The sequence below is a fragment of the Calidris pugnax genome, unplaced genomic scaffold, assembly GCF_001431845.1.
Source record: "Calidris pugnax isolate Ruff unplaced genomic scaffold, ASM143184v1 scaffold24, whole genome shotgun sequence".
NCBI classification, from domain to species: Eukaryota; Metazoa; Chordata; class Aves; order Charadriiformes; family Scolopacidae; genus Calidris; species Calidris pugnax.
Genome location: NW_015090922.1, coordinates 32,983,314 through 33,052,721, shown reverse-complemented (window position 1 = coordinate 33,052,721; position 69,408 = coordinate 32,983,314). Strand labels below are relative to the sequence as shown.

Here is a 69,408-nt window from a genome sequence, read left to right as displayed (position 1 = left end):
TATACTGCTGCTGCCTGTGTCATGTCTAAAACTGAAGGAGATCACTGTCAAGTCTCTGATCCTCAGGCAGGTATGTATTTATTTATGTTCAGCAAATTGAAAGGTCGTGAGGGACAGAACTTCTGTCACGACACTGAGTCTTTCTGATGCACAAGAACAAAGCAAGTTCAGCCCAAGTCTAAGCACCCACAACATTTGAGCACAGCAATTTTAAGCACATGTGTATGGAAGATCAGGACAGCAGGACCTTAATATTCCCCTAGCTGAATAGTGTGTGGAGGAAAATAGGTGTAATGTGCATTTTTCTGTGGTAAATATCTCTGCATAAGAAAACATGCTTTTAGTATGTCCATATTTGTTTCTGGAACAGTAGTTACATGGAAGGAAACTTATTCAGGAGGAAATGAACTAGCTGTGTGACTGGTAGAATCAAACCTGTGAGAGATGGCAGGAAAAAATGAAACTGATAAAGCTTATTCCTTCCCGATTAGGCTTCTCTTTTGATTTATCACCTCTGGCCAAGATAAGTGGGTACTATGTAGTTAATACTCCTGAATACTTGTTTTACATAAACATCTGTGGCAGTGTGCCGGATGAGTTGTGTCACACAAGATCAGCAGCGTGCCAAGTCACACAAAGGTGAGTAACTAGTTCTGTTGTCTATAATAGACGATCTCTTGTTGCACGATGTATTGTCTGTGTGTAACAGTGAACAATTTGCATGTAAAATAATTGCTGCAATAAATTACCTATAATAAATTCAGGTAATTTGCATGTAGAAATACTATGTGGTAGTGCAGTAATTATGCTGCCAGCTGTTTCAAGCAAAGTGCACACACACATGTAATCCTGCTTGAGCTGACTTTTGAGAGTGAATGAGTGTGTCCATTGCTCCCCCTTATGTTTCTCATAGGGACTGTAAGCTGTAGGTTAACCTCTGTAGCTGTATTAAACCAACCCATAATTTGGATTCAGGGTGAGCTGGATTCCAAGAGCTGGCCTAAAGAAGCACTCATGTGCTGGGGTGACTAGTGGATGCCTTATGCAGAGGTGGAGCCCAGAGCTTGGGTGTTGCACTGGTTCTACTACTAAGTGCCATGCGGACACCATCCCAGTGTGTGCTACTACTCTAACTGGTATCTTCTACAAGCTATGTGTGAGACAGTATCTGTACACCTCAAGTTCTAGGTCAGCCTGTAGCCAGAGACATGGTACAGTGCAAACACATGCAGCTGCAATTGAGTTGGCTCTATCTGAGTTACTCTCCAGCCAAAGACAGTTCACTGCAGACACTGAAAACATTCTTCAGGGGAAGGTGGTCAGCCTAGGTCTGATAGAGAGCCAGTGTTAGGTTGGAGCAAAGAAACTCCCCTGAACCAAAGCTGGTCCCAAGCTAAGAGCATGTAAAGGCAGTTTTCTTCCTCGAGTGAGAAGACTTGCTGTTGTGCAGTGCAAAGTCTTCTCTGTCCGTGTGTACTTGCATGGAACCAGTTTAAGCCCAGCATTAGGGTGTCTGCAGTTTGAATTCTTCTCTGGGGAAGATGCTTGTTTGACTCCTCTGGAGAAGGGAATGTTAAAGTTTTCCAGATATCTAAGCAAGGTACAACTTCCTTTCCAAAGCAGGATACCTGTGCATGCTTTAAGGTTCCTTTTGGCAGCATTCTGTTCATCCTAGTTCATGTATATCTAGGCAACCTTACTTAATTCTTTTGCCTTATTATGGTGTCTTCTATAAACTTACCTGTTTGCTTACTAATTGTAAGACTTCTCTTAAAGAAAGAATTAATTTTGCATTCTGTTCAGTATCAAAGCCCACTTTTTCTTTTCTAGTAAGGATCAGTCTTGGAATCTTGGACTGCCCAGTTCCAAACTTTCATATTATGATGGCCTGATTCAGTTGACCTACAAAAACGGTACAGCATACAATGATGAGAAGAAAACACAGCGATCTACCCTTATAACTTTCCTGTGTGACCGTCAGGCTGGAATAGGTCAGCCTGAGTATCAGGTAAGAAGTTCTGTAAGAAGAAGGGAAGGATCTTCATCCCAAAATCCTGACAATAATTGCTCCTAGGGCAATGCAGGCACGGATTAATTGGTGGAAATACCCAGTATCTATAAGGCAGACTAAGGGAAATAGTTATTTGTCTTGTATAGCTGCCTGTTGTTGCAGCCACAAAGCTTGTCTTCACCACTGAACAGTAAGCTTTTCACCTGGATCCACGTTCTTACTTCACTTTTCTGTAGTCTCTGAGCTGTGTAATTACTAGTGCTTTTGATCATCTTGTATTTCTAGCTGACTAAAACAAACTGAGAAGTAGCAAGACAGCAGTTACATTGCTCTAGTTCCTCTGGTTCTGTTATTTTTGGAAAGACTATTTTTGGTGACATAGTGAATGACAAGGTCTACGACGAAACAGACCTAAACAAATCAGTTTGAGAAGATATTTCCCCTTGATTTTGGGATATAACAGGCTTAACGTATAAAGGAGTAGCTGTGAGTCACAAAGAATTCTGCGTGGAAAGCCTCACTGACCTATTCCACTGTTTTTTAGATAGAAGACAGCTATACCTACAACTTCAGGTGGTACACTGAATATGCTTGTCCTGAAATACCACTGGAATGTGTTGTGACTGATCCCAACACCATGGACCAATATGACTTGTCAAGGTAAGAAAGTAACATATACATTATAACTTGGCTATTCTAGTTTAGTGTTCTGGCTGGAAGCTTAGCACTGGATGAAGTTGGTTACCTGTGCAGGCAGCACTAGAAACTACATCTGTTGTGACAATCTTAACTGCATACGTCTTGAAATGAAGACAGCATTTCCCTCTAGTATATTGGCTTGCCTCCTAAGATATAATTTGACTCTTAGGGGTGGTTTTGCTTAATAAAATCTTACTACTGTGTCAGCTGTGCTCTGCTTCCTAGAAGTATTCTTTTTAATTGTAACACTTAAAAATATGAGGGAGAAAAGTTACTCTGAAATACCTTATGGTTGTTCTGTTTCTTGAGACTGACAGAGAAAGCTAGAGAAATCTGTGAAGAATGTGTGTTCTTAGTGTAGAACTTTCTCTTCCTGCTCAGCTTAGCAAAATCTGAGAAGAGAGGTGAAAACTGGTATGCCATGGATAATTCAAGACCAGGTGAACGCAAGAAGTACTACATAAATGTCTGTCGACCACTGATTGCTGTCCCAGGGTGTGACCGGCGAGCATCTGTCTGTCAGATGGAATATCGGCATGATCAGGTGAGTAGCCCTTCCAGCCCAGCTCAGAGCTGGCTTACCAAGTGAGTGAGATTAAGGGATATGCAAGATAAACACATGAATTCTGGCCGCTTCATGCAAAATCCAGCGGTATTCTGTGTATCTGTAATGTTGGCATAATCATTACAGAACAGTAGGCCTCCTGTCCACCTTCTCAAAGACTAAGGCTTTAATTTTTACGAGTGTACCAGTGTTGCCTTTGACATGCATGATTCTTTGCCCTGTGTTGCAGAGGCAGACAAACTGCATCTCTTCTGTGTAAGCTGCTGTGGTTGCAGAGACTGCTAGCATTGCCTTAGGAACAATCTGTCCCCTGCTGGACATTCTCTCTTGTTTCTGGCTTGTTTTAGATTGAACTATGGAAGAAATGTGTTTAAAAGTTCTTTGAGCTCTCTTTGGCTTTGAGGAGTAGATAAGGCAGAAGTTGCCAAGCAAGGAATTAAAAAAAAACAAACCAGCAACAACATGATGGTGGTTATGGGTTTCTGCTTCTGTATTTCCCTGAACTGCAAAAATTTCTCATGGGACTGTTTGTGCTGGCAGGCTGGATGGACACTTTGCCAAAGGCCTCACTCAGTACTACTCAGTTGAGCTAAAGGCTCACCAACCTGTCATAATTCCATCTGTAAAATGGAGAGAACACCTTCTCTCCATATTGAAGAGAGTGTCTGAGTGACTGAATGTGTACATCACCATCATGGCACTTGGACTAGTAATATTTAGCTCCCTGTGCCTGAATTACTCCTTGTTGTGAAAGGCTATTTACTCTACATGTGGAGACACATTAGGGCTTCGTTACTTTGTTGCTGAAGACACTGGAGTAAAAAGTGAGCACATTGGGTCAGCCTCAATGCAGAGGCATTTTTTGTTTGTTTTTTTTTTAAAAAAAAAAAATGGATAAAAAAATCCCAGAAGTCTTTGTAGACTTTGGAGATTTATTGTTCTCTTTATTGCTGTTGCTAACTTAAAATATTTCCTTAACAATAGGAAACACCAGAAGTGAAGATTAATGTGGACCTTGGTAGTAGCACCTACTGTTGTCTTAATGTCCAGTTTCTACAAGTGGTTTTTGGGCTTTGATAAGCATAGCCAATTCCTAAGGTCAATTCCAAGAATGCCTGGAGGCTTCCACATATTGTGTTTTAAAGAGCTGTAAAAATTTAGCCCTACTTGCTGCACATGAGGCATAGGCCTCCCTAAATTCCTAAGCTGTGTAACTGATGAGATGAGGATGGTTATTGTGAGGCACTACAGGCACCTTATTGTACTAAAAATAAAAACAACAAAAAAAACCAAACCACACTTGCTTTTGTGGAGCTTGTCTGTTTAAATATGTGAAATGGGGAGAAATGCAGGGGGATCTCTACACCTTTGTGATCTTAAAAACTCTCAAGATACCTATCACAATAATCTTCTATACAAAAGGTTATTTTCTTCTTTTTGACTGTGTCTGTAGTTCATCACTTGAGTTAAGAATTGCTGACATGCTTTTCTTTATTTCTAGGTTTCTTACTCTGAAGTCACCTCTATTAGCAATCTTGGTGTTGCCAGCAAAGAACTAGTAGTTGAAAGACCTGGACACATTTTTCTAACCTATGCAAATGGCTCTGTGTGCATTGATGCTGATGGAAAGAAAACTACTTATACCACCACCATCCACTTCATGTGTTCCAAGGGCACTCTTGTAAGGACAAATGATCTTTCAGTTGTTGCTTCATTGCTGTAGGTTTTCTATCATGTAATGTGAAGCTATGTGAAGATGTGTCGTGTATAGTAGATTCATGACGAGAGACTTCTTGACCACTTAGAGATGTAAAAACAAAGCTGAATTAGATGCTAGAGAAGCATATGTCTCAGACTGAGTATTTTATCATAAGCAAGAACTAGTTAAAAACTGCCTCAGTGAACAGTGGTATGGGGACTTAAGAATGAGGAGGAGTTCATGCCAACATTGCAGATGCTCTTCAGAGGAAGAATATTGTAAAGTGCACCTTCAGACTTGGGTTCTGTGTCCTCTGTAGCTTGTTGATTCTAGAGGAGTCCTTAAATCTATAAAGTTTTGCTGATACAACTCCACATACTGAAGGGGATCGTTAGACTTGTTCTTGCTGGCTTGGGAATCTGCAGCTGTTATTCCCCTTACTCCCATGATCTTCAGCCCAAGAGGTATGGTGAGAATCTGTGGCTTGGAGCAGTTGTGAACTACTCTGCTTTTGCCTGAAAACCCCAAAATGAAGTGTGTATAATTAATACTCCTGGTACCTTGTTAGCTCAGCTAACAACCTTTTGTCTTGCTTAATTTTTTTTTTTTTAATCCTTTACATAGTGGACTATGTATTATATCCCAAAACTCTTCAAAGCTTAAGACTGAGTCAAGGTCTGGTCATGCATATCTAGATTCAGTATTGAATTTAATCTGAATATTTGGATGTCAGATTCAGTTCTTTGCTGAAGTGTAACGACATGCTAAGTGTTTAGCTAGACAAAACTTTGACTGGTGACCTTCAAAATAAATAGGGGAGAGGGAAGTGGGGTGGGAATTGTGTGCATTTGTATTGAAGTCTTTTAGAAGAACCCGACAGTTTCTCAAAAAGTGGAATCTCAAACGTGAGAAGGTGTTGGCTCTTACATTTATTCTGGTTTTCTCTCTACAATCTGTTTCCAGAGCAGCAGTCCACGGTTTATAGCTATTCAGGAATGTGTGGTCACGTTCTTATGGGAAACTGAGGCTGCTTGTCCAATCAAGGAAACAAAAGATGATTCTCAGGTGAGCAATGAGGATGTTATTGTACTCATAGTCTCAACATATTTTTTTTTTTTTAGCACTCCTGGTTGCTGTGTTTAAATGACTCTTGGAGAAAACTAACTACAGTGAAGTCTGAAGTTGATCATCATGGAGTCTTGGGATATTTTATTGCTTTCTTCTTGAAGTGTTACTTAAATGTGTGACTTCTGATGGAAGTGTTCAAGTGTGTTCTCTCAAGAACAGCTTACTTGCTGTGGCACATGTTTCATTCTCTTACGAGGTTGCTAGTAAAACTGAGCTTATATGTAAGGATATATGTTGTCCTTGTTTGTGTACGGATCATCAAATGAGGCTTTTTTTTTTATACTGAACTACTCAGTTGCTTCTACTTTACAGGTTTCAACAGAAACACATTATTGTGAAAACAACCCTCAGTTTAAACTTCGTGACTCTTAGCTAACCTGATAGATGTCACCTGTTAAATTGCACTTTGATATGTTGGTATGTGGCTGATGTCAATGGACAGCTGTGCAAAGTAATTGAATGAAGTGTTGCTACTGCCAGAGCTGTATTCTGACTGGCCAGATTAAGTTGCTGATTGGTACACAGGCTATGTGTAAATCACTTCTTTGGCTCTTTAAACAAGTTAGAGACAAAACATAAGAAATGCAGAAGGAGAAAATAATACTGTTGTAATTTTTTTTTTTTCAGTCCTGCTCTGTGCGAGATCCAAACACTGGCTTTCTGTTCAATCTGCAGCCGTTAGCTTCTGGAAAGGGCTATATGGCTTCTGGCATTGGGAAGAAGTTCTTGGTAAGGTTTCTGTTGCTTATGGATGCTGTTGTTGCGTTTTCCAGTTTTGTGTAGTAAGCAAGTAGAGTTTTGACTCAATCCTTTTATGAAATTTCAGTTGGCAGGAAAGTCTTGTGCTTGAGGGGAGGAATGGGGTATAACTTAATTACATCTCAGATGGTCTTAAAAGCATTGAACTTCTGGTTCTTAGCAAACATACGGTGGCCGCACTTTGGAGGCTGTGCATGGTTTGCCAGTTATGGACTCTGTTGCGTAATACCAGTTTATCTGCTGGTGCTGAAGAAATGGACAGTGGAAAACTAGAAAGGGATTTAATCTGTCCATGTCAGCGTTCTTAATGCAACCTGCATGTGTCAGTACTCCTAGGCTGTCTGCAGGTACTACCATAGTGTTTCTTAACCTAAGGATAAACTTGATATCCCCACTAGAAGTTCAGAATGTGGTTTAGTTTGTGGATCCTGCAAGCTGAACATTGAAGATATTGTTCCTGTGTTATAGTTGGTTGTCTTGCAGTCTAGAAATGACAGACATTTCACGCTGTTTGAAATAGTTCTGGGCAAGTGAATTTTACTGATGTAGAAATGGCTACTTGGACCTAATTCTTCTGATGTGGTTAATATGGTGGACACCCACATGTTTTCAAAACTTCTAGCTAAACATCTGTGGACCCATGCCAGATTGTGGTCAAATCAATGGCAAACCAGCTGCTGGATGTGAAGCAGAAAGTCTGACATCGGTGAGGCTGGTGGAATTGGACAAAACCCTGTATCTGTCTGGTGAAGGGTTTCTAACTCTTACCTACAGAGGTCCTTTTAATCCGCAATCAGGTGAGTTCAGGAAATATGCAGCAGCTGATATTGTACAAATTTTATGTGAATGATCTTCATTCCTCCCTTTGTTCATGCACTGAAACTTGCTGAGTTTGGTCGTCGCTTAAACAAACTAGGTCATATGAAAATTTTAGGAAGAAGTCAAATCATGCAGAATGGTAATGGCTCAGTTTCCAGTAGTATATGTGCATTTTAAAACTCCTGGAAACAGACCAAATACAGTACAGGATTTTTTTTCCTTGCTGAGTAGATGAAAAATATTGCTCCTTGCATGGAGAAATGGATAGTCAAACTGGGAAAACAAGGAAAATGAACTCTCGTTCTTTTCCTAAGTGAAGTCATTGCTTTAAGCTTCAGTTTAATGAATAATACTCTTTAAAGTTGTTTCATATCTGAAAGGTCATTTTTCAGTAAGCTTATACTCTCTCAAATGGAATTTTTTGAATAAGTGTTCTAGTACCTCATGTACGCTTAATTCATTCATTTAAGTCTGTTTCGCAGATGAGACTAATGAGAAACTTATATCTAGTCTTTGGATTTTACATGCCCTCCAACAGTACTGAAACTGAGTTTTCATAGAAAGGCGTATGAAACCTTAACAACAGCAGCTTGTAGGAAAACAGGATTTTGGATTTGGGAGCCTCGGAAGCTCCTGAATGTTTGTCCTCTGTACAAATTGCTATGGCGATATCTTTCATTTTCCCAGTTGTGATGTTTTCGTACCTAATATGCAATGGGTAACAAGTAATTGATCTCTCGTGTGTTTTTCTTTGGGAGCTAGGATAATACTAGGATACATTGATGACAAATACTCCCCCCACGTAGTTCTGCCATTTCTTGTAGGCTGTGGAAGGGAGGACTCAACAGAACTTAACATATGCTGCTTAAATAGTATTGGTATTACTTGTTCTGCTGTCATTATGCTGAACTTTTTACAAACAAACAAAACCCCTGAAACCAAAATTTTGTTATGTGATGTGATTTAGAGGTTACTGGTACAACTGACTTGAACGTTTTATAGGTTTTCTGTTTCTTCAAATATATCATGTCAAAGACCTAGGAAGCACAGTTCAGTGGAAGTGTAATTAAGCTCTTGAAATGTGTCAAGGCATTCTGGTCTCCCACTTGGAGAGATAGTTGTGGCTGCTAGGCAATTTAGCACAGTTCTCTAAAGAAGGCTTGTCTATTTACAGTTAAAAACCCCATGAACAATAAGGTAGTGTGTTCCTTGAAGCAGTTAGCCATAAGAAACCATTAGCAAATTTTAACGTCAAGTGTTACCTTGAACTTAAATTCAGATATTTCCCAGTGAACCAGCAGCAGATAAGTGTTTGTTTTACAGGAACATCAGACACATTCACGGTGACTTTCATTTGTAATGATTCATATCCTGGAGAGCTTAAGTTTGTGCGTGAAGAGATAAACAGTGTGCTGAACGTCCATGATACTTTTTTTGAGTTTCACACGGCTCTGGCCTGTGCTCCTGCTCCTGTAGACTGCCAGGTTACTGGTAAGTACCTGAAATTTGGGTGGGCTCTGCCCAACAGATCTTGGCAGGATTAACTGAACAACAAACTTCTGCAGAGGAGCACTTTAAGAATACCTGTTGTGAAGGCATTTGTAAGAATTGAAGTCTTCGTAGAAGTTGTAGAGAGGAAGAGGAGGTAGGTTGTTTTGAAGCAGCCTTAACTTATGAAGGCAGGTAAGTGAATGTGGAACAGAGAGAGAGAACATACACGAGAGAGCTGATAACTACTTTGAAAACCTTTAATCCTTATCATGGTTGGGTGCTACTTCAGCCAAACTTTGAAGAAAATGGGTTGATTTGGTATTGGCCTATGGAAAAATGCACCTGGGAATAGTGGAGTAGTTACTTGTGGGAAGTAACTGCTGAGGGAACTGTTGTGGTTTAACCCCAGCCGGCAGCTGAGACCTCACAGCCACTTGTGCAGTTATCCCTCTTCCCCTGAGAAGGGCAGGGACAAGAGGGAGAGGAGGAGGGGAAAGGGAAAGGAAAAAAAACCCCTCATGGGTTGAGATAAAGACAGTTTAATAGAACAACAGAAGAGGAAAATATCAATCATAATGACACAAATCACTCTAACCACCTAGTGAACTGTTACCTTCCCGAGCAGTGATTGTGGATTCTGACCCCCCTGGCCCCCATTTCTATACTGAGCGTGGCATCTGTGGTACTGAATATTCCATTGTTCTCGCTATACTCCTCCTCAGCTTCTGTGGGAAGCTGAAGAGAGTCCTTGAAAAGTATAAACATTGCAACAATTAAAACAATATGCATTATTTACATTCCTTTCACAACAATCACTAGAAAGAAAATTAACTCTTTCCTAGCTGAAACTAGGACAAGAACTCTGTTCCATGCTTGATGTAGTAATGTTCTTCATGGAAAGAGTACCTTCTCTCAATGAATATCTAATGTGATTCTGAAAATTACTTTATTATGTGTATTAATCAGTGAAACATTTATCATTTCAAATCGAGTGCTACTGCAAGTATCTAATAAATCATCTTTCAGCTTACTGTATGTATTGCATCTCTTTCAGATGCTGCTGGCAATGAGTATGACTTAAGTGACTTGAGCAAAGAGGGTGAACCATGGGTTGCTATAGATACTTCAACGGAAGCAAAGAAGCGAACATTTTTCTTGAATGTCTGCAAGCCTTTGCCCTATGTGTCTGGATGCCCTGGTAAGCCACGTGGGAAGCATTTCTTAATTTGCAATTTCTCGTGCAAGACCTTATATGCAGAATGACATCCCTAGTTATTTCAGTAGGAGTGGCCAGGGAAGTTGTGGATGCCCCATCCCTGGAAGTGTTCAAGACCAGGCTGGATGGGACTTTCTGTAACCTGGTCTGGTGGGAGGTGTCCCTGCCCATCGTGTCAGGGGATGGGGAACTAGATGATCTTTCAAGTCCCTTCCAACCCAAACCATTCTATGATTTCTTGAATTCTGCCCATTCAGTCGCTGAACCTGCATTGACCTGGGTGAGGTATGTCAAAGGAATAATAAACAGACTTCCTCAAACTGAGAGCAGTCTTGATGCTCACAAGAACTCGTGCATTAAGATGTGGGGGAATGCGTTTAGGAAAAATGCATCAAGAATAGTATTTGTCACTATCCTTGATTTTATTTTTAAAGAAGAAAGGAAAGTTGAATGTTATTGAAGCCTTCAAACTGAGGGCAGAATGAGAAGCTTATACTGTCTTTTATTGCACTTCCAGCCAGTTCGATTTATTTAACCTGTTGCTGTACTCTTCTATTAGTCTGTGGAAGCAGAGAAGTTAGTGCAGTTTTAAAGGTTTCAGTGAATGCAGGACAGTAACTTGTTCTATTCAAAGGCTTTAGGCACACAATTTCTAACTCTTATTTTAGAAAACACTTCTGTTGTTTTCTGCTTCAGAAGTTTGAGACAGTCTGATTTAATGCTCAAAGCTTGTTTAAAGCTACTCTGTTATGTTATTTTACAGTAAAGTTAGGTCTAGTTGTCAAATCTTTGAACTAAAATACAGGCTGCTTCTTTTCCTGTAGGTGGTGCCATAGGATCTTGTGTGAAGTACTCTGACAGCAGCAAGAACCTTGGAGTCATTCAGATGAACCCACAGGCTGCTACTGATGGTTCATTAAGCATTATCTACTTGAATGGTGACACATGCAAAGATAAGCAACGTTATTCTACACGTATAATCTTCCAGTGTGATCAAACAATGGTAATTTTCTGTGCCAATCGCTATTAATGAGATTTTAGAGCTTGGACTTGCTATAACAAAATAGACTGTTTATTTCTCCAGGAGTAGGGAGGCTGGTTCGAAGAAGTAGTATCTTGTATACAGGCTTTTCCCTTGTCTGTCCATCCTTAAAACTACTTTCCTGAGCCTGTAGAACACAACAGTGAGCTCTATCGTGGAATTCTGAGAGCCACCAGAACCAGCTCTTTGCTGAAAATGGGTACTGAAATTTGATAATGGATGTCTTATACTGTGCAACTGCAATAAAAAGGGATTCTGTGCATATGTTTTGAGACTTGCAATGTGATTCTTAGTAAGCCTCCTTCATATGGCTCTTTTCTGTAGGGATCGCCGGTGTTTGAGCAAGAGAATGACTGTGAGTTCGTATTTGTTTGGAAAACGTTGGCAGCATGTCCTGTTCACAAAGCAGAAGGTAAGTGTAGTTGTTTGAGCTTTGAAATATCAAACCAACCTTTACGAGAAGTAAATACTTAGTGAAGCTATGTTTGTTTCTTACCCTGTGAATATTTCTGTAAAAGGTGCCGGCTTGCGGAGGGGTGTCTCTTGAGCTTTAAGCCAACTAGTAGTCACCTATAATATTAAAAGTACAATTTAGAATGACGGGCATATGTACTTGCCTGTCTAGGGAAAAAAGGTAGAGTAATAATGCTGTCTCTGACAAATCACAGGCATCTTAAAGTGTCAGGTTTCGTGACAGTGCGTTGATCCTATGCTTGGCAAGTCATTCTCTGTCCCCGCACTAAAGACTGGAAGCTGTCCTGTAAGCTTGTCCTTGTTAGACAATGGGGGAGAGACCAGTGGGGAAGTATCAGAGTTTACAGTTGACTCCGGGATGTGCAGGAAGGAATCACAGGTTCTAGGTCTGGTATGTGGTTGCCTCTTAGATGGGAAGTTGAAAGTGAGGTATCTTCTTTGCCCTTGCAGGCTTTGTTTTGTAACTTATAGACAATGCCTTATGAAACATCCCGACTTCCAGCAAAGGATCTGTTGCAAAGTCCTGGACGTTGTTGAAACTGCCAGTGATCTCATGTGACACAGGAGCAACATTTATGAGCTCCTGCTCTATAGCACATACTTACTGTGCAGGACACTGGTGTCAAGAGTTGTGGTTTTGAAGGGAGGGAAACTGATGTCTCGTCTTTAGCTTGGCAGTAATTTGTTGGGTGATTGAGGGGAGTATAATAATCATGTGATACAATCTGATGTTTTCTTAAAAGCTTCAGAATATTCAGTAGAGGGTCACTTTAAAACTGAGGTCCAGCAGCAAAGTTATTGATGTATATATCAATATTATACTGATTATACTCATTGAACTAGAATTTTTCCAAACCATTTCTGTATACATCTTGGTAGACTTGCAAGCTGTAGGTAATGCTTCCTATGATCAATTACTTTTTAACTCACCAAACTCCATAGCTGTTAAAAGAAGATGCAAAACTGACAGCTAGGATAACTTTGGCCTTGTGACCTCGCTGTTCTTTCCAGATAATTAAGCAAGTGGTGGACTTAGTGTCTCTGATTCTGTACTTAACCCTCAGCATGGCTGAAGGAAGAACTCGTTTTTGTGGCCATATTTGTGCCAGTAAGCCTTAATTGTCCTAAGCATATTTGGCATGACTCATATATACTAAATTGTATTTTAAATTCTTAATTTTTCTTTAAAGGAGAGAATTGCCAGGTGAAAGATCCAAGGTATGGTCATGTTTATAACCTGAAGCCACTTTCCAATAAAGACATAAAAGTGAGTACAGATGAGTATGACTACTACTTCAGAGTCTGTGGAGAAATAACAGAACCTTGCAAACCGGAGACTCGCACTGTGTCGTCGTGTCAAGTAAAGAAGATGGACAGTACATTCAGAAAAGTAGCAGGTATAACACTTCATGGGAAGGAACATAAAGAATGGGAAGGTTAACCAAGGTGTAATTCAAGTTGTGATGTGATACAAGAGGGGTTCTTTCTTATCTTGTCCATCTTATGAGATAAAGCGTCCTAGCACTCTTGCTTCATGTGCAAATAAAATGTCATGTATATAGTAAACTTGACATGCAATTAGGAATGAGCTGAACCCTACTGTACTGGAGTAGTGCTCACTCAATAGCTAGGGGACAAGTTTTAGAGGAAGGTTGAGGTTTTTCTGTCAGTACTTTATTGTGCATGTTATTGCTGTCTGTGCAACCCTGTAGCCAGAGGCATTACTGCAGTCATGTATTTACTGGATGAGCTGTTTACTTTTCTCAACTCTTCGCTTCTAGGCTTGCTTACAGAAAAATTGACTTTCAAAAATGGTTTAATAATGATTAATTACACCAGTGGAGAAAAATGTCATAAAATATACGAACGATCGACTGCCATATTATTCTATTGTGACAAGACTACATCTGAGGTTAGTTTCAAAATGTGCTTACTGTGTGTAAGGTCTTCCAGGGTTGCCATCTTCTTAATGTGTGGTAGGGGAAGGTGAAGAACATGAACTAACTTCCCTCAAAGACTGCCTAATCACTTACAGGTTAGGCAGGAGATTGAAAGGTCCTGTGAGATAATAAAAAATGAGGAATATTTTGAATTTCCTATTTATAGAAGGTACCTTTGTCGTGCCCCAGGAAAGGCAGGCCTGCCCCTAGCAAAGCTCATGGAGATGTTTTCTCAGAAATAACAGCCATTTCTTTGTAAGAAATAAAAGGTAGGAGGATGAATCTGCAGGAAAGCAGGTATTACCCGACCAGACAGACCAGACAAAAATAAGCTTACTTGCTTTTAGTATCTCTCTCTGTACTTGTGCTTTTCTTCCTCTTCTTAAACAATGGCGCCTAGAGTTAGTTTTGCTCTTCCCCTTGTTTCATGGAGGAGACAGAAGCTCCTAATGGCTGCCCTTCTATCAGAAGTGTTCATGTGGATAAACTCGGGTTTGGGAGAAGCCATGCTTTCAGCTGGTCAGAGACATAGTGTGTCTCTAAGATAATAAGTAAATACAAGTTTCTGGATCTTCTTGAAGCAAGACTGAAACACTGTGGTAGCTTCAACGTGTCTAAATAAGAAAATAATTTCCTTCTGTATTTTGTTCTTTCAGCCTGTATTTTTGAAGGAAACTCCAGATTGCACCTACATGTTCGAATGGCACACTCAGTATGCTTGCCCACCCGTTAAATCCACTGAGTGCTCTTACAAGTAAGTTGTTTCCACAAACTTAAAGTTGAGCTGTACGATGACAGAAACAAATACAGCCTTATTGCAACTCACTGCAGTGCTGCCACTTCAGCTGTTGTGTTTTGACTCTGTAACCAGCGAATGTGGCATTCTGGGCCAGTGCACTGGATTTTAAGTGCACGTATCCTGGCCTGTATCAGGAGCAGCGTGGCGAGTAGGGCCCGAGAGGTGACTGTCCCCCTGTACTCGGCACTGGTGAGGCCTCACCTTGAGTACTGTGTCCAGTTTTGGGCCCCCTACCATAAAAAAAGACGTAGAGGTGCTGGAGCGGGTCCAGAGAAGGGCAACAAAGATGGTGAGGGGTCTAGAGCACAAGACTTATGAGGAGAGGCTGAGGGAGCTGGGGTTATTCAGCCTGGAGAAGAGGAGGCTGAGGGGAGACCTTATTGCTCTCTACAACTACCTGAAAGGAGGGTGTAGAGAGATGGGGGTCGGTCTCTTCTCCCAAGTCACAGGTGACAGGATGAGAGGAAATGGCCTCAAGTTACGCCAGGGGAGGTTCAGGTTGGATATTAGGAAAAAATTTTTCACTGAAAGGGTTATCAGACATTGGAATGGGCTGCCCAGGGAGGTGGTTGAGGCACCATCCCTGGAGGTGTTCAAAAGACGGGTTGATGTAGTGCTGGGAGGTATGGTTTAGTGATGGTGATGCTTCTTGTTTGTTGTGCGGGTGTCTATTTTTGTCAGGTTGACGGTTGGACAAGATGATCTTTAAGGTCCCTTCCAACCTAGAAGATTCTGTGATTCTGTATTTTAAGAGACTTTTGCAAATTATACTTCCTAAAACTAACTTCACTGAAGAAAAATACTTTCTTTGAGCTTCTTCTGGAGAATAACCTTAGTATCAAAGTAAACTGTTGGGTATGCAGTTATTGATGATTGAACTCTGAGTATGTTAGGTTGTTACAAGTGTCTAGTTATTATTTAACTATAGCTAATTTAAACAAGGATGCAAGTGCTGTCTGTTTGGAACTCCCAGGCAACAAAGCTCTTGGAAAAATGTCATCTATTTCTCTCACAACCAAGCATTAGCTCATTAAGACTTGATAAGTGGGGTCAAATGTAGCTAATAATTGGCCCAGAGTTTTAACATCTGACGTCATGATAGGCCTCTACCCTAAGGCAAAACAACACACTGTAAGTAACTGTGTGTTTGTGCTTGCCATGCACTGAAGGCCTACATGCTTCAATTAAAAGTCAGAATTATTCTTGTATTGGCTGAGGGCTGTGTGTGCCCAGACAGTTCCTGTGAGGATGGCTGGTGCAGTGATACATCGCTGTACTGAATTTGAGGTTTGTAGGGAGCAGTGAGGCTCATGCAGAGTTCTTTTCCAGTATGATGCTCTGATTATAGAGTTATTAAGTTCAAGGTTATTGTAGTAACTTAAGAATGGTAACTTAAAATTACTTGATTTTTCTTTTTAACGCTTCTTAGTTTGAATCCTTTGTCTTTCTTACAGGGATGATGAAGGAAACTTCTATGACTTTTCGTCTCTGACACGGCACAGAGAGAACTGGGAGGCAATTGCTCTATCTGCTTCTACACAGAAGTACTATATTAATGTCTGCAAGCCCTTAGTGCCGTATGGTGCTACACGTAAGAGCAAAACAAGAATAGATTCTTGCTGTACCTAGGGGAGGCAAGTGGTAGGACAGTACTGCTGGTTTTTCAGAGTGAAAAAAATCTCAAAGTATGTGGAGACAGTGGGTGTAATTTCAGCACCGGAGGGAAAGGTAGTTCGTGGGCCTGATTTCCATCTGCTTGGCAGATGAGATTCACTAGCAGCTCTTACCTTTGCTTGATAACTTAAGCACTCTAGCTCTTCCATCCTCATCCAAAGTCTACTATAGCTCTTAAGAGAATTTTTTTTTAATATCTTTTGGCACTAGATGTTAACTTCAGGATTTTCTCTATGGCATGTTCTGACTGACTCCCCTTTTTGTGTAGTGGAAGACCAGGTAACAGCCTCTAGCCTTTCACTCTGTGTAGTAGTCAGTTTCCCTGGCAGGGGCTGCCACTACTTTCTGCATGACCTTGAGTGAAGTGAAGCAGTTCCTGCTGCTTGTAATTTTGGGGGGAAAAAAAACCACCCCAATGAGTATAGTTTGGACAGTGGCTTGGAGGTAGATCACCCGTGACATACCTGGAAGTAGATTAGTGAAGTTTTATTCCAGGCAAGTAAGCTTTGATAACATTTGGAGTAATAACGTGGTTTTTTATTCACCTGTATAGGTTCCTGTCCTTCTGATGCTGCTGCCTCCCTCATGGAGGGTACAAAATGTACAAGCCTCGGGGAAGTGGCTGATGGTCCCCGGTGGGAAAATGGCATTTCTATTTTGAAATACATTAATGGGGAGCAGTGTCCAGATAAAATTCGCAAGAAAACAACAATACTGCGCCTCAAGTGTGACGAAAGCAGAATTGTAAGTGGAGCCCTTCCGGTGGGGTTTTATGTTTTGAGTTGTTCATACCACTGTATATGTATGGAGAGTAGTGGGCAGTTCCCTAAGCATCTGTAGTTGGAGGGGTGCCAGTCCTATAAGCCGGTCTGTTTACAAGTACTTGAACTTTAGATGTGGAGCAGTTTTTAACATATCTTTTCGTACAATCTGCTAGCACAGATTCTTGTCATCTGTAGTAGCTTCAGATTGTCTGTTTGTGTCTTGAAGATGAATGTACTGCAGGTTGGGAAGTGTTTCAAGTGGAAATAATGCTATTGGCTGCATAGTTCTTCGCCCTTGCACATCTGTATGCCTTGCCATTAAGCACTCTTCTGTTTGGTGAGATGTGTTACCCTCACCTTCTGGATTTTCTGTCGTGCAGCCTTTAGTTCTCCTCTCATTAAATTTATTGCTCTTGATAATTATTCTGCACTGTCGTGTATTTGAAATAGTCACAGTTAAATACTCTCTCCTTGGTTTAATTAGTTGGACTGTGATGGTCTGTTAAGTCCTAGGACTGGCATTGAATTGAGCTCAGCTACAGGCTTCAGGGATAATCCTGGGGCATGAAATCTTACGGTATCACTCTGTAGAAATGTCACTCTCCACTGTCTGATGTTTAGGAATCGAAGCCAGAACTTATAACGGCCATTGAGGATTGTGAATATACCTTCTTATGGTTCACTGCTGCTGCGTGTCCTCTTAAAAGCAACGTGCACAATGACTGCCGGGTAACCAATCCTGCAACAGGTAAGGAGGAGGCCTCAGGATTTTTTTATGTGCTGGAAGCAGCACTACTGTGTTTGTGATCTCAAGGGACTTCATTACAAAAGGGCAGGGTGATGCATCCTCTGGATAGTGACTAACAAGCTTGTCAGTGGGTAGAAATAACTTGTAAGGTGCTGCAGTGTCCCTTGGAACATAGTCTCTAGTTCTGAAACTAGTTTTACCTCTATTAATATGAATTAGTAACTGTTTGCCTCTCTAAGTTAATTTCCGACTAAGTTAAATTACTGAGAGCTTTTAATACCAAGAAATGTCTTGATTTTGAATCTGAGAAGAAGATGAAATTATTCCCTGATCTGCCTACAGGCCACCTCTTTGATTTGACATCGCTAAAGCGGGAGTCTGGCTATACCATCAGCGATTCACACAACAGAAAAATTGAGTTGAATGTTTGTGCTGAAGCTAAAACTTCATGTGCTAATGGAGCTGGTAAGCACCTTATCCTCTCTCATACTGTAATCAGTGACTCTAGAGTACCCAAAGGATATACTTATGCTCAAATTTACTGTAAAATGTGAGGGGCAGGTTTTACTGAAAATGTTTAAGAAGTGAACAGAACAGCTGTGTAGCTGAATTGGCTAAGAAAAGATCCTAAAAATGGTTTGGGAAATGAAGCAATGTATTCCTATCAAACTCCATTCCCAAACTTACATGGGCTCACTTCCAGTCGAATACCCATCCATTCGGATGTAAGGGGCTTATTTTGGACATGAGGGCAGGAGTGTGGATGCTACTACTGTACCCGTTAGCTCTTGTCAAAAGGAAGAAGTCACAAGGTTCCAGCTAGAGTGATTGAGCACAAAAATTGCTCTACAATGATGTATTACTGTCATGCATCTGCACTGGGCCTTGTGTCTGGACTTCAAACCCTGGCCAGCCCTCTTTCTAGCTTTCTAGGATTGCCTGCTGTTCGTGTTGTAAGGTGCAATTTTGAAGAGCAGTTATATCAGACTTGTTCTGGTTTATTCGTTTTTCTTTTTTACTTCAGCTGTCTGCATCACTGGTGGTCCAAAACCAATTAATGCTGGAAAACTGAGTAAAACTTTAACTTATGAAGATCAAGTGTTAAAGCTTGTCTATGAAGATGGAGACCCTTGTCCTGCAGACCCTGAACTAAAGCATAAAAGCTATTTTAGCTTTGTATGCAAGTCTGATGTTGGAGATGACAGCCGGCCTGTTTTTCTGTCTTTTGATGAGCAGACATGCACTAGTTACTTCTCTTGGCATACTTCCTTGGCTTGTGAGGAAGAGGTAAGAATTACTCCTATGGGGAAAAAAAAAGCTGTGGGACTAAATGTCAGGGGTGGGCTGGGGGGTGAGGGAGTTGGCATAATAGCAATGTATGTTTTCCTTGAGGGAAAGCTCTCTTCCTGTAGTACAGAACCCAAATTCATGTAGAATTTTTCAAATACTTTTCTTACTGACTTTTTCAGCAGGGATGAACAATACAATAACCCTTCTGTGGAACCTACTTAGTTAATTTTCTGTACAGCTCAAATGGAAGCTATAGGACTCTTCCCTTCCAACCCAAACTATTCTATGATTCTTGGAAATTGATGATTAAGATCCTCCAATGCAGCAGGTCAAGAAAGCTTAGGTTGAGTTGAGGATGGACAGCATCTCTGTACATGTCTTTGTTTCCAAGCAAGTGGTTAGAGACCAGGCAAGTGTATGATCAGTTTGCTCAGTAGAAAAACTGTTAAACTTTGATAGCATGGTTTTAGGATCTGCCTCAGCTGTGTAACACATGCTGTAATAATATAATTTGGTCAACACTAGATGAACTGGTATTCCAGAAAATACTTTGAACTAGTCTTACTTTAGTTAATTCTAGCCAGTTAAATTGTTACCAGTAGTGGGTGCACGGAGTAAAAGCCAGCAATAAGAACAGAAAGCTAAGTGACCTATAGGGTGAGTTCAGATTTTTTAACACCTGAATATTACTTTTTTGAATCTTTTTCAATTCTTTTTGCTGTCTTGATTATTCATAGTGTGACCATAATTCTCTGTGACAACTCTGTTTTCCTCCTCATCACTCTCTCAATACTAATGTAGGTGTTGCTTCCATTTAGGAAAAACGTTTTCCAGTTTTCCTTTCTCCAACAGGAACTGTCATGTGTCCCCTCCTTTTATAAGAGTTTGCTACTCATAGCTCTGCTTTCCTCTTCAGTAGTATGTATCATGCTGCAATACAGATCAGCAGTGCCTAAAAAGATTGTTTTCTTGCCTATTAACTCTGTTCAGTGGTCACTTGTGCATTTCTCATCACTTTTTACAGCGTTTCCACAGTGACCCTCGCTATTCCAGTATGGTGATAGCTAGGTAGCAATGATTTTTATTTGTCTTGAAATTAAATGGTAATTTTATTGCTCCTTATTTAATACTTAGACAAGAATAGACTTAACAAATTCCAGATAGGCTGTCAGTAAGCTTACGTGCTTTAAGAATGCATGAAATAGGTTTTGAGAAAACACAGTGCTCAAGCCATCAGCTTAAAATATACAATAACTTTATAGTGCTATAACCAAGCTCATTTATTGGAGATGTCCCAGTGATGTGTAAGAGATGGGGAGAGGAAGGAACTGTAGTATCTACTGGTCTTATGAAGACATAGTGACTTTGTATGCTGGAGTATCCATGCCGGAGTGTGTGTCTTGGTGTTGCTGTGATATGGACTCCGTTCTATAAGAATGTTTAAATGAGGGTTTTCATATGCAGCTTTTAGGTGCTTAGTATCTATAGACAAAAAAAAAAAAATTTGCAACAAATGCTCCTTTACTTAAATCAAATTTGATATTTTTAAATGGAGCCACACTTCTGACCCTATGAAGGACAGGATGTTTGTCAATAAATCAAAGCAAGTAATAAAAGAACAAGAACAATAAAATGCACTTTCTTGTAGGTGAACTGCTCAGTATTGAACGGCAGTTCCATTATTGACCTGTCTCCTCTGATCCATCGCACTGGGTATTATGAGGCATTTGTGGATGAAGATATAACGGAAGTTTCTCCAGACTTCTATATCAACATTTGTGAGCCTCTCAATCCTATCAAAGATGTCAATTGCCCACCTGGAGCAGCTGTTTGCATGGTGCCTGTTAATGAATCACCAATAGTAAGTACTATGCCTGGAATCACTGAAACATGCATTTCACTGCCTAGTTTAAAAGACTATTGCTGCCTAGAGACCTGATTTGAACAATGGGTTAAAGAAATGTGATACAAAATAAAAAGTTACCTGCAAAATTCTCTTTCATTGCTTTTTCCTTCGAAGAAGTATTTTCCTGTCCTGAACCCCAGTGACTTTTTTGAATGTCAGAATATTCCATACTGTGACAAATACAGACTGGGAAGCAGAATGCCTCTTAGTCTGCCATTCTGTGGCACATAAATGGCATACTTGATCCCTTGATAGCCTGTTGCAATGTGAAGCAGGTATGTCCTAGCATGCTCCAGAGGGCATGTAGTACTTTCATGTAAGAACATTACAGCTGCATGAATAGCAAGCCTGTGACACAATATTGGTTAACTTCTCTTGTTGTTACCTTGAGAGATGGAGGCTCTTACCTTTTAAGGTCTTGTTTGTTAGCTGTAGAAGATGCACATAAGAAGTTGAGTGTGTTTTCCATGAACTTCCACGTTTATCTAGGGACCTTACTCCATTTGTTAATACTACACTATTTTTAAGTGATGCGTTGGTATTTTGGCATAATGATCGAAAGAAGAATCTACCTGTAAGATGCAGAACCTCCCTGGCTTTTGTCAAGCATAATCAAAGTGTTTTGAGCTGTTCAACTTGTACTGTGTTAGGATTGAAATAAAACAACTGTTCTTTTGAGTATAGAGTGTAGTTATCAAATGTGCTATAGTTGTGCTTCCATATAAACCAAGCAGATGAATCTGACTTGATCCAAATCTCTGGGCTGATCTGAAATCTAGATGTGTCCCATATGTCTCTTAATACATATTTCTGCTTGTGTAGGATATTGGTCGTGTTACTGAACCTCCCAAGCTAAATGAGGAAGTAAATGAAGTTCACATCACTTACAACAGCACTACTCCTTGTCAGATAAACAAGAAATTGAACTATACTTCTCTTATTGTATTTCACTGCAGCCAAGGAACTAGTCTGGTAAGACATCTATTAAACTTATGTTGATATTGGGGTGCAATGGAAAGTAGACAGTAATCAGTGTTTGCTTTGTTTAAAACTAAATCAAGGATTTTTTGAGCATGTAGGGACAGACCTGTTTCAACAAGGAATATACTAAGTATTTAAGTAAAGGCAGAACTTCATAGAGTGCATGAACTTTAGACTTGAGAGTAGCAGGTTCTGATGATTTCAAGGATCAGATTCCACCGAAGTAATGTAGCGATAACTTATTGCTGGCATTAAACTTCATGCTGTATTGTACCTTCTCTAGGTCCAAAAGCTTGTACTTGTACTACAGGCTAACACTAGAACTAGTGTAACTGTTTGTAAAGCTATTACTGTGAAATGTTTCCCCTTTGTAACCCTTTCAATAACCATACATAGCTTTAAAAAGTTCATTTAAATACTTAAGTTTTTGTTTTGTGTTGACATCTGCACACTAAATTGAGGTTGAATGCTGGTGTGAATGAAGACTTGCCTTTTTTGAATGCTGTGACAAACTGTAGAGAAACACTTAGGAATAATGTTTGATAAACTAGAGCTTGTTGAAGATACTCAGTGGTACCATTTTCCATCTATGTGGGGCATAAGCTGAAACTCTAGGCAGCTCTGAATATTACACAGGCCATGCTCAATATTTTTATTTAAATTATGACACAGGAAACGGCATTCTTTCTAAACCTTAACTCTGTGAACTTAATGTTCTATATTCTTAATGTTCTCTACCGTGGAGAAACACAGTGCTCTCAACACTTCCGTTGCTGCTTGCAACTAAGTTGAACATCAAAATCTTGATCCTGATTAATAAGAAAGCTTGTGTACTTCAGTTACTGCTTTGATTCTTTTTCTGGAACTAGGTAGAATGTACTTCACTTGTAGCTTTTTTTGGTACTGGTTGTAATATGAAGGTCTGGTGTTTGTCCTACAGTTGGTAAAGTCTAGCCTCAGTAATAGCTGAAGGTAACTGTTGGAGCAGGGCAAGAATGCAGAACGAGCAACAAACTCTCCAAAAATTGAACCTAATGTATCTTACTGTGTTCTTTGGTAACAGGGAAAACCAAAGATGATAAGGAAACTTGACTGCAGTTACGTGTTTGAGTGGGAAACTCCAGTTGTGTGTCCTGATAAGGTGAAAACTTTAGGCTGCTCTGTGACTGATGAACAGCTACACTATACTTTTAACCTGACCGGTCTCTCTGGAAGATCATTCGAGGTAATGCCTTCTGGTGGTGCAATTTATTTATTTTTTTTATTTTTTAATTGCCCATTGCTATGAATATTTTAAGACTGAAGCAGGGCTTTCTTTTAAGCATTCTGGGGTGTGAGAGAAGGTAGAAGCAAGTGCTGCAGCTGTGGTAGTGTTGATATTTGTTTGGCCTCTGACAGAGGAAAGAATGTTAGAGGGGAACAAAGTTTTTTATGTTTTGGAGAGGGAAATTAATGGATATACTGATGGGGAAGGAAAGGAGAAATCTTTACCTGTGGCAGAATCCTGAACATGAAGACAAGTCTGCTGAACAGACTTTATCCTTGGTCCTGTGGGTGTACTTTATCTGTAGTTCTGCCATATTAAGGAAGGCCAGACTTGCAAAATTAGTTATCATATTTTCCTCCTGCATTATGCAAGTACTGTTTGAGACCAGGTTTATAAAGCAGTTGGCTGGTTCTTTGTAAGTATTGACTGGAGGCCTTGAGGCAGCCTTGTTTGTGATGCTTCTGGGTGTCCACACAGGTATTTTCTGGATCCAACAGTTACCATGTTGGTGTATGCAGTAAAGCAGCAGACTTGCCCCAGGGAAAATGCAAAGATGGGGCAGTGTGTCTGACATCTGCAAGTGGTGCGTCATCTTTTGGAAACGTAAAGGAAATGAAAATGGACTACAGCCACCAGGATGAAACGGTGATCTTGCAGTATACAGGAGGTGATCGGTGCCCTCCAGGTAAGCCTGAAGCAGACCCGTTCTACATATAAAAACTTGTCAGCTTTGTTTTGCCCCTAAAATATGAGGGTTTTGTTGCGACAGCAGGGAAGCAACATGGATTCTGTATGCACCAATCTGCAATATCAACATGTATCTTTTAGAAGGGAATGTGCAACTTTTCTGTAGGGATGATCATAGCTAATTGTACACTACATCCTGGTTTTCTAATTGGATTTAGACTCAATGTTTCAGTATTTCTGTTGTCTGCCTATGACTTCTGTAGTATTGAAACACAGGCTTTGGGTATGGTCCTGACTATGGATATGCCTGCTATTCTGCATGTTATTAAGAGGATGATGTACCTTTCCTTCTCAGTGACTGAAAAGGGAGAGCTTTGTGTGTTCCCCTTCAAGTACAAAGGGAAGACCTATGAGGAATGTATCACAGAAGGAAAGAACAGGCCGTGGTGTGCTACAACTGAAAACTACCAGGGAGATGGAAAGTGGGGATTTTGTGGTAACGGTAAGTACTTCCTATAATTCATGTGCAAGGACCTGAGCTAATGCAGTGAATAAGCCATTATTGGGCTGGGCAAAAGACCTCTGGTGCAATACAATGGAAGTATAGGGGTAGGAGTGGGCAAGACTATCTTGGGCAAATCTATGGGACAAACCTGACTTTGCTGAAGTGATTGAGTAAAATACTTTTGAAATAAAACACTAATCCCTTTAGATCATGAGTATTCAAGTCATAAGTGATGACTCTGTAGATCAGTCCGTTTGGAAGGAACATTACTTTCTAAACATGAAACCTAACCTAGGGAATAAAAATGCTATAAAAGAGGCACAAATGCTTTACCTATCTGAAACAATACCTGATTAAAACGTTTAGTGTAGCAATTTTGTGGTCTCAGCAAAATCCATACATGCCTGAAACCCCATTGCAAAGTATTTTTTCTTTTTTTTTCCCTTCCCCTTTCCTCTTACAGCAACTGCAAGAAGGGAATCTACCATTATCTTCAAATGTGATGAAAATGCTGGTGTTGGGAGACCAGAACTTCTGAGTGAGACACTTGGCTGTGCTGTGACATTTGAATGGAAGACTCAGGCTGTTTGTCCTCCCAAGAAGATGGAGTGCAAGTTTGTCCAAAAACACAGAATGTATGACTTGAGAGCACTCTCTTCCCTGACGGGATCATGGATCTTCTTCCACAATGGGAACTCGTGAGTAATGAGCAACTCCCAGGGAGCAGCTTGCTAATTGATAGTTTAAGTTGTAATGTGGCATGGTACTTCTGCTTAGTCCCTGTTCAGAGTTTCTTTAAATTGCCGACAGTGTCTTAAAACTGTCGATGCTTAACACTGCATATAAACAAAAAACAAAGAACCCGTTTTATCTGAAGAGGATGAATAATTGTCTTCATTACCCTTTCCCTTTATTGATAACCCTTTTTAAAGAATAAGTCTAACCTAAAAGCTTTTTAAAGCCTTTCTATTTAAACTGTTATATTCAAGTAATTTTGTAGTTTCAATGCAATTTTTTTGATTCTTAATCACATTGATCAAAAATCTTCTTGGCTTAGTTGCCGTCTTTTGACTCAAGTGTGTAACTTTTTGTCTAAAGTCTAAGTAGGGCTTTCCCCCCTCAATTCCTCTAAGTATCAACTTAGAGGAAAACATGAATGGCAGGAAGTCATCAACCTCTCCAGCCTCCCCCCTCCAGTTAGCAAATAGAAATTAATTGGCAAGGATGAGAGCATCTAACTCTAAACTTATGATAAACTCTGGAGTCACAGAACTGCTTCATTCACTGCCTTGCTACTAGTTCATCTGTTCTAATAAAACTTAACTGACTCAGCTCCAAAGAGACTCTGAATTTAGGATAGTACTGTTGTAGACTGTAACCTTTATAGCTGAAAAAACTTTTGGGTATTTCTTGATTCAGTTCCAATTTGTAGTTTTGGCCTAGGTCCAAATTAACTAGTGAACTAATCTGGTAAATGATCAATTTTTTTTTTTTTGCACAGAGTCATTTACTTGAAAATGATAGTTAGAAGTAATCTGCTAAACCTTAGTACTTGCCCTGTTCTGTTATCTAATTTGTTTCAACCTGGCTAGGTTCCTATGAGGATTCTAAAGTTTATATCTCACTTTTTCAGTTTAGCTTACATTAATTTTAAAGATTGTTTTTACCACGTTCTCTATAGGTACTATGTGAATCTCTGTCAGAGGGTACATGAGGGGCCCACAGGCTGCCCTGAAAGAGCCAGTATTTGCAGGAAAAGCAACAATGGAGAAGTTCAAGTTCTTGGACTTGTTCATACACAGAAGCTGAATGTGACAGGTAGAGTTACTTTTGTTCCTGTAGAGAGCTAGAGCTGGTTAAATCTTGCAAGGTAGTTATAGTGGTTCTTAAATTATGGTGAAGCCTTTATTTTGAAATATCTCTTCCAGTGAATCTTCTGTTTAAAAGCAAAGCCAGGAGATGCTAGTATTCAAAAGTGGTGTTCAAGTCATGAGAAAACATTGAAGCAAATAAACAGTGTTGTCATTAAAGCTGTAAGAAGTGATTTGTCCATCTGAACATCAAGAAACACTTTTTTTACAGTGAGAGTGACTGAGCACTGGCATAGAATCATAGAATGATTAGAGTTGGAAGGGACCTTAAAGATCATCCAGTTCCAACCTGCCTGCCATGGGTAGGGGCACCTCCCACTAGACCAGGTTGCTCAAATCCCTGCGCAGCGTGACCTTAAACTCTTCCAGGGATGGAGCATCCACAAATTCCCTGGCCAACCTGTTTCGATAGGTTGCTCAAAGAGGTGGTGGAGTCTCTATCCTTGGAGATACTCAAAAGCCTGGTCCTGGATATGGTCCTGGGCAGCTGGCTCCTGGTGGCCCTGCTTGAGGTTTGGACCAGATGACCTTCAGAGGTCCCTTCGAACTTCAATCAGTCTGTGATTCTGTAATTGTCAGAGAAGGAATTTTTTTTGTTCATCCTGTTTAGGAAAACTTATTCTGTGTCCATTAACTTCTTCAATTAAAGCGGCATGTGAAAGATGACTAATTGGCTTCATGCTTAAGAAAAGGAATAAAAAAATATCTCTACCTTACTCAAGCTTTTAGTTCAAAGAATATTTTTGAAATTGGTGCTGAGTTTGCAAAATTGAGGGAAATTTTCCATCCCTTATATGTTTTATTGCTGGAGTTTGTTTATAAATGGGTATCTTAATTTACTCTTATGTTTAAAAAATGATGCCTTAAATGTAAACGTTTGTTAAGATCATACTGGTGACCTGAATACACAGTATCAGTGTAAATACAAAGGTGTTTGAAGAGTGATTTTAAATGATCATAATTGTGAAGGCCTCAAATTAATGAAGGGCTGTAATTGATACATGGTCTATGCAGGGGAAAAAAATCCTAGAAGTTAGTCTAAAGTAATGAATTCTGCAGAATGAGCAAAGAGGATTTCTGACAGCTGCATACAAGAACCCAAAGTGTCATCATTTTTCTCTTCTAGGTGATACAGTGTATATTAGTTATTCCAGTGGGCAGGAATGTAGAAAAAACAAGAAAGTAACGACAATTATAGAACTGAAGTGTGCAGAAACAGTTGGCATGCCCATGCTGCAGAGGTGAGTAACAAATTAACATACCACTGATCTTCATGGTTTATTCTTTGTACCTCTCTGTACAACTGTAACTCTCAGGAGACTGACTGTCCCTTCTCTTGGGTGGTCCCTAAAGTAACCCTTGGTCTGTACTTGTAAGATGTGGAACTTCGGCAGTTTCTGCACTTGTTCCCTTCCATAAACAGTTGTATTTTGTATTTATCTTAAAATTTCCGGGCCAAAAAAAATATCATTCTACTTCCAAATTAGATCTAACAATGGTTGGGATGCTGTGGTTTTCAGTGTCAGTTGTAGTACAACTACTCTTAACTTTGCTCAAAATCTATTTAGTAGAGGACTCTTACTGTAGTTAAGTGATTGAGCTAATAAAACACGGTTTATTGTTACCTCAATACAAATTATTTAACTAGAAGCTGTCCAAAGTTGAGGTATAGATGCATGATCACAAATACCAAGAGAGGTCGATGGCCTTTTGCTCAGTCTTGTTTTGCTTGACTGTATATTTGTAGAATTGGAAAACTGAGCAAGATGCTCTGTACGAGTCAAAGAACTAAGCAGCAAAATCTGACGAGCTTACACTCCTTGTCCTAGTTAAATGTTGTGCAGCACATTAAACCTGCCAAGAGCAGCCTGACGTGTTTGTTAGCCAAAATATTGTGATAAAACCCTCTCATACAGTGTGTGACTTCGGGAACTTTTGAAATAGGAAGTTCAAGTGCAGACAGGTCTTTTTAGGTTTTGGAGCTGCAGAAAAATACAATGCAACTCTTCAAGTAGCTTTGCCCCCCACCCCCAGTGATTCTTGACTGTTTTAGCTTACTCTTGGCATGATGCTTAGGCAGGACATTCCCACATGTGGGTTAGCAGCTGTATGTCTTCTCTTTCTCAAGATACTAAGCACTTGTTGCTGTTTTCCTGGAATCATGAGTTCTGTTTGTTATTTGGTAGGATTGATGAAGAAAACTGTGCTTACTACATCACTTGGGACACACGTGCAGCCTGTGTTGTGAAGCAGCAGGAGGTGGAGGTGGTAAACGGAACAGTTATTAATCCTGCAACTGGGAAAAACTTCTCTTTAGGGGATGTTTATTACAAGTAAGTAAAAAAAAAAAATAATGTAATTTTTATGGTCAGTAGGCTAGCTTGTGTGTGAGCTGCCAAGTCATGCTTTTGTCTTCAGTATATCTTAATCCTTTGGAGGTACTTGCATGTTCATACATCCATTGAGGGCAATATAACATATAATAGTTATATAATAACATATACTATAACTTATGTAAGTTTGCTTTTTGTACTTGCTTAGATTATATTTATGCTAAATATAAGCCTCATTTGTAATGTTCAGGGAGGAAGCCTCAGTTCTGCATTTTACCGGTTTCTGAATCAGTTGCTCCAACTTATTCTAGAATCAACCAGTGGTAGCAGCTGCCACTGTTGTCAGTCTTATGTCTTGGGAATAACCTAAATCTGAGAGCTTTGACTTAAGAATAGACTGGCATTCTGTTTCCTTAGGTTGTACACAGCTTCTGGTGACATACGGACAAATGGCGATAAATACGTATATGAAATTCAACTTTCTGGTATAACAAACTCAAGTTTCCCTGAATGCTCTGGAGCAAACATCTGCCAGGTTAAAACTAACGAACATCGCTTTCGGAGAGTGGGTTCTGCCAGAAAAGCTAAATATTATGTTAAGGGTAAGTGCTTGCTCACTAGCCAAAATAGCTTCATGCTCTGTGTGAATTGCTTCATCAGAAAATGATTCTTGTTTCACAACATCTGTACTAATCCCTTTCTGTGAAGGTATCCAGAGTCTGTCTAGCAGAATTTAGGTTGTTTTTTTTTTTTTTTGTATTAAGTTCAGTTGCAAGTGTGGCCTTAACAGGGTTTGGGCTTGACACTTGTTGAAAGACTTTAGTGAAACCAATGCAAGATAGAAGACTTGCTCCCTCTGCGCTTGTGCTGCATAAGCAACGATCTCCTTTTCTTGTGAAGAGCTTAGCCCACTGCTCCATAGCAGCAGATGGAATCTGCTACCTGAAAGTATAAATTCACCTGCAGATACTGCAAAGTGTAAGCTGTTACTGCAGTACAAATACGTAACTTTGTAGGGTCTAGTGTTACTAGAGTGTTCTCGAGGAAGTAGTAAACTATAAGGTTTTCTTCTTGTTGTAGATGATGACTTGGATGTGATATTTTCATCAGACTCCAGATGCGGTAAAGATAAATCAAAGTTTGTATCTTCAACCATTTCCTTCCACTGCAATCGACAGGCAAAGGAAGGCATCCCTGAATTTGTTCACGAGACAGCAGACTGCCAGTATTTATTTACTTGGTACACAGATGCTGTGTGTCCATTAATGTGAGTAGTTAACCATTTTCTGAAAGCAGCTTTTGTCAGCACTTCTCAGCTAAAGGCTTTTTTTATATTTGTTCCATCACTGGGATTGTGGAAAAAATTAAGAGCTAAAAAAGCAGTGTACTCCTAGGTAGATGGAATTGGTGTTCACATATGTAATGTTTGGTACACAATCACTAAATTAAAGCTTGCCAAGTTGATCTGGACCTAAAACTGCTTTTTTGCCTGGGAAAGAGAGAGTCATGGTGGAATTAATTTTACTGCTTCCATGAAGTAAAACCTACTGTAAGTAACAGAACATGCTGTTTCTGTTACTGAGAGGAGTAACCAGTATTTGAGTAAGGATTTGTTGGGTTTTTCTTTTTTATCCTCCTTGCCTTACTATCTGGAAAACTTCTAAGCCATGGCAGAGACTGATCTTCCCCTCTATCTGCCTACTTCTTTAGGCTGGAGTGAAAATCATTACAGGTCTTAAGGCAATAATGAGCTATTCCTGCAATTAATTATGATCAGCTTATCTACAGGTCCCAAGAGGAGTAATGAGGTGACATAGTCAGCTGGAGGGTAAATAATTGCTGTCACTTCTGCAGCTTGTTCAGGTGCAGGTTTGTTATAAAGTAGCAACCTTGTGTGGATAGCTGCTGCTGTGTAAGCTCTAGAGTGCTTAATCATGCACTTCAGTCTTGACTGTAATCAGTTTTATGCACTCTTGGAAAGCATACCAGGGTGTAGGCACAGTACATACATTTTTTTTTTTTTTTTTTCAGTGATTTTTACTTAGAACGAAATCCCCTGAATTTAGCTCTTTATAGCTTTTGGGTAGGACTGAGAGGATGGTGTTTAATTTCTTTGAATCTACTGTTTCTAATCCAGTTTGATGCAACTGGTCAATAGATCTTACTCATCCTTTTCTTCCCAATTTATGTTATTAGATCAACCAATGATCCAGGAAGCAGTGAGCACCAGACTGATCAGGAGGCCCAAGTACATAAAGGCCTTTCAAGGAGAAGTCAGGCTGTCGGTGCTGTGCTGAGCGTCCTTCTGGTTGTTCTCACTGCATGCCTAATCATCTTGCTGTTCTACAAAAAAGAGAGGAGGTAAGGAATGATTGGGAGGCTTTAGAAGTTTCTTTGGTAGAGCTTGGTTTCCTCAGTGAAAGGGAAGTAGTGAACTTTAGAGTTTTAAGTTCTGTGTTTCAGTTGGCAGCATCAACTGTCAGATCACTGGGTTTTTTAGAATTCCCCGTTACTGTCTGAAGGTCCACGTAAAGAGGGCTGGGGTACACTATTGTATTGGGTTAGTCTCTATTGTGGACAACTGCTAATTAAGGAGGATAAAACAATGTGACAAATCCCTCTCCTTTTATGCTGTCAAGCTGGAACCATACAACAGCAGCAGGGCACAAGTGAAAATCTGGCTGATTCTCTGCTTTCTAGACAATGTTGGGTTTTTTCCCCTTAAACATAACGGCTAGAGGTGTTTCAGAACAGTCAGCCCAAAACTGTAAAAGGGGAAAATCATCATGGACTGAATTTTGTTAGGGTGGTTCAGGGTCAAGTGTCGCCATGCAATAGGTTGCAGGTCACTTGGTGAAATGCTTTATGGTGATGGCAAAAATCCAGTGAAGAAAAATTGAGGGCTAATTAAGGGCTATAGAGTCTTCACAATGCAATATTCTCCCTCTTCTTCAGGGAAGTAGTGATAAACAAGATAACGAACTGCTGCCGAAGATCATCTGGTGTTTCCTACAAATACACAAAGGTAATCCAGGGGTAAAATCAAAGGTTTTGTTTCTTGTCCAGTTTTCTTAATATCAAGCTTTTACTAACAAATAAATAAACCCTCTTAATTCCTGGTTCTGTTGGTACATGGAAACCAAACTGTTTGGCTTCGGGAAAGCCATATAGCTGAGATCTAAATTTATATTGTGAAATGAGAAAGGAAGATAGAGTTGAGGAAATGAAGAGCAGCTCATAAATACCTAAATAACAGATAAATGTACAGGAAGAGAAAGAAGTCTGTTTCAGGCATGGCGGAAAGCTATAGTAACAGCATGCTCTTGCAGTTTTACTGTCTTATGACTAAATTAAAGCCAAAGCCATGTGTGATCTGGTGTCTGACTATTGGGGAAGATCAGCATGTGGCAGTCTAGAGTGGTGTATGCAGTCTCCTCTTGCATTTATTTTTTTGTTTCCTTGCAGATAAACAGTGAAGAAGAAGCTAATGAGAATGAAACAGAGTGGCTCATGGAGGAGGTTGCAGCACCAAATCAAAGGACCGCCAAAGGAGGGCAGGAGAATGGTCACATCACTACCAAGTCTGTTACATCTGAAGCCTTTACCTCTCTCCACGTGGATGACCTGGACAGCGAGGATGAAGTGTTAACCATCCCAGATGTAAAGATTCAGACAGGAAGAGGACTAGACAAGAGCAAGCACTCACAGAAGAAGCCACCCAGTCTTAGAAGTGACGACAAAGCTTATTTGCTGAATGGGGGAAAGGAAAGGAAAGCAAAAGCCAAGCCAGGCCAGCAGCAGGCACAGAACTCTACAAATACAGTATCGTTTCATGATGATAGTGATGAGGACTTGTTGAATGTTTAATAACCCCTCTTGTGCCTAATCAAATATATATAGAGAGATTATATATAACGGGACAACATTTCCAACCAAATATGAGGACTTCAGCCTGAAAGATTTTTCTGAATTTTGCCTTTAACAAGAAACCATTGAAAAGGGAAGAAGAGAACGATTTCTTGGTTGTTTACAATGATCTGTTCAGTAACGGCTGGATTTCTACCATCCAGTTGGCTGAGTTCTATTGACTCTCTGTAGCCAGGATACTTTTTTTTTTTTTAGGCCACAGCATTGGTGTTAAATGCCTGCTTAAAAAAGAGAAACCTTTGAAAGGAAAGGATTAAGGCTCAATGAAGCCCCTGGCTCCTGAGACTCAAGTTATCTGACTACTAACATTTTATCTCCTTGTATTTATTGATCCTCACTACTCAGGTTTGCTTATTAGCAACATGTTCTTCCTGCCGGCAGGGTATTATTCTATGGGTTCACCCATCGTAAGACAAGGAAAAAAAAATATAACTTTTGTGTGTTGGTATGATTTGATGTAAATTTTGGAACTGGTCTAATTTATCCTGTAAATTTGAATATCCATTCTAATTTAAACAGATCATTGGTTCAGAGGTATTGACTGAAAGGTACAACTGTATAGCTTTAGCCTGAAATGGTTGCTGTTCTTTGCATGATATTTTTTTTGGTACTGGTCATATGACTGACTTCATCAGTATTTGCCTAAACAGCTGACGAGCACCCAAAGATTTTTACTTTTGTTTTCTAGAATATGGCTGGACTGGGCTGACTGCACAGAGAACCAGTGTGTTCAAGGGCGTAGAGGCAGAATTCCTATAGTACAATCTGCGCTGCCCAGTTTGTCATCACCAAGAAAAGCCCAACAACTAGAGGAGCCCTAGGTGCCTCTCGGGTATTAATTGCAAAAAAAACCCCAAAAAACTGGGGCCAATGTTTTCTGATAGCTCAAGTTCTAGCTCTTATGGTACAGTCCTGGCCATGGTCATTGATTTGAAATGGCAATGAATGCAAGTCACATTTCCTCTAGCAGTCTTGCTCTTCCCCAGGTGTTTCCTAAATTAACTTATGGGCGATGATAGGGTTTCAGAGCATCATACAAGTACGTGCGTTGGTCAGAATTTTTTGAAACTTTTCATTGTTCCTTTTGGCTGGCTTACTCAGTTTCAACAATGGTTTCTTTTTATAAAAACTCCATTTTGAATCAAAATAGTGTAATATAAAGTATTCAGCAATTTCAATAAAAGATATGAAGTGGATATTCCAAATCCCACATCTCAAAGTCTGGAATCTTTATTACACTAATCTGCAACGCTGCTCATCAGCCTTGTGATACCCTTTTTTGCTGTGCTAGCTCATATCTTAATTGCATCACTCAAAATGAAAACCAATATTTGATGAGAAAGATCAGAAAATATAGGTAAGCCCCGGTGGTGTATTCTTTTATCAGACTTGGGTTTTCTTTCTCTTGTATTGTAAATTAGTTCAGATAAAGCTGTATTTTGTCATATTTAAAACAAATGCCGTTTTTCCTATTTAGTATTAGGTTAATTTGGGGGAATGAGAGGCTTGACAGTGTATGTTTAATACTGCCAGTTACCACTGCAACGGTTCTCTCTGGATATTGAAGAATGCTGCTTCCCATCTTCAGGGCTGGCATCTTGGAGTTGTTTGATCCATAAACTGTTGCATCGAATGACTTCCCACCTATTAAGGTGTAACACCGTCTCCTCACTGTGACTGTGCATAATGAGGCTTAGGTAGAACAGAGTGACTCTGCCTGGGGGTGCTTGTCTGAGCAGTATCAGTGATTTATTCCTAATATGCAGCTGACAGCGGTGTGTGACTTCAGTGCCTAGTCTTGGAACTGCTGCCCACGTTTTAACATGGACCAGCTGGAACAGGTCCAGCGGAGGGCCACGAAGATGATCAGAGGGATGGAGCACCTCTCCTATGAAGACAGGCTGAGAGAGCTGGGATTGTTCAGCCTGGAGAAGAGAAGGCTCCGGGGAGACCTTATAACGGCCTTTCAATATCTGAAGGGAGCCTACAGGAGAGATGGGGAGGGACTCTTTGTCAGGAAGTGTAGTGACAGGACAAGGGGTAATGGTTTTAAATTGGAAGAAAAAAGATTCAGATTAGATATCAGGAAGAAATTTTTTACTCTGAGGGTGGTGAGGCACTGGAACAGGTTGCCCAGGGAAGTTGTGGATGCCCCATCCCTGGAAGTGTTCAAGGCCAGGCTGGATGTGGCTTTGAGCAACCTGCTCTAGTGGGAGGTGTCCCTGCCCGTGGCAGGGGGGTTGGAACTAGATGATTTTTGAGGTCCCTTCCAACCCAAACCATTCTATGATTCTATGATTTGTAGGTAGGCTGGCTGAACCTCACCTTCTTCACAGCTGGGTGCGTGACTTGCTTCGCCTGACTGTTTTTCCAGCAGGAGACCCTGCTCAGCCATAGGGAGGGAAGTGTTATGGGAACAGTGGGCACCAGATGTGCATGTATAAATGTCTGGACCAGGAAGAAGAAACCCTGCCAGTCAACAGCAGGACTCCCTGGGAGGTGAGCCTCTGAGACACCCACCCGCATGGGACAGTGCCACCCAACCTCTGCCTGGACTGCAGAGAAGGTGGTGGGAAAACAGGAAAAAAAGGCCTGGTCTGGATCTAATCTTTTTATATCAGGTAGAACTTAGGCGCACCATTACCAAATGGTCAAACAAAGCTGCTAGGAACAAAGCAATGTGAGGTTTTTTAGGTGCGTTTTTAAGATACAGCCAGTTCTTAAAAACTTCACCTGCTTCCCAGGCAGGCTTTGATTTCGGTTTCCTTGGCCTCAGCTGCACACAGCCTCCTGCTGAGTGAGGCTGCAGGGACAAGCTGTGAGCGTGGTGGCTGTTGTGCATTTGTGTGTCCCCCGTCCCCCTCCCCAGCTCCATGTGGAGACCCTGCAGCCGTGGAGGGTGAAAGCCTGGTGTGGGGTGGTGCTGTGCTGGGCTTGGGGAAACACCGCTGTTAAGGGGCTGCAGGAGAGGAGTCCTTGCTACCTTGCTTTAGCTGTTCCTGCCTGAGGTGGAGGTAGGAGAGGAGGGGCTGTGTCTGTGTGATGCAGGGAGTGACCTTGGAGTGATGCTCTACAAAGCATCTGGTTAGGCCACTGCTGTTCTGGTGGCTGATGGTTCTTCACCTGGTCTCACTGCTGGAGTGATGCTCTACAAAGCATCTGGTTAGGCCACTGCTGTTCTGGTGGCTGATGGGCAGTGAGACCAGGTGAAGAACCGGTTCTGTTTCTCTTCCCAGGCCAAAAATGGCTTAAGCTGGTTTATTTTTTGGGATGTATTGAAAGGAGGTCTTTTTTTTTTTTTTTTTTTTCTCCTGGTTGTCTAAACCATGCAAGTCACTTTCCAGACCGTTTTTCACTTTTCTCCATCTTAAAATGTTACCTTTGCTTATGCTTTTTTTTCTGATGGAAGCAGCTGTTGTCAGCAAAAGGTGTTGGAGTAGCAAGTGTCTATCCATAGATGGTGTGAAGTATTATTAAGCCTGATATCACTGGATATTTTTGAGGGTGCCCAACAATGAATTCTGTGTAAAGTCTTGTAGGTCTTCTGCGGTAAGAAACAGCTGTTCCGGCCATAAGTATTTTATATATTGGCTTCCAAAAGCTATTCCCAGTGTGCAATTACTGAGTGCTCTCTGTCTTTTTGTATCATTGCAAAAATACGGTCAGGTGAAAATTGCAAATTCCCTGATGTAGGTAGGAGAGGTTTTCCTTGGAAATGGAGGAGTGTGGAGAGTGAGGGTGGCTGCAGGGGTGAGACATACACGATACTGGAGTTTGCAGGAGAGCGGTTTCTTTACCGTTACATGGCTCCACATAGAGACAACTACATTTCACAGTGTACTTACCTCTTCACACTATTCTTTATAGAAGCTGGTTGATAAGCCTTGCTCACATGTGGTGCCCAGCAACTGCTACACTAAACTTTTAATTCGCTTGTACGTTGGTGGAATTTTCCATCTACACTTGCTCCTTAAAATGACTCTTCTTTGAGGAGCTGGTGTGGCTAATAAAAACCACCCCAAAGTGCTATGGCTATTAGCAGCTTTTCTGGAGAAAAGGAACACGCGTGTTCTGATTAGGGGTTAAATGCAAGCTCTCCCTGGGTGAATTAAGGTCTGGTTTCAAATGAAACCTAAAAAATAAAGCTTGCAACATGTAGTTTAATAATTTATGGAGTTAGTCTTGACTTTTGGTCAAATGTCTTTGTTACTTAAATAGCTTTGCTGCCAACTAAATATATCAGTGCTGCAGAGAAGACCTAGATGAGGTTTTTGGGGTGGTTTTGATGCCAAGATGCCAACCCTAGATGACATTTTGGAGAATGTTGGAGAATTTGACAGGTTCCAGAAGCAAACCTTCTTTGTCCTGTGTTTGCTTTCTGCTGCCTTCACCCCGGTGTACGTGGGTGTCGTCTTCTTCGGGTTCACCCCTGAGCATCGCTGCCTCAGCCCCGGGGTGGCTGAGCTGAGCCAGCGGTGTGGCTGGAGCCTGGAGGAGCAGCTGAATCACACAGTTCCTGAGTGGGGTGGCCACGGGGCCAGTTTCAGCAGCCGCTGCAGGAGGTACGAGGTGGACTGGAACTCCACGGGCATCAGCTGCACCGACCCCCTTGGCAGCCTCGTGGGCAACCGGAGCACCGTCCCCCTCGGTCCCTGCCAGGATGGCTGGGTCTACGACTACCCGGGGACCTCTCTCGTGACGGAGGTAAAATCAAATACCCTTCTTCCCTTGCCCCCTCAGTTACAGACCAGCTGAGGGACCTGGGAGAGGGTTGGTGTAGCCTGGTCAAAATGATGCCCGCTTACCTGGGCGAGGGGATCCTCTTGCTGCGAGCTCTCCTTGCTGTGGGACGCTGCCTTGGCTGCCCAGGAGGCTTATATCTCCAGCTGGGGAGCAAAGCATATTTCGGCAAATAAATCCCCAGGTAGATAAAGTCCAGTTCTGGCTGTAACTCCCATTGCAGGAGAGGTGGGATTGGCGGAGGTGTGTAAACAGTGCCTGGGGGGGAGCAGTGCCCCGCAGCACTGCAAACAAAACCCGCCGAGCCCCGAGCACGGACCTCCCCATCTTCCTGGGACCCGCGCCCTGCTGTGAAGGTCTTCATTTTGTCTCTTTCTTCATTTAAAAAAAAAAAAAGTCCTTTTTTTCAAATGTGATGGAATGACTGGGGGGGGCGGTGGGAAGAGGTAGGCACCTTCTACAATTAAACAGCTTAATTCAGGAATAAATTGCAGAGAATCTGACAGCTGTTCTGTGTTCTTAGAAGATTGGTGAATAAACTGAAAATGCTATTTAAGCTACTGAAGGTAATTTAGGGATTTAGGTGCTTTAACTTTAAAAACAAATCAGTGTCTGGGATGACAAACTTGATTTTGTCATGAAAAGTTCCACCAAAGTTTTAGAGATGGTGGAAGTCAGGATTCTTTCCCCCATATATCTGACACAAACACGGGAGCAGGTAAATTCTGTGCTCTAGCAACTTCAGCTTTTATAGTTTTCGAAGAGGTTGGAGCTAGATTTTTAGGTGGTGTACTTGTAATTGTACTTCTTGCAGCCAAGGGTGGACTGCGTGATAGTGAAGTGAGGAAGTGAGACACCTCAAATGGAGGGTGACCCAGGACTTCTACAAAGCAGCCGCAGAGCCAGCACATCTGGCTGCAAAAGGCTCGAGCAGATGCTGTGCTCCAGATGCCCCCACCATGATCTCATGAGACTGGGGGAAGCTGAAAACTTGGAGTCTGTGTGGAATTGTGTGGTCACACTCCCACATCCGTCGTCCTCCCTCTCTTGTGCAGGGGGCACGAGGCCAGGCCTGAGGGCGGTTTCCTTCACAGGATAACCAGAAATATCACATGCCTCCGTGTGCATTTTGGCAATGTGTTTTGCTTCTGGATGTGACTGTTTCCATGAAGGTTCTCGGGCTCTGTTATGTTGTCCCTTGCTCTGGCAGCTAAGCAAGGGAAGGAATAGTGCAGAGTGAAGCATGTTATTTTGCTCAAAGGAAAAAATTTACACATGGAAGAATATCCTGATGGGAAACCAACCCCACAGAGTATCAGGAGGAGTATCTGGTTTTATGTTGATTAAAGATGCATAGTTTTAAATAAACCCAGCTGCCAGTAGGATGGGAAGGGATTCTCAGTCATGTTAGGAAAGCTTTTTGAGGTAACTTATTCTCCAGTAGCTCTTATGTATATCTACTTAAGTAAGATAACTAAGATATGCGAGTACCTGTGTGGTATAAAGCTTGGCCTTGGATACAAAATACCTGGTCTCCATACACGTTAGGCTGCAGGACAACTTAGTTGAGCAAAAGGCCAGAACAGAGAGAAAATGCTGTGGCCCCAGGAGCAGGTGCAGATACCTCCTCCCACCCTCCTTCGGGGAGCCAGTGCTCCACGGGAAGTGGGATGAGTCCGGCTTCTGCAAGCATCTAGGGTACCTTTAGTGAAGGCACCACCCTTAGTCCTGAGGGGTCTGCAGGGATTACTGTGGCATGCAAGGGTATGAGGCAACCAGAACTGCTCAGAAATGTTACCATCAGACACAAAAACAAGCTGTTTGAAAAGCCAAAGGTGATCATCAGGTTCATGCTGATTTGATCAACAAGGCCTAACACAAATTAGGGTCCCAACCTTGACAGGTAATAACTCAGTTATGTTCTTTTGAGTAACAAGAGATGAGACATGAATGGGAAATACCAGAAAACTGCTCAAGGGATTGATCCTGTTTTTAATGTTGGTCACTTAATTAAGTCAGTAGGGTTTCTGGGTGCAGATTAAATGGTAATTGACCCAGAAACAAATTTAAATCTTTAACTGAAGCGAAGGAAACTTGTGGATGTGAGCCCAGCTTCTCGTTTCACTGTCTTGCTTCTAATCTGTGGTTGCTCCTTTAGTTTGACCTGGTGTGTGAGGACTCCTGGAAGCTGGACCTCTTTCAGTCTTCTGTGAATGCTGGGTTTTTTATTGGCTCCATAAACATTGGCTACATAGCAGACAGGTACGTGTGGGCTGACAGTTAAAACCCTCTGACCTCCCTTATCAGTGTTCAGCAGCTAAGCTTACATAAAGGTGCGGGAAAGTTGTGCAACTGCTAATATCTCTGCTGTATTCTCAAAGTAAAGTCAACCACCTGGATTTTCAGTCATGGCATGAGGAGCAAGCACTCTGTCTCTTAGGTCATACCTGGTGGTTTGCACAAATCTCCTGCTGGGTGAATCCTGTAGAGCCCATGAGGACTATTTTGGGACGGTGCACCCCAAACTCCTTGTTGTGCCACACCGGAACCCTGGGGTGTTAACTGAAGCTGGGAAATGCTGCTTTGGAGCCCCCACTTATCTGTCACACCCTGTGTGGCTGCAGCTTGGAAATACTTTACTTCCTTTGAAGCAGCCTTGAAATAGTAGACGCAGAGATTGCCAGATAGGTGCTGCAGCAGTCACTGGGAAAAAGCAGAAACCCCTGTGTCCTGGCATCTCTTGCTCCCTGTTTAGACCCAGCAGAGATGCTGCCCTAGCCCAGGCAGCTGGGATTAAAGTGAAACAAATGCCAGTGTTTGAAGGCTCTTTCCACCCCCCCACGCCTCCCTTGTTGCCCTCCTGCCTAGGACTTTTAGTACAGCAGCTCTGAGTTGCTCCAGCTGTGAAATGCAGCCTACTTGCAACAAGATCCATACATACTAGATTTTTTGGAGATAAAGGTTGTGGTATATAAATCAGTTATAAATCTGGTGCACGCAGACGTATCAGAATCATAATATTAACCCATACCTATTTTTCACCCCCATTATAAAAAAAAGAAAAGATTAGGAAGCTGCCTGTTCTGAAATTCAGGCATAACAGTCACAATCCAAGTATATGTAAATACAGGTTTATTGTTCTTTATTTTGGGAAACTTCTTTTTCCTGAAAACCTTTGTGGTATTGCTGAGCAATTGGCACAGGATTTTTTTCAGGGAATAGAAAAGCAGGTAAGTGAGTACTGTGCTAAGAATAAAAGTCACTATGTATCTATCCCTTGTGTAGCAAAGCTGAATTTTCTATTTTTAAAGGTGCACAAAGCTCTTGCTAGTTTAAAACACCTGTGTTTTCATGACTACTGTTTTGCTTTACACACATTATCCTATTATCTTCCAATCCAGGTTTGGTCGTAAATTTTGCCTCATAAGTACAATTCTTGCAAATGCTATCTGTGGAATCCTTCTGGTCTTCGTGCCCACCTACCTGTGGATAGTCATCCTCCGGTTCTTGCAAGGGCTGGTCAGCAAGGGCTGCTGGACCGCAGGCTACATCCTGGGTGAGTTCACACCTTTTCCCAGGAGCAAGACTGGCTGCAGAAGATGAAGGTGGTGGGAGGGTGGGGAACCCAACCCACAACAAAAACCCCAAAGCGTAGAACAAAAGCTATTTAAAAAATGCCTCTCGTGGTGTTTTATCAAGGAACTTTCTCCCTCTTTGACTTTTCCAAGCACTGTCATTAGAGAGAAGCATCAGTAGCCTTCAAAGCTCAAGCAAGTGGTGGTATATTAGGGCTGCTACCTCAAGATAGGCTTTCCCTTATGGTGCAGCTCCCCTTTGCAGATTTGGGCCCCTGGGGCTCCTCTCCCTCCCCTTGGGTACTGCCTGGGGAAGGCGACAGCCCTGGGGCAGACCGCAGCCACTCCAGCCCAGTCACAGATGGGGTGATGACAGAGGAGGCCATTAATGAAGCAGACAGAGGGTGGGGAACATTGGAGGCATTTTTATGACACAAAGAACATTAAAGGGCAAACAGAGGCTTTACAGCCTAAAAATAACCGAAGAACAGCATGTACTTGTCGAGGAGAAGACAAGCTGTTTGGGTATCTGTGCACTTGTCTGAGTGGTGGCCAACCTAGGGGATTGCAGAGCTGTGTGAGGAGCTGGGCTGATGTTCTCACAGTGCTTTGTACCAATCAGGTCTGGTGGTGAAGCCCGGCTATGGGGCAGCAGGGTTGGGGCCAGCTCAGGGCCACCTTCTGGTGCATGGCAGAGCAGCCTGGGACTTCCCTGACTTCTCTGGTGTGCAGTTCAGGTTCTTGCTAAAAATACCCAACACCAAGCAACCACCAGAGCAGCAAATAAAACATTTTAAGTGCTGCCCATCTGGATTAGGATGTCAGGTGCCTCTACCAAATAGCTCTGAGCAATCCAGTTCACTGTGATAGTGGAAAAAATGTAAATGTCAACATCCTAAACTTCTATTAATTCTTTTAGTGGGGACATCTTGCTAATGCAGTTATCCAGATGTCTGATATAAATAAAATGAAAACATTTAGCCCACAGTCCAGACAGTCTTCTGCCAAGACATGATTGTTCCTTCCTGTGCATATTCTAGATGCCTGCTTGGCCTCTTAAATCTTTTCCATGCACAAATGAAAACTTCACCACCTCTGCTGGGGAACTTCATGCCATTTTAGAGCATAAAATCCCTGTCTGGACAATGACTTGCCCTATCCTTATATTTTCCCTCAGTTATACTTTTTTATTTCTGGATTGTCCTTGAAACTCTCTCATGAGAGAGGTCACCCAGAATCAGTCCCAAAGCCCCTTTAAACTTGTATCCTCTCCCTAAGGGTGGCTGACACTGAATGTCCAGGGAAGGGTGCAAGGACAGAGCAACCTTGCTGTCACGCTCTCCTGGGATACTTCTCTACCCTTCAGCTGCTTTTGGCTCAGTCCTACTGAGCCTGGGGAGATGTCTTTGTCTGTGTGCACTGTTTGGCCAGGCAGTATTAGCTAATCTGTGGCTCCAAAACCCAGCACTTCCTTCAGATGCTAAATAACAGCTTTCTGTTCTTTTTCTCATTAGTTTGCTTTCTTGCAATCACACAACCGGATGCAAAATTTTGAGCCTGCCTGCACCTGCTGGAATAGTTACTTCTAGCTCTATATACCACAGGTTAACTCTTGTTGATAACCTGCTATCCTGTGATGTGCAGATGAGCTGTGAAGCCATCCTGACCAGGAAGCTGTGTGCCATCCTGTGGTAACAGCGTTTCTTACATGCGTGGAGTGAGATGCAGGCTGAAAAGCTGCACTTCAAAGCCAAAATATGATGTTTCATTATTGCATTGGAGACATTATGTAGGTTGGCATTAGATTTTATAACAAAATCCGTCTGTGCACTTTGAGGAACATTTGATTTACTTGGAGATTTCCATGACAGAGGACACTACTGGATGCCTTAGGCCAGTGTAAGAGCAGGAGTGGTGTTTTCTCCTCTGCTAATATTTTGGGTGACAGAAAAGCAAACCCTCCTCTGTGAGCACCAGGGGATTTTTGCCCTGGGGGCTTTTATGCCAGAAAGCCCAGGATTACCAAGATGGTTTCTTCAGGTTGTTAACTCAGAACTGGTCTTCCAGCGTCCCCACAGAGCAAGTAACCTCTGTGCTGAGCAGTCATGGCTGAGCTGTCACTCACCTCTCTGTGTGTGTGCTTGCAGTGACAGAAGTCGTCGGTCCAAAGTACCGGAGGACAGTGGGCATCCTCTACCAGACGGCCTTCTCCGTTGGGCTCCTGGTCTTCGATGCCATCGCTTACGCCATCCCTCACTGGCGGTGGCTGCAGCTCACCGTCACCCTGCCGAGCTTCTTCTTTCTCCTCTACTACTGGTAAAGGGGCTTTCTTTGTACCTCTGCCCGTGACCCAAAACCCAGCTGCTTCTGCCTCCCAGGGCTTGATAGAGGGGGAGATTGGCACTGCTTTGCACAGCTGTGTGTGCCCCTTAGTGCAAGGAGGAGGCACACAGCAAAAAGGAGAGGGAAATAGGACCCCTCAGCACCTGAGGCTTCATTGCATCTTAGCCAGTGCACTGCACCTGACTTCGGTTTAAAAGAAAAAACACTTCGAAAAACACCGGCGGAGAGTTGTTTAATATTATAATTATCTTTGTTAAGCACTTCACAAAGGGAAATAAATGCTTTAACATAATTCAGTGGATCCTATAATGAAAAGATGGTTATTGAGAGATTGTAGGATGCTAACATCACTGTAATAGGTTGTTTACACAGGTTTTTTTAGGGAAAAAAGTCACAGCTTTTTGTGGTCCAAACAGAAGGTGGCATGTGGGTTCACCTTTATTTTGGATTCTCTCTGCTTTTTTGATTGATATTTTTCAGTTTGAGTGCTTTGATTTTAGAAATTGTCTGGATGGGTTGAGAGGTTAGGAGTAGTGCAAGAGATTCATTGTCTCCCTTTTTCCATACTTGTGAATTGGTAAGCTAGTTCTAGCTTGCTTACTATTTCTTGACCTGTGATGGCAAAACTGGAAAATGACTGCCTAAGTGGAGCCAGTTGGTGGTGAACAGGCTGAATAAAATAATAGCACTACTCTCACCAAAGCCCTTCCCTGATTTATGTTTAGGAAACTCCCCTCTGACTAAAGCCACTTCCACAACTGCTTCTCTTCCCATTTCAGGAGCAGGATATACTACTTTTCCTGAGTACACACACAAAAAACAACCCAAGAAAAATCCCATCTGACTCTATTCAACCAAAGCCCTCTCTCCACAGTCCCCATACATGGAAGCACTATGCAAGCTTTATGTTTTGATATATAATAGCATCCACTCGCATTGTAGGTGCCTCCCAGAGTCTCCCAGGTGGTTGATCTCTCAAGGCAAAAATGACAAAGCTATGAAAATTGTCAGTGATATGGCTAAAAAAAATCGGAAAAAGATGCCTTCCCATTTTGAGGTGAGCTCAGGGTTTGCTTATGCATGTAAGCAAGCATCATCATAGTTCCTTCCATCAGTTCCTCCCGACAGAAACTTACTGTACTTTTGTACTGGATCTTCCACAGGATATTAAATTTGAAGAGGAAGATGTTGGAAAGCAGAGTCCTTCACTCATTGACCTTGTCAGGACACCACAGATGAGAAAAAACACATTAATTTTGATGTACAACTGGTAAGAAGATAATGTTGGAGAGCAGGCTACAAAGGCTCCAGCAGGCTGCAGACCTCGGTCCTCCAACTGACTAACGAAGCCAGGATGCTCTTGTCTGTCTAGGTTCACAAGCTCCGTCCTGTACCAGGGGCTCATCATGCACATGGGAGTAGCTGCTGGGAACATGTATTTGGATTTCCTCTATTCTGCGCTTGTCGAGTTCCCAGCCGCCTTCATCATCATTGTCACCATTGACCGCATCGGGCGGCGATACCCCTGGGCAGCATCAAACCTGGTGGCTGGGGCCGCCTGCCTTGTCACAGCCCTGATCCCAGAGGGTGAGTCACCTGTGTGAGGCCATGTTCTGGCTTCCAACCCCGGCATTTCCCCCTGGGAACAGCACCCACCTCTCCCTCCCTTTTCCCAAGGTCCAGCCCCCAAACCCATGCCTGCCATCAGGTGGTGCCTCCCTGACTTGTAGTAGCACTCCTCCTGCTCCAGAAGAGAAATTAGGTTGATTTGCATCACTGCTAATAATAAATCTCAAAGCACCTGGGTCCCCTGTGATGCTTTGGGAGGGTCTTCATGCCACAGCTCAGGTAGTGCTGGCTGTTCCCATTCCCTCGTTCACACAGGTGAATCAAGTTCCTGACTCCTGTTAAATCTTTGGGATGATTTTAAATGTGTCAAATGCATTTTCTTTGCAGACATACATTGGCTAAAAGTGATTGCTGCTTGCATCGGGAGAATGGGAATCACAATGGCTTTTGAAATGGTTTGCTTTGTTAACACTGAACTGTATCCAACCTACATCAGGTAGGTGCATCCTCCTGCCCTATGGCATTTGGCCTGGAAACAAATAGTGGAGGCCAATTTCTATGTTATGTTTTATGCTAAAATGAGTTATCCTTAAATGCTTCAGAACTACACAGGTACTGCTGAACGTAAAGTAGGTGGAACATAAGTAAAATTCTTTCAAAAGTAGATTCACAAAGACAACAAATGTGCTTTAAGGCAGATAAAAACTCACGTGACAGAAATAAAGGGGAAAGTGGAAACAACCAGGGTGGATGAGGGTTCTGAAGTCCCACACAGTGCTTGGATTTGTATCTTGTTTGAATCAAAAGAACATTTAAATGGATCTGTCCAAGAGTGGGGTCTGTGGTGGAGAATGTCTGTTAACTCAAGCCCTGCACCTGAGGGCTGAATTTTTTTTTTCCTATTTCTAAGTGGGCTGCAGGGTGAACAGCTCAGAAATAGATATGTGCGCTGCAGAAATCTAAAGCTTGGGAGTTAATTCTTCTTCAAAATTTCTTCTTTCTACCCTGTGACTGTAGGCCACTGCCTGCAGAGAAGATGTCAGCACTGACTAGATGAGTCTTACTCCTCCTTTCTGCATTGGGGACACACTGGTTATATGAAGCAACACAACATGTGAAATTATAAGACCCTATATATCCTATTTCTCTATCTGTAATGAATACTGTGGAGTTTTAAATTTTGTTAATGGGGTCTAGCAAACAGAAGAATCGTTTGCCACCCTTTGCACTAGGTGACCTAAGATGTGCTGAAGCTAATAGTCTTACATTTTTACTGTATCCAGAAACTCCCCTCTGACCCTTTGGGCCTGATTCTCTTCTATCTTAAACCTTGGGAATTTGGTTACACCTGTGAAAATAGTTATACCCTCCTGTTCCTGTTTGCTAAGCTTTTTATTCTTGTAAAACTTAGGTCTAAACAACTCCTAAATGTGCCTACCAGTGGAAAACTAGGGCTTTGCAAACTACTTTGGCATTCTGTGGTCTGCTGAGCTGCATGCCCTGTGCAAGGGTCAGAACTGTGGTCCATGCCCGTCTGTCCCCAGTACCGTGACGCTAATGTGATGCCTTTCCTGTTGAACCAGGAACCTCGGCGTGATGGTCTGCTCCTCCTTGTGTGATGTTGGTGGAGTCATCGTCCCATTCATTGTCTACAGACTGGTGGAAGTATGGCATGATCTGCCGCTGATAGTATTCAGTAAGTCTCCTTGCTGGCTGCTCCTGAGCTGCAGCAGTGGGGCCCAGGTTTCAAAGCGGGAGAAAAAACAGCTGAGGCTCAATTTGAGTTGCCTCAAATTCAGCAGAAGCCCCTTTCTGTCTACAAAAGCCAGAACCTTCAGTTTAGAACAACCTGGAGCTTGTTTATGTATTCGTGTTTCATTTGCCCTTATTATTGTTCCTTGCATTTTAAAGGAAGCTAGAGGTGAATACAGGTTTGACAGATGGCAAAGAGCTGAGAAATGCTCTAGTGTTTTGATGAGAGTAATATTTTGAGGAATTCAAATCTGATCAATTACTGCTCTTCTGTGAGGTACATTGTCTCAGTCCAGGAGCCAAAACCTAGAATTTCACATAATTGCCTGTTTAATGGAGTTCAAGCGTGGCTGTTACACTTCAGCTTTTCTGATGGTCTGTTAAATGGCTGTTCTCCAGCTATTTGGAAAGAGTTTGGTAAATAAATGCAAGATGAGTGTTTGCAGACTAGTGACCTCAACTCTCGGGTCATGGTCTGCAAAACTTTTCTGAATCTTTTGATCAGCACACTACTTATAGGAAAGCGTCTTGAATGGCGATATGTACTTTTTAACAGACATCTTGTTTAGGAGGGTGCTTCAGTGGAGAAGTTAATCACATTGTGTAGGAGATAACGAGATTTAGAAAATACAAACAATTTTTCTGCTATTTACATAACACATTGTGTATCTGTTTCCTGGCATATGCACAGACTAAAAGGGAGAGGGTTCTTTCCCCTTTACAGCTGTCTGTGTAGCCAGAGATGCTGTAGCTCAGTGCATAACTCACAACTGAAACTGGCTCATTGCTGTCTCCACATGGCTGCCACATCCTCCAAAGGTGGCATGCTGGTTTTGCATATAGAGCCTTAATGTGTATGAAGAACAAAATCAAATGCCATTTATGAGTTCTTCTGTGCCAGGCAGTAGAAAGTGGTGTATCTGCTGGAAATTGGTATATGCTAACAAGCGTCTTGTGCATCTGTTCAATTTGAAGCTGTTCTTGGTTTGATTGCGGGTGGATTGGTGTTGCTTCTACCTGAAACTAAAGGAAGAGTTTTGCCCGAGACTGTTGAAGATGTTGAAAACTTTCACAGGTGAGTCAGGATGATGAACTCTTAGCAGCTTTCACTTGAAATTGTGTAAAATCCTTTCCCAGAGCTCCTTGGAGAAGCCTGGGGTTATTCAGCTGCCTCCTACACCTCCAAGAAGTTGCTAGTTAATTCTCAGACTCTAGCTGGAGAGATTTTCTTTTTACCACTTGTCTACCTAGGCATCTGAAAACAACCAGCATGGGCCTTTACTGGCCTGGGAATAGCCACATTGGTCTCTCAAACCTGCTGCAACACCATTATAAATGTTATTTGTGCTTAAAAAAACCTAACTGATCTTGTGGAACAGAAAAGGGCATTCTTGATAGCAGCTGTTTATGCGGCAAGTGAAGCACCAGTATCTACTGAGGAGCCAGAGCAAATTTAGAGGATCTGAGGATTAGCTGCTCATTTTCTCTGGTGAAGAGGCAGGGCAAGTGAAGAACTTGAAGTTAGATGCTCACTGAACACCTTCATTCCTGGTTTGCTGCTCATGTCTTGTTATTCTTGCAGGCAAAGTGCTCCAAAGGCCAAAAAGATCTATCTCCATGTCCAAACATCAGAAGCAGCACATGACTGAAGAAAGGATAACTCTTTCTGGCTTTAAGGCACTAGCATGGAAAGGCAAATTGGAATAAATAATATCTCCTGTCTTGACTCTTTTTTTTTTTTTTTTTTTTTTTTTTTTTTTTTTTTTGTTCTGCCTATCCTTTATTTACAATGCTGGATTGTCCCTGCACAGCTACTTCCCTCTCTGTACACTATAAAACAAATATGTTTCAGAGCTGGAAACTTTTTGTACCAGCTAAGTGGACCTCAACATGGGGGCAGATCTTAATTTGGGGGTAGTGGCATCCATCCCAACAAAACTTCATAAGCCTCTATGGAGTACGTCTTCGTTATTTTGAAGGGGCAGAACAATAAAACAGAGGCTTACTTCTGTTATGGAGCCAAGATGACTACAAACCTTGTACAGTCTTTGTACAACTTACAACATATTTGCACAGATTTCTTTTATTTTTCTAGCCTTTACACATGTTATGGTGTTCATGTGAGCCCATCTATCTGACAGTAACCCTCCTTGGGGATTTTATTGTCTGTTCTCAAACTCACAAAGATGGGCATGTGGCAATCCCAGAGCATGAAAAGGGGGTGCATGGGAATAAAACTCACAGTTCCTCATAACTTGCTTAGTTTTCAGTGTGTAATCACTAAATTTTCTTGTCTTATTATAATCTTCATAGAGAATAATCTATACTTTTTTTGTACAAAACTGTTTTCCGAAGCCTCTATAGCATTATAAATGTGTGCATGCACAGACATGCAGATTTTTTTAAAAAAAAAATTATGTTGAGACTTCATTTGGGGATGTGAAAAGCATTACAGCTGCCAGGGGACTGAGAGCCCACCAGAGCCCTGCTCCACTGGACCAGAGCTGTATCTCTATGTGTTTGGAGGGCCAGCCCTGCAAGGGCACCAGCTTTGGAGTGAGCTGGGCTCAGGCTTAGGGACCCGCAGGACTCTGAGCTGGGATTTGGCTATGGGTCCTGTGCCTCAGGGCAATGCTGGGTCTGCCAAAATACCTAGCACCTTTCACAATTTTCCTGGTCCTTCCCATTTAGTAACTGGTACAGTCTTGCAGCTGCAAAGGAGAACAGGCACAACGGTACCGGGGCTTCCTTTTGCTGTTTCTGTCCTCCTTGTCCCTGGCACTGTTGGGGAGCACTGTTTTTTCAATAAGGATGCTGCATGCCAGGCACAAGATGCTGCTGCCATTTAATACAGCATCTGCAGGGAGAGAGCTTCCAGCTGAGCCAAGTTGCTGGGCTCTCACAGGTGGTGTGATATTCTCCCAGGATCGCTTCCCCGTGCCCCAGTATGGTGATCATGCCCTTGCTTTCAACTGGCCTGAGCCCTAGTTAATGTTCAGTGTTGCTGTGAGGATCTCAAAGGCAGGGAAGCAAGTCGTTCAGCGAAGCAGGGCCATGGTGAGGCTGCTCTGAAAAGGTAAGGATGGATCTGGAGTGATGTGACTTTGACCTAGGCAGCTGCAAAACCAGTATTTGTTTCAAGGTCACAAAGGAACAATCTGCGCCTGAGGTGGGCAAGAGGGAGGGTGGGGATGGAATTCTGTGTCCTGTGGAGCTGGCGTCCTGCTGTGGTTGCAGAGATGTCTCTGCTCTGCAACAAAAGAAATCTGGCAGAACAGCTATCTTCATTATAGTTCATTGATTCAAAACTGGTTGAAAACTCTGTGCAGAAAGAAAATGGGGGAGGAGACAAGAAGTCAAGCAAAGCAAATACAGGGATGAATGCTGTTCTTGGTTTGATTGCGGGTGGATTGGTGTTGCTTCTACCTGAAACTAAAGGAAGAGTTTTGCCCGAGACTGTTGAAGATGTTGAAAACTTTCACAGGTGAGTCAGGATGATGAACTCTTAGCAGCTTTCACTTGAAATTGTGTAAAATCCTTTCCCAGAGCTCCTTGGAGAAGCCTGGGGTTATTCAGCTGCCTCCTACGCCTCCAAGAAGTTGCTAGTTAATTCTCAGACTCTAGCTGGAGAGATTTTCTTTTTACCACTTGTCTACCTAGGCATCTGAAAACAACCAGCATGGGCCTTTACTGGCCTGGGAATAGCCACATTGGTCTCTCAAACCTGCTGCAACACCATTATAAATGTTATTTGTGCTTAAAAAAACCTAACTGATCTTGTGGAACAGAAAAGGGCATTCTTGATAGCAGCTGTTTATGCGGCAAGTGAAGCACCAGTATCTACTGAGGAGCCAGAGCAAATTTAGAGGATCTGAGGATTAGCTGCTCATTTTCTCTGGTGAAGAGGCAGGGCAAGTGAAGAACTTGAAGTTAGATGCTCACTGAACACCTTCATTCCTGGTTTGCTGCTCATGTCTTGTTATTCTTGCAGGCAAAGTGCTCCAAAGGCCAAAAAGATCTATCTCCATGTCCAAACATCAGAAGCAGCACATGACTGAAGAAAGGATAACTCTTTCTGGCTTTAAGGCACTAGCATGGAAAGGCAAATTGGAATAAATAATATCTCCTGTCTTGACTCTTTTTTTTTTTTCTTTTTTTTTGTTCTGCCTATCCTTTATTTACAATGCTGGATTGTCCCTGCACAGCTACTTCCCTCTCTGTACACTATAAAACAAATATGTTTCAGAGCTGGAAACTTTTTGTACCAGCTAAGTGGACCTCAACATGGGGGCAGATCTTAATTTGGGGGTAGTGGCATCCATCCCAACAAAACTTCATAAGCCTCTATGGAGTACGTCTTCGTTGTTTTGAAGGGGCAGAACAATAAAACAGAGGCTTACTTCTGTTATGGAGCCAAGATGACTACAAACCTTGTACAGTCTTTGTACAACTTACAACATATTTGCACAGATTTCTTTTATTTTTCTAGCCTTTACACATGTTATGGTGTTCATGTGAGCCCATCTATCTGACAGTAACCCTCCTTGGGGATTTTATTGTCTGTTCTCAAACTCACAAAGATGGGCATGTGGCAATCCCAGAGCATGAAAAGGGGGTGCATGGGAATAAAACTCACAGTTCCTCATAACTTGCTTAGTTTTCAGTGTGTAATCACTAAATTTTCTTGTCTTATTATAATCTTCATAGAGAATAATCTATACTTTTTTTGTACAAAACTGTTTTCCGAAGCCTCTATAGCATTATAAATGTGTGCATGCACAGACATGCAGATTTTTTTAAAAAAAAAATTATGTTGAGACTTCATTTGGGGATGTGAAAAGCATTACAGCTGCCAGGGGACTGAGAGCCCACCAGAGCCCTGCTCCACTGGACCAGAGCTGTATCTCTATGTGTTTGGAGGGCCAGCCCTGCAAGGGCACCAGCTTTGGAGTGAGCTGGGCTCAGGCTTAGGGACCCGCAGGACTCTGAGCTGGGATTTGGCTATGGGTCCTGTGCCTCAGGGCAATGCTGGGTCTGCCAAAATACCTAGCACCTTTCACAATTTTCCTGGTCCTTCCCATTTAGTAACTGGTACAGTCTTGCAGCTGCAAAGGAGAACAGGCACAACGGTACCGGGGCTTCCTTTTGCTGTTTCTGTCCTCCTTGTCCCTGGCACTGTTGGGGAGCACTGTTTTTTCAATAAGGATGCTGCATGCCAGGCACAAGATGCTGCTGCCATTTAATACAGCATCTGCAGGGAGAGAGCTTCCAGCTGAGCCAAGTTGCTGGGCTCTCACAGGTGGTGTGATATTCTCCCAGGATCGCTTCCCCGTGCCCCAGTATGGTGATCATGCCCTTGCTTTCAACTGGCCTGAGCCCTAGTTAATGTTCAGTGTTGCTGTGAGGATCTCAAAGGCAGGGAAGCAAGTCGTTCAGCGAAGCAGGGCCATGGTGAGGCTGCTCTGAAAAGGTAAGGATGGATCTGGAGTGATGTGACTTTGACCTAGGCAGCTGCAAAACCAGTATTTGTTTCAAGGTCACAAAGGAACAATCTGGGCCTGAGATGGGCAAGAGGGAGGGTGGGGATGGAATTCTGTGTCCTGTGGAGCTGGCGTCCTGCTGTGGTTGCAGAGATGTCTCTGCTCTGCAACAAAAGAAATCTGGCAGAACAGCTATCTTCATTATAGTTCATTGATTCAAAACTGGTTGAAAACTCTGTGCAGAAAGAAAATCGGGGGAGGGACAAGAAGTCAAGCAAAGCAAATACAGGGATGAATAAATGAGTAACTACAAAAGCTGACTCTCAGGACCCTTACCCATCACACTGGAAGCTTTTTTCGTTTTTTTCCATAAGCACTGCCACTGCCACAGCAGGAGCTGCAGACGTGACGGCTCTGTTGTGCCTTTGCTTTCCTGTCACCTACAAGTTATGTGGGGATTTACTTCTGGTGGCACCTTAATGAGCATGAGGGCAAATGTGCTTCATTGATTTCCTTGCTGGTGACCTTGCCAATTCATGTGCTATTTCCTGGAGTTGGGAAGTGAATGAAACATGCCAAATCTGGTCCAACTGCACATGGCTGCTCTCAAAGTGCAGAGAGCTTTTGTGTCCTGGACACGTGGTGGCAGTGGGTCTCCTCCAGGGTATGAGACAAGCTGTCTAACATCCTGGCTTAGGTAAAACAACAGTTTGCCAGCTTCCCTTCCTTTTAATAGCAGCTGAAGCTTGTCTGGTCCTGAGACTGCTGGAGCATTATCAGCTCAGTGGCAGGGCTGTCCCTGGAGCTTGGGAAGGAACACTTCAGAGCCCAACCATTAGCTGGCTCTGGCGAACAAGGGAATGTCTGGACATGGCTGTGTCCAGGCTAATGAAAGTGAGACTGGCCTTTTAAGATGATCCTATCCCCTGCCTAACAGCTTAAAACCACGGTATAAGGGCTATGCCAAAAGAGAACATAAAAAATCCATGTTTCAGGGTGCTCACCAACCTTCAATAAGTGGGTTTTGGAAAGAATCGTTCTTTATTTTTACAAAATTTCTGGAGTTCTCCCTAGTACCATCTGATGGTTGCATGGTACCTGGTTGCAGAAGTGGTCCAGGTCAGCAATTTCTTATTATTGTTCTTGTCCTCTGCTGTTGCTGTCAGCACCAACATACAAACACCACCACTCCAGCATAGCTGCTATTTGCTAGTATAACAAATATAGCTACATACAGCTATATTGTACAGCAAAATAGCTGCTAATTTTGTCCCACCAAATGTGGCCACAGGCTCTGTGGAGTATCAGAGACTCAATAAGGTTTATTGTCTGCAAGCTATAAGCTTAACATAGTTGTTTTGTCAAGGTGCTCTTGTGTGCCTGTATTCATGAATTGGCAGAAAATAGCATCCTACGGGCAATGCCAAGCTTGCATCGTTTCCTCTTCCCCTGTTTATTGTGTGAACAAAACAACGCATGTGCTAGATTTTATTTGTAACTTGCCCAATCCCATCCCTGCCGTATGGCACAGTGTCACCCTGCATTCTGTAAATGTTTTAAACTATGAAGAAATGGGGCCTTTTCCCAGAACTGGGACTGGTCAAGAGACAAACCCAAATCCAGAGAACATGCACGAGTTGATGAATGTGATGTGAATCACATTTTATGTGTTTCCCAAGGGCTGTGGGGAGGACCCTTCAACCTTCAAAAGCACTAGAGCAGTGATTTTCCTGCATGTTATTGAGGAAAATCTACTTAGAAAGTCATATCTTTTTTTTGGCTCATCTTTCCCCCCTGCGGCCTCAGTCTTTATCCCTTACAGCTGTTTTGCAGTTTGGCCATGCAAAAACCCAAACTCACGGCATTAGGGAAACAATTATGAATAAACACAAACATCAATTTGTTTCAATGTGCAGGGCACTGTGTCCTGTTGTTGTTCATGCTGCTCCCCGTGGGTGTCCATGATGGTTTAGTGGTGGACTTGGCAGTGCTAGGTTAACCATTTGACTCGATGATCTTAAAGGTCTTTTCCAACCTAAATGATTCTGTGATTCCTACTTAGGGACAGCTTCAGAAGTCAGAACTTGCAGATAAATAATTTTTTCTTTGCTTCTCTCTTGCCTGTGGAAGGAAAGGGGGAAAGGCAGATGATGCTCCTGGTGGCTAGCAGCATGATCCACCACATAATCCATATGCTTACGTTCATTGAAAACTAGGTTTAATGGATGTCTTGTCGCTGGCAATTTTTCAAATGAAGTTATGTTGTTTTGAAGAGCAGTGGAATAATGAATAAATTGGAGACTTTCTGTGGCTTCTTTGCAGCTGCCCTGCTCTCTGGAAATTGTCACAGTAGCATTATTAACTTTCATTATGGCATTTCCTACTGTAAAAATCGTTATTTTAAGTGGTTTCTAAAGTAACACCTAGGGGTGTGCTTGCATGTATGGACTTTATAATTTTTCCTAGAGGTAACCTCTCCATGCTCCACTCTGTGCTATGTTGCCATCCCTTTCTGGCCAGGTCCTTTTCCTCCAGGCCAAGTGCCTTTTTTACCAGGCCAAGCATCTTTTGGCCCTGCTTCAGTAAATCTGAGAGGCTCCTTCAGTGACTGTGGAGCTCTACCTTCAACCTGGGAGCTGCTCCAGCAGGTGAGAGTCATGCCAGGAGGAGAAAGCACTGAAACCACAGGACACTCACTGCATTGCTCCCCAAATTTAAAACCACATCTCAGCAAGCTTTGTCCCCATTGAATGTGAGCGTCTCTGGGGGCATCAGTAGTCCCCTCAGTGGGGCAGCTGTGTATGGGTGGTGAGCACCCCTGGGCACATGGGAGGTGCAGTTGGCAGCCACAGATGCTTAGATGGGACTGCTAATTTTTTGGGAGGATGGTGTGACTAAGGGTTGTGTTTCCCAGCTTTACTTCACTCAGGTATGACAGCCAGTTCCAGTAGGGTTTCCATGCCATCAACCTGCTCACCTTTCCCTGAGGAGCTGTGCCTTTACCACTCTGAATCACCTTTCCTGGGCAGGTAGGATGGCTGAACGAGTTGCTGAAAGCTTCTGCTGCCATGCCAAGGTGCTCATAAGCTATCTCAGGCAGCTACTAGTGGCCAGCCATGGCAGGGAAGACACATTTCCCTGTACGGACAGACACTTCTCAAGGCAGAGCGGCTGTATGCACTGCCTAAGGAGCGACTGAAGCCCAGATTGATGCTCTTCAGCTGGCTGTGAAACTGTCCTCCATGCCTTCCCTTACTGCCTGACTCTGGCCTAGGGTGTTAGTGAATTCTGGTCAGATCATACAGGAGAGCCCAGAGTCTGATATTGCAACCAGGGATGTGTTACCCACCACCCATCCACTGTATTTACACGTCTACAACAAAGCTCAACGGATCCTCAGAGATGTTTTGTTTTTGTTTTTTTTTTTAACAGGTTTTGCAGATGTAAAGGACAGTTTTTCTGCTCCCACATGTACCTGTGCAGATTTTCAGCATCTTCAATGGTCTCAGGCAGAGCCTTTCCCTTCATCTCAGGTAGGAGCAAAACCAAGCCGCCGTCAATTAAAACAATCACAGCTGCAAACATGGAACAAGGATCACAAAGGCAATGCAATGGTCATGCCCAAATCTAATTCCAAATCCCTAATTAATTCTCATTGAGATACACCTGCCTTGATGAGTGAATAAGGACTCCTCAAAGTCAGAATAACACTTGGCTTTTTATCTACGTGATTCTTATTTTTCAGAGTAATTCTGAGGTGCCTCTGAGGCTTGGAAAGCTGACCTGGGTCATAGACCCAGAGGTGGGGTGGCTCTCCTGCTTTGTGCACACCATGCAAAGGAAACAGGTTTTTGGCTTTGGTTGTCTGGCTGGCACAGCATGGGATTGGGGTGACGCTAGTTAGCTGTCATCCTCTTTTTTGGTTAGATTAGGACATGCACAAAAGGTTGCTACCAGCCAACGTGGCAAATTTTACCTTACGATTAGTTTTGGATCCTGCTGTGACCATAGTTAGGGCAGACGGTGCTTGCAGGCAGACATTCAAGGCAGCCCTCTTTTTTTAGGACAACAGCCTTAACATCAGGGCTGATGTGCTGCTTTGCCATCCTAACTTGCCTTGGGATCCTTGACAGGATAGGCCCCCTGAGGTCTCAGCAAGAGATGGAGTGTGATTTCTGCGTAGGGAGACAAGAGACCATCCCACTTGGACCTCAGATCCCATAACCACCCTGCAGATAAGAGGGGCAGAACCCAAACATGTTCCTCCCTTGGGAAGGACTCAGCAGGAGGAAGTCAGAGTTTGAAAGAGCTGTCTGAAAAACATAGGGTTCCCTCTGCTGCACATAAGGGCTGAGGGGTGACTTTGCTTCGATTTCCAAACACTCAGATGAAGCAGACTTACCACGCTGTACCTTCCATGTATACACAAATGCGTATGCATCTCTCTGCATTTTTAAAGGTGGGAAATCATAGGTCACCAAACTCATTCATCTAGACCGTGGCTAGATCCACCTATCACCAAACTCATTCATCTAGACCGTGGCTAACTGATCCATCCCGCAGCTCTCTTACCAAAGACAACCAGGGGCAGCTCATGCCAGAGCTCTGCTAGTCTGTACACAAGGAAAGGTGTTATGATCCCACCAAGGTCACACATGGATGAGCAGACCAGGACTCCCAGGTTCCTGCAAAGCACACACACGTGCACATGCATGTCACCAGCTCTGCCCCATCCAGCTCACAAGGGTTCACCCACCCCTGCTGTTGGGATGAGCAGGGCAGCACTCTGTCCAGGAGATTTGCAGCTCGCGGGAGTAGGGATGTGCCAGGAGCCTCAGAGAGGAAAAGCCAGAAAACACCCTGGGGTTTAGAAAGGCCTGGCCCCTCCCATGGTCAACATAACCAAAAGAGGGCACAAGCAGAGAGTTCTCCTCTGGGAAATACCACAAGATGAAATGGGTGAGGAGGGAGAGTGAGACAACGTGAGACATTAAGACTAGCCCTATGTTGGAGGAGAGATGTTAATAAGCATTTGACTTCTGATTGAAGTAACTGCACTGGAAGGGGAGGCTGGAGGGTGTCTGGGAAGGTTTCTTACACATCTCCTCATAAATCAGCTGCCTCAGTGCTGGGGAAGAGGCTCTGGCCAGAGAAGGCGGTGGGTTTCTGCTGCACGAGCTGGCAGTTCTCCTCCACCGTTGCAAGGTGTATTTTATACATGCAAGGTCCAGGGCAGAGCATGAGCCACAGGCTCCCCAGCTGCACCCACAGCCTTGAGGCAGTCTCTCCCAGAGAAACACCCAGAGCTGTTACCAACCAACAGAAGATAGTGCACTCACCTGAGAAACGTTGGATACAGCTCAGGATTTACCACGCAAATAATTTCATAGCACATGGTAATTCCCATCCTGCCCAAGCAAGCTGCAGTCATCTTAAGCCAATAAAGAGCTGGAAAGACATTGTGCACATTAAGGTTGGAATACAAAACTATGTTTTTTTCTGCTCTTGACGTAAAACAGCATTAAAGATTTAATTTAAGGAAAGGGCAAGCATGCTGTCAGGAAAAGTCAAGAGGACAGCACATGATTATGTTCTGTTTCACTCAACAAGAATTTAAAATGCAATTGTCTTGCGATTCAAGCAAATAATCAAGACTTGAGACAGAATCACAGAATCTTCATAGTTGGAAAGGACCTCTGAGATCACTGAGTCCAACCATAACTTTGCTACGCTGCTGTCACAGGGAGGAGATATCAATAATACAGAGTAGTTTGGGTTATCCAGTGTATTAACCAGAAGCTTATGCAAGACATCGTTTCTTGCTTGCAGTAAAGCTAATAAGAGAGCTGCTGTGTTGTTTTGTAGTTGAAATCTGCTGATCAGCAAGAAACTCCCTACTTTTGCCCCAAGCCTGGTGGGGCATTAAACCATGGATCTGAGCTGGGTTGGCAGCAGCAGCAGCATCTTCACTGGCTGTGCCTGCCCTGGCACAGGTAGCAGCTGAGGGGCCATGGGACTCCCAGCCCTGCACCCCCCCAGCAAAGCCCAGTAGCCCCTTGTGTTGCCCTGCACTCCCCAGGCACTTGTTAAATTGAGTTTCCATTGTCTGGACACTTTGGGGTTTTTTTTGCCTGTGACATTTTTCCGTAACGTTTTGTGGTTTTGTCCTTGTCCCCCTGTGAACTGATAGCTGTTTGGCACTGTTACGTGTGTGGTTTCGGTCTAGTTGTATTCCATAAAGAAAAAGGAAAGATGTTTTCATTCAGTGGTCCCTAAGGGACACATTGCTTTGAGACTATGGCCTTGGAGCAAACTCTCAGCTAAATAAAAGCCAAGTCCCTGTCACTGTTGTTGCTCAACGTCCTACATTCATGGCAGCAGCACGGTTGATGGCAGAAAGGTCTTACTGTACCCAGATGATGTTTAAGTGTGTGCATGTGCCCATATATTTTTCCTTTTTAGAAGCACAAGACATGGGTCTTTTTTGGATGAAAACCATGAATTGTGGATTCAAACCCAAACTTTAGGCCAGACAAAAATTGTGGACTTAGCACGGCATGCTTCATGATGTAGCATCTGCAGGCTTGCCATCTGATTTGATGCCATTTTGGAAATGTAATTCACCCTGTTTCTCCAACCTCTTGTTAGCTGGTATAAATGCTGATGGGGGGACATACATCAGCTTTTGTTGTATTGGTCTTTGTGGGACCATAATACTGACATGGGCCAGGTTAGCAAGGATCATTTTCCATTTTCCAGGGCAATAAATCATGGAATGGTTTGGGTTGGAAGGGACCCTAAAGATCATCCAGTTCCAACTCCCCTGCCATGAGCAGGGACACCTCCCACTAGAGCAGGTTGCTCAAAGCCCCATCCAGCCTGGTCTTGAACATTTCCAGGGATGGGGCATACATGACTTCCCTGGGCAACCTGTTCCAGTGCCTCACCACCCTCACTGTAAAGAATTTCTTCCTAAAATCTAATCTAAATCTTTCCTCTTCCAATTTAAAATCATTGCCCCTTGTCCTGTCACTACACTTCTGACAAAGAGTCCCTCCCCATCTCTCCTGTAGGCTCCCTTCAGATATTGAAAGGCTGCTATAAGGTCTCCCCGGAGCCTTCTCTTCCTCCAGGCTGAGCAACCCCAGCTCTCTCAGCCTGTCCTCACAGGGGAGGTGCTCCTGTAACCAAGAGATGGGAGTCAGCCTGTCCTCATAGGAGAGGTGCTCCCGTAACCAAGAGATGGGGAAAGAATTCATTGATGGAAGAGGTTTGCACGACTCACTGTCTGGGACTAGCGCCGTAACGAGGCAAGCACCACCTGTCAGCACGTTTGCTGCAGCCCAGGGGTAGCGACGGCCAACGCGATCCAGCGTCAGCATGAGGATGAAGGCGGCTGGGAACTCGAAGAGAGCAGAATAGAGGAAATCCAGATACATGTTCCCGGCGGCTATTCCCATGTGCATGATGAGCCCCTGGTAGAGGACAGAGCTCGTGAACCTGGGCAGAGAACAGGGTGCAAATGAAGCCAAACCCTTTGGGAAAGAGTTTATCCAAAGAGCTGAGATTTGCAGCTGGTCAGAAGCAAAACAGGCTTCAATTAATGATGACAATTTAGGGCACCGAATGACAGACTTCCATTTGGGCTGCAAGAGTGTTCCCTTACCAACTGTACATCAAAATGAACGTGTGTTTTCTGATCTGAGGTGTCCTGACCAGGTCTAGAAATGAAGGTTTCAGCTTTTCTCCATAGTCATCTTCAGAGTTGAGATTCTGGGAGCACAAGCGACAGAAGGACAAGAGATTACAAAGGGCAGGGGAGAGTGTGGTAAGTACTGCAATGAATATTTTCCTCTGGATTAACGGGAGGATGAGGGTTTTCACTTGCCAGTTAATTAACTGAGGCCAAATTAACTTCTCCAGTGTTTTAGGGAAAGGAAACATGAAAATTTATGTAGACAGTCTGCATGTTTGTACAGCCCTAATTGTATAACATGAAACAGCATTTAAAAAAATAGTAAGTCAGGATGTTCTGGCATTTTCGGTCATGAGGTTTGGTGAGTTTACTGTTACTTGATGCTACTGAAAGGAAGAATTTTTCTTGTCTACTGGTTATTTTTGTAAACCAAAAATGCTCTGCAAGGCAGTCAGAGAGAAGAAAACTCACTTGCCTTTACTTTAGGGAACCACAGAGCTTTTGATCACCAGGCTTCTCCCTACTCTAAACCCATAACAATCCTCAATTCATAACATTATTTGCCCGGAGGTTTGCACATACTCAGCAAATGCAGTGCAGTCACCTGGAAAGAAAGAGGTAGCTGCTTCTTATTTCCCTTGGCAATGCGCTTGATGACTTCTACAGCTTTGTCGTTTTGCTTCTGAGCTATTAGCCACCTGGGAGACTCAGGCAGACACCTGCAACACATATAAGCATTACAGCTATGGGGAAGGAAAATGCACATTCCTGGTACACAGAAAATGAAAATGGAACAGAGTTTCTGAGGCGAGGATCTGACGAGTATCCATGGGGAGTATTAACTCAATGGTAGCCATGGCCGTCAGTGACTGTACTCTGATTTGTGCTCCACTTGAATGACAACATAGCCCGATTATGATGGCATAGCCTGATTTTTTAATGTTTTTTTTATTTTTTTAGAGGCTAAACTCAGTTTATTATAGTTTGGAAAGATTAGCCAGAGTTAAATTCTCCTGACATGTTTTAGGAATGGCTAATAGTCTGCGGCTATAAAAAAGAATAGCTGTAAACCTGATGCTTAAGCTCTTCCATGTTAAAAATAACCTTTCAAAAAAAGACCAAACAAAAAACCCTATCCCAAATCTGCTCCCTGATTTGGTTATGGAATTTTCTAAGGAGCATTTTCACTCAATTTTTTTTACAAATAGTCAACATAAGTCTGTTGATTGCATAACAAAAAAAAAAAAGGCAGTTTAAATCAATGAGTAGAAAAACTCACTTCTCACAGTAGCTCAAGTACTGTTCAAGATACAGTGACTTATTATTCTGTGATGGGTGGCAGGGACTCCAAGTGCAGAAGCATTACAACATGCTGCAGGTAGTCCCTTGGTCTTAGGTGATTCAGACTAAACCCTTGGGCAGAAGGAACAGAAAAATACCAGATCTCATCCAGTATCATCTTGGAAATCCTATGTGTAGTTTAGGTGATTCAGACTAAACCCTTGGGCAGAGGGAACAGAAAAATGCCAGGTCTCATCCAGTACCATCTTGGAAATCTTAAGTGTAGTGCTGTGGCAGATCCCTACAGAGATGCTTCAGCTCTTGGGTGCAGCCCCCTGTTTTTATTGGTGTGGCTCAATGTTGCTGGGAGCTGTAAGAGCAGGCACTTACCAATAGTAGAGCAGGAGGAAGAAATTGGGGAGTGTGACCGTGAGCTGGAGCCACCTCCAGTGCGGAATCGCATAAGCCAGGGCAGTGAGGACGAGGAGTCCCAGGGTGAAGGCAAGCTGGTAAATGATGCCCACTGACCTCCGGTATTTTGAGCCAACAAATTCTGCAACTACAAAGAGAAGTTGTACGAGCAAAAATTAATTGGTTTGGAGAGCTGGAGGAGTGTAACTCCTGCCAGCTAAAACCACGTGGAGCCCCTGTGCTTAGCAGTGCTCTTGTGTGGTGGTGCAGGGGTGTGGGTTTGGGTGGGCAAGCAGAGCAGGTCTGGGTCCCTGGTGTAAATCACAGGGCAAGGCCTGACCCTTCCTCCTCCGCTGGACAGCTGGGGACTTTGTCCCTGCCTTCAAGGGTGTCTCACCCATCAACACGGGGCAAAGGTTGCTTTCTTCCTCCCACTTCTTCTAGCTAAGAACTAAATTGGAAAATAAAATATACAGCTGGCACTTGCTTGCCTCCATCTCCCTCCTCCCATACGGCCTGGGAACAGAGCCTCCCCACCCGCCAAGCGTGTGAAACAGCACAGCAAAAGCTGTTTTTGGCACCGGGGCTGTGAAACACAAGTGCTATCTCTCACAGCATCCCTTGCTGCCTTTCTCAGAAAAGTGCCTCTCCATGTATGAATGCTCCCTAGTTTTCAGAGCTGCCTCCTAATTCGTCCATTTATGTCTATGATTTGGTGCAAGCTTGGGTCATAAACACCTGCATTTAAGCAAAGAGGTGCAGTTTGGCGGTAAACAGCACGGTGTTACCGTCTGCTCTCATTACACACAGTTTCTTAAAAATCAGATGGCACCTGTGGGGGTTCAGCCCTGATGCTAAACAGGGGGGGCCCTGCCCAGAAAGTGTAATTGCAAGCTGCCGTAACTGAGGACGTAGCCTGTCAGCCAGCCCCCCTTGCTGACCAGCCCCTGTATCAGGCGGAAGATGGCCGTCCAGGTGTAGCTTGGAGCAAAGGCCACCAGAACCCCCGAGACCGCATTGATGAAGATTGTGACCAGGAGGCAGAGCTTGCGGCCAAACCTGCAGAGGGAAAGAAGAAAAGAGAAGAACGAGGCTCAGCTGCTGGCAGGGTACGGTGGCAAACCAAAGGGTTTGAAAAGGCTGGAGATGGTCCCTGTCCCACTCTTCTCTGTTCATTTTGAGTAGAAGTCTGTATCTGCTCTTTCCTTCGCAACATTTTTCATCTCAATGGAAGCTTAGGGGACTCCCCTGACCTCTTCTGTTTTCAGGTTGTTGCTCACTTCTGGTTAATGACTTAGCTAATCAGTTCAAGAAATCCTCTGATATGGCTCTTCAGCCCACCTTTCAAAGATGCATTAGCTTTTTAATAGGCAATCTTGTTTGATAATTGTAATCTTCACCTATTTTCTCATCAACCTTGGCTGACTATTGAGCTCTTCTTGAAGAAAGTTTTGTACATCCCTGTTATTCGTCATTCCCTCTATCATTGTGACTCACCGATAGTCAGAAATAAATTCTTTCCAAAAGAAACAAGATTAACAGAACACTGGAAAGGGATTTGTTTTCTAGCTGACAAAGATATATATTCTGTTAGAAGTATGATTTATAAAAGCCATTAAATTAGTCAATATCCACTAACAAAAATAGCATGATAATAAATGCCAGCCAAAATAAATGTCTTCTGTTCTCCACAGTATCATCAGCAGATCCCATTGCTCAAACTTTCCTCCTGTCATAAGCCTGACATACAGAGGTTTTTGACTGGAGTCCAGCCCAAGGGAGCCTCATCAGACCACGAGGAGCCCTCTCCTGCAAAGGCCCTTTCCCAGTGCCCCAGCTCTGAATGGTAGAGGTGCAAGTGCTGCATGTTAGCACTGACCTCAGGACCTCTCTAGGGCAGCAGAAGTGCCATTTCGAAGACACCGATGACTCTCAAATGTCAAAGTCAGCTCCTGGGTGGGTGCCCAGGGATTGATCAAGTAAATGAGTAGGTCTAATCCCTCTAGAGAGAAGCACATCTGGAAAGAGCTTATGAAACTTCCCCTGAAGGACTTAAAACGTTTGCAGGAGTTGTTCCAAGTACAGCGTGTTGCAGGAATCTCATGCAGGGGAAAACCAGCACTCCAGCTGCCCTCAGGCTGTCTGACAGGAAGAGGATGGGTATGGCAAATCCAGGAAACACAAAATTCTTAGGATTTTTCCTATTTCCTCTAATAATTTTGAGGCTTCTGGGATTGTTTTTCCCCTAAGCACAGGTCTCTATGGGTAAGGGATCTTGTATTGCTGTAGGGTGCTTGCAGTGCTTTAGGACCACAGTGAACTGGGGCAGGATGGCAGTGAGCAGAGCAGTAGGAAAACCCTCCATGCTGTGACGTGTATGAACATCATCTTAGCAGCAATGAAATCCTACTCCCTCATGTCTTTTCATACTTTCGCTTGATAATAAGCCTTGGTAAAAAGATCCTTCAGTATTTTGTCATGGAGAGAGAGCATTTCAGAGATAATTGGCTGTGGGTTTGGGAGCTCTGGTTTCTATTGGCTTGCACAGTCATTTGCTGCCAAGAAATGCCTTTGCTACTGAACATTACTGTTTAGTCCTTCTCTCCCCTGAAAAGGTGATCTGAAGAGTGGGGCCTCTGAAGGTCACAAGATCTGCTAACTGCTGTTTCCTGTCCTGTCCTGCCTGGGTGAGTGGATGATACCTATCCCTTCCTTTGCTCCCATGAGCTGTGTATCATTATCCAAGTGTCAGTTCTGGGAAGGACTAGAAGACTGGCCAGAAAACAAAAATATGGGTTTAAGGGAAAGAGAGGATGAAGGGTTGACGTACATTCCTGATGCAAAAAAGAAACCAAGATCTTTCAAGATGCATGTAAAGAAAAGCAAAAATTGGCATAAATGTGTCCACCTTTGTCCTTCAAATCAGCGAGGGGACTCCAGCCCAGGACTGAGACTGGATGTAGGATCTTTGCAGTACTGCTGTAGTCATTTGATGTCTTTCACCTGAGAGAGCTTTCTGCCAAAGGTGTAGCCACATACAAGATCTGGCCAGAAAGAATTACTTTGGTAAATCACTATCTTCTGATGACAAATCCCTTTGGGCAGAAATCTTCCAACATAGTCTGGTTCACTGACAGTGAGATAATGGCCTACTGAGGACTGGAAAGTGGTCTGTCCAGAGGACAGAGGAGCCATAGGTGAGCTTCTTCACAAGCAGGTTTGTCCATGTGAAGGGATAGACTGGGCTTAGCTGAAACTGTGGTACCACTTTCCTCACAAAGGTGATGGACACAACCTAACTGGTGATGTGTTTGCCTGCAATGAAACATGGGAGCGGGTACCAGTGAGACAAATACAGTCCCATCCTTATTTTGTGGCACAGCAGAATGGGGGATGGCTGTGCCCCTTCCCGTAGAGAAAGTGAACAGAAGGGAATAGTGTTGGACAACAGAGATGATCCTAATCAGCATGGGAGGAAAAGGGTATTGCCCGTCAGCACTCTTTTACGTTCTGAGAATACAAGGGAAAAAAAAAATCCTTTCTCCAAGACAAGCTGACTGTACAGAAGGATTGTTTACTCTATGTTACTCTCAGCTCTCCAAATTCCACTCTTAGCCTCTCTTACTATTTTACTGAAAAATTTGGTGAACACCTACAGGAAAGTCACCTACAAAGCGTTACATTTGTTTAGAGTCTAACCTAAAAAACCTTCAGTGGGCAGATCTATGGCACGATGATATTGTGATGGAAAAGAGGAGGTGATGGATAATAAGATCTAGATCTGTTTGCATATGGAGTCAGCTGACAAGAAGGGGGACCAAAGAAAATTTAAGCAGGAGCAAGTTCTTCTATTTCTGTATCTGAGAAAACCACTTCTATTTTGAAACTGTTTTATTGCCATCTGGATGCTATTAAAATTAATATGAAACAAATTTGTCATGAAGATGGGCAAATAGCTCTTGGTGCGTGAGTTAAAATTTCATCTCAAACTCTGGGCTCACATTGCACTTTGCCACTGTGAAAGAAAACAAAATCTCTTTACTTTTTACTACAGATTCCCCATGGAGCCACTGAGGGGCTGTAACAGTGGAGCAACACCATGGCATTTCCGTGGATTCCTGGATCACAACCGCCTTTGAAAGTCAGCGCTTAGGATCCACCATCTACATCTTTGTAAGTGACACATGGGCCTTTTTGATCAAGGTTTGAGTGCATTAATTTCCTCTTTGAATTTTAAGTGTTGTTCAGTGGTGTGCAGAAAGCAGATATGCAGAGGAAACAGTTAATCTCACAACTGTCTATGTACTACCTACCTGTCTGCTATGTAGCCAATGCTCATGGACCCAATAAAAAACCCAGCATTCACACATGACTGGAAGAGGTCCAGCTTCCAGGAGTCCTCACACACCAGGTTAAACTGCAAGGGAAACCACAGTAAGAAGAGCAGGAACATTCAACACAAACCATGGCTTTTTGAGGAGGGGTGACGGAAGCAAACCAATGACACACAACTGGAAAACAGGCTCCAGAGAAGAAATCCCCTAATCTCTTAAACTGACATCTGCAATACATCTTGTCCAGATTATCCCAGACTTTGTGGAAAAGTTACACCCTGGAAAATGATTGCACAATGATAAACAAGGAGAGTGAGAAAGGGAGAGGAACTTTGAACAAACAAATTAGAAAGTTCAGAAAAATCTCACCCTCTCCCCCCCACCCATCTGCTTGAAATTTGGAGGATGCTTGGAGCATCGCTTCCTGCCCGGATGCCAAGGCCTGTCTCTAACCATGTTCTACCTCACTGTGTGAAAGCAGTGCCAGGTGTGAGAGGTGGTGGGGCTGCCATGAGCCCTGCTGGAGAGGAGCCAAGAGATGGCTGTCCTGCTCCTCATTAGCGTTGGCAAAACGCCCAGGATTTAGTTGACTTTTCTTTGTGGTGAACCGGTAATCTGTAACTTGCTTTTGATTTACAATTAACAGGTTACCAGCCTGCACCCAGAGAGGGGAGGAGGGCAAACTGGTGTTAACTTCTCTAGATTCTCATTCAGGTGTAACCAGGCTTCAGCCCAGAAAGAATCGTGAAGTCTTTGACTGCTCATTTAATCTCTTTCTAACCTGGACAAGCTTGCTGGGGCCATACCAAACAGCTCAGGCTGGTTTCCCTGACTTGACTGATGCAGTGGACAGCTGGGACAGCTCTTCTCTGCCCCAACCCATCTGTCCCAAGGGAAAGTGAGGTGGACATGCTTTGTAATGGTGATGATAGTGAAGCAAGGGAATACAATCACCCTGCCCAAGGAAGCTGCGAAGTATTGAGCATCACAGTTTTTAAAGAACAGATTTCAGAAGCATCTGCTAGGCATGGTTTAGGTATAGTTAATACAGATTTGGGACTGGAGAAGAAGTAGAAGAGATCTCTCTTGAGGTCCTTCCTATGCTTCAGGTCACTACAGAATTTTAGGCTCTTCTTACCGGTTTGTACAGTTTTTCACTTTCTAAACTGTCTGGTTTAGATAATGTAAGTTGGGAGAAAAGACTGCTGCTATGGCTAATTCATGATCTGACAAATTTAGCTCCAGCTTTTGCTTCTTGTTCATTGTTCATGAGTATGTTTGGATTATCACCCAGATGTGCAATTCCTCAGCTTGGGCTTTGGGGTGCTACCTGCAGTTTGGTGACTGAAATGCTGAATGATGAGAATAGCTGCTGTCTGACAAGCTTGCAGTGTTATCCTCCCAGGAAAACCAATCATTTCCCATTATTAATCCATATAAACCTTTGCTTTAAGTCCCTAGCAAGTCCTGATATCACTATTTATCAACAGTCAGGCTCAGACTGTGAATTAAAAGCAAACGTTACCGATTCAACATCTTCTAGCTTCAAGGTATGCAGGCAAGAGTGATGTTGCTGGACAGACTGCATCTTACCTCTGTCACGAGAGAGGTCCCCGGGTAGTCGTAGACCCAGCCATCCTGGCAGGGACCGAGGGGGACGGTGCTCCGGTTGCCCACGAGGCTGCCGAGGGGGTCAGTGCAGCTGATGCCCGTGGAGTTCCAGTCCACCTCGTACCTCCTGCAGCGGCTGCTGAAACCGGCCCCGTGGCCACCCCACTCAGGAACTGTGTGATTCAGCTGCTCCTCCAGGCTCCAGCCACACCGCTGGCTCAGCTCAGCCACCCCGGGGCTGAGGCAGCGATGCTCAGGGGTGAATCCCAGGAAAAAAATCCCCACGTAAATGGGAACAAAGGCAGCAGAAAGCAGGCATAAGACAAAGAGGGCTTGTTTCTGAAAGAAGTCAAATTCTCCGATCTGCTCCAAAATGTCATCCAGGGTTGTCATCTTTCAGTGTTGCAACTCATTAAAATATCTAACTTAGATGCTCTGCAGGGCTTTGCCCTTCACTGCATGCTTAAATAACAGCCAAAGCGTTTGCTCAAACCTCACAAACAAATAATTCATTAACTTTGTCAATTGTCAAGCCATGCATCACAACCTTTGTTTCCTAAATGCCATTTCTAAACAAACTTTGGCTCTCATTTCCATCTCTGTTGTTATTTTGTTCTGTATATGACACACTTGAAGTACAAGAGCTGATGTCTTAGATTATGGCCCTTTCAGTCTGTCACGGAGAGTCTGTCAGTGCATGGTATGGTGATAGGTGATAATTCCTTGGTCCAGTATTTTCAGAGGCCATAAATAATATGAAAGCAATGTTGACCTCTCCCTCATGCATGTAAAACTGAAGATACTCAAAATTACACCGGATATACATGGCCACTTGCATGCTGCTTTGGAGGTGTAGAGGAAGACAATGTAGAGAAGACACAAAAGGGCAGATTTCTTTTAGGCACCTAATAGCTAAAGAATAATGTTGTGCCCCAAAGAGGAAGCAGACCAGCCACTGCAGTACAAGTTGACACCCGAGGTGCCCAGACCAAACTTGAAGGGGTTCACATGTGGCTGCCCTGCACCTGAGGAGCTGAGAGTGTCCCTGAGACCCACCACCAGCCCTCCCGTGCCCACCCTGCCCTCTACCTCCTGCCCTGCACCCTGGGGAGGCTGTGGGCAGAGGCTGCCGTAAACCACAGCCCCATCTCATGAACATTTTACAGCTATTTCATGTGAATGCTAATGTGCAGATGTGTGCTTAAGCAATGGAGACATCCTCAACCTCTTGTACTGAGGGGGACGATTTATGTCCTGTTCCCATAGCCATGGTTGCAGAAGGTCCTTTCACGCTGATGCCTGTTCGCCTGCCCTGTGAGCAATTAGCTTGTGTCAAGTAATGCAAGCAATGATGGAGGATTGGAAGAGGTTCAGTGCAGCTGAACATCAAATTGTGGATTTGGACACAAAACATCTATGGGCAAAGATTTCTGCCTGCGAATTTTCTGCAGATAGGTTTTATTACCCCTCTTCCTGAGCCAGACTGCAACGACTTTGTAGCTTGTTTAGTGCTTCTGAAGGGAATCCCTGAGCAGGCTGCTGTCACTTAGCTAATTTCCCCCTGAGGAGCACTCGGTGACCTCCCCGAGTTTTATGAAGCACAAAACTAAACTATGAACCTTGGAGGAAAACAGAGGTGATAAGTAACATGATATTTTAAAAGGCTATTATTAACAAGCCCTGTTGAGTTACAACAACCGGCGTACCTAGGAACTGTCATGAATCACAAACAGGGCTGCTACTTTGCAGTAAACAGCTTTCACAGCCAAGTAAAGACCAGACCTTTGGCTGTTTGCAAATGAACTGTTTACCTATCTCTGTTCAGGTCTGGTTTACATCAGGAGGAGGGAATGGGCTATTCCCCCCGTTAATGCTCTCGGCGCTCACTGCGCTGGCAGCTTTTAAACCTTGCACCCACCTGCACACAGGATGCCCAGCAGTGCCCATACTTCATGCATTTGTTAATAGCTAAAGCCTGGGTCAGCCAAACCCAAATTACATGCAACAAGAAGTGCATTATT

General features: G+C 43.0%; 3 protein-coding genes across 5 annotated transcripts in view; 2 read left to right on the top strand and 1 right to left on the bottom strand.

Annotated features, from left to right (window-relative positions):
• IGF2R (insulin like growth factor 2 receptor) overlaps window positions 1–33,807 on the top strand; it is a 69,008-nt gene extending 35,201 nt beyond the window's left edge. For 2 of the 3 annotated variants that reach the window (XM_014950975.1, XM_014950973.1), the window contains 35 exons: window positions 1–70; window positions 492–639; window positions 1,831–2,008; window positions 2,556–2,671; window positions 3,092–3,254; window positions 4,777–4,956; window positions 5,938–6,039; window positions 6,730–6,831; window positions 7,484–7,658; window positions 9,004–9,171; window positions 10,226–10,369; window positions 11,212–11,390; window positions 11,754–11,841; window positions 13,094–13,300; window positions 13,685–13,815; window positions 14,500–14,597; window positions 16,097–16,233; window positions 16,870–17,060; window positions 17,702–17,828; window positions 18,171–18,293; window positions 18,853–19,115; window positions 20,767–20,979; window positions 21,847–21,996; window positions 23,069–23,230; window positions 23,750–23,957; window positions 24,315–24,461; window positions 24,928–25,162; window positions 26,146–26,282; window positions 27,462–27,576; window positions 28,522–28,668; window positions 29,086–29,270; window positions 29,749–29,935; window positions 30,865–31,029; window positions 31,624–31,693; window positions 32,134–33,807. The exon at window positions 1–70 is cut by the window's left edge and continues 62 nt beyond it. In XM_014950975.1, the coding sequence (XP_014806461.1) occupies window positions 1–70; window positions 492–639; window positions 1,831–2,008; window positions 2,556–2,671; window positions 3,092–3,254; window positions 4,777–4,956; window positions 5,938–6,039; window positions 6,730–6,831; window positions 7,484–7,658; window positions 9,004–9,171; window positions 10,226–10,369; window positions 11,212–11,390; window positions 11,754–11,841; window positions 13,094–13,300; window positions 13,685–13,815; window positions 14,500–14,597; window positions 16,097–16,233; window positions 16,870–17,060; window positions 17,702–17,828; window positions 18,171–18,293; window positions 18,853–19,115; window positions 20,767–20,979; window positions 21,847–21,996; window positions 23,069–23,230; window positions 23,750–23,957; window positions 24,315–24,461; window positions 24,928–25,162; window positions 26,146–26,282; window positions 27,462–27,576; window positions 28,522–28,668; window positions 29,086–29,270; window positions 29,749–29,935; window positions 30,865–31,029; window positions 31,624–31,693; window positions 32,134–32,535 (5,613 nt within the window). In that variant the 3' untranslated portion in view covers window positions 32,536–33,807. Of the gene's footprint in view, window positions 71–491; window positions 640–1,830; window positions 2,009–2,555; window positions 2,672–3,091; window positions 3,255–4,776; window positions 4,957–5,937; window positions 6,040–6,729; window positions 6,832–7,483; window positions 7,659–9,003; window positions 9,172–10,225; window positions 10,370–11,211; window positions 11,391–11,753; window positions 11,842–13,093; window positions 13,301–13,684; window positions 13,816–14,499; window positions 14,598–16,096; window positions 16,234–16,869; window positions 17,061–17,701; window positions 17,829–18,170; window positions 18,294–18,852; window positions 19,116–20,766; window positions 20,980–21,846; window positions 21,997–23,068; window positions 23,231–23,749; window positions 23,958–24,314; window positions 24,462–24,927; window positions 25,163–26,145; window positions 26,283–27,461; window positions 27,577–28,521; window positions 28,669–29,085; window positions 29,271–29,748; window positions 29,936–30,864; window positions 31,030–31,623; window positions 31,694–32,133 lie in introns of those variants that run through there. The other variant, XM_014950976.1, reaches the window with a different exon arrangement.
• Window positions 33,808–36,604: 2,797 nt separating this feature from the next.
• Window positions 36,605–48,292, top strand: LOC106892981 (solute carrier family 22 member 2-like). Its single transcript, XM_014950574.1, has 11 exons — window positions 36,605–37,299; window positions 39,494–39,597; window positions 40,737–40,891; window positions 43,058–43,226; window positions 44,196–44,310; window positions 44,417–44,523; window positions 44,626–44,840; window positions 45,210–45,318; window positions 46,406–46,518; window positions 47,550–47,649; window positions 48,157–48,292. Exons 1-11 carry the CDS (start codon window positions 36,889–36,891, stop codon window positions 48,221–48,223), a joined length of 1,665 nt encoding a protein of 554 aa, XP_014806060.1. The 5' UTR covers window positions 36,605–36,888; the 3' UTR covers window positions 48,224–48,292.
• Window positions 48,293–54,108: 5,816 nt separating this feature from the next.
• On the bottom strand, window positions 54,109–67,780 carry LOC106892934 (solute carrier family 22 member 2-like). Its single transcript, XM_014950503.1, has 11 exons — window positions 67,370–67,780; window positions 65,756–65,859; window positions 62,347–62,501; window positions 61,422–61,590; window positions 60,355–60,469; window positions 59,721–59,827; window positions 59,340–59,554; window positions 57,394–57,502; window positions 56,627–56,739; window positions 55,530–55,629; window positions 54,109–54,175 (listed from the first exon to the last, which is right to left on the bottom strand). The coding sequence occupies exons 1-11, from the start codon at window positions 67,778–67,780 to the stop codon at window positions 54,109–54,111; spliced, it is 1,665 nt and encodes a 554-aa protein (XP_014805989.1).
• Between the last annotated feature and the right edge of the window lie 1,628 nt (window positions 67,781–69,408).

What these genes read in the sequence shown, in the direction of transcription:
- LOC106892981 (XM_014950574.1), top strand. Translation starts at nt 36,889, where the DNA reads ATGCCAACCCTAGATGACATTTTGGAGAATGTTGGAGAATTTGACAGG. An exon ending in ATTGGCTACATAGCAGACAG is followed by an intron (nt 39,598 to 40,736) that starts GTACGTGTGGGC and finishes CTTCCAATCCAG; the next exon opens with GTTTGGTCGTAAATTTTGCC. An exon ending in TTAATTTTGATGTACAACTG is followed by an intron (nt 44,524 to 44,625) that starts GTAAGAAGATAA and finishes TTGTCTGTCTAG; the next exon opens with GTTCACAAGCTCCGTCCTGT.
- LOC106892934 (XM_014950503.1), bottom strand. Translation starts at nt 67,780, where the DNA reads ATGACAACCCTGGATGACATTTTGGAGCAGATCGGAGAATTTGACTTC. An exon ending in GGACCTCTCTCGTGACAGAG is followed by an intron (nt 65,860 to 67,369) that starts GTAAGATGCAGT and finishes TTTCCCTTGCAG; the next exon opens with TTTAACCTGGTGTGTGAGGA. An exon ending in ATTGGCTACATAGCAGACAG is followed by an intron (nt 62,502 to 65,755) that starts GTAGGTAGTACA and finishes TTCCCTCTGCAG; the next exon opens with GTTTGGCCGCAAGCTCTGCC.